The following is a 72,089-nucleotide window of genomic DNA, read 5'->3' as shown; positions in this document are numbered from 1 at the left end:
TCCTCCGGTCAAGGTCGACATCAATAGAGTTAATTCATGTGGCCAGTGTGTGCCCTTGATTTGAGATAAGAATGGGACTTCCCTTACCTCTGTGGTCTTCCTCCCCAAAACACATTATCCCAGTCAAATCTTAGGGGGAGGGGGAAACACTAGACAAATTTCAACAGAGAAGAGTTCCAGAAAATATCCGCTCAGTCCTTCTCGAGATTGCCAAGGGCATCATAAACAAGTCCAAGAAACTGTCACAGCCATGGAGATACGAGGATGAAGTGTTATGTGCATCCTGGACTAAAAAGGAAACATTTGGTGAAAACGAGGACTTCCGTGATGGTCCAGGGGTTAAGAATCCTCCTGCCAATGCAGGAGACACAGGTTCGATCCCCCATCTGGGAAGATTCCACATGCGGTGGAGCAACTAAGCCGAGCACCGCAGCTGTCGAACGCCTGCTCTAGAGCCGGGGAGCTGAAATGACAGAGCCCACGGGCAGCGACGGCTGCAGCCTGCACCTTCTAGAGCCCGTGCTCTGCAAGGAGAGAGGCCTGTAAGCCACAGCTAGAGCAAAGCCCACGCAGCAGCTTAGAAAAGCTCGGAAAAAAGCCCAGTGCAGCCAAAAATAAATGAAAAAATAAAACTCGGGCCATCTGAATAAGCTGTGGGCCTTAGTTAGTCCTAGCATACCAAGATTGGCTTATTAATTGTAACAAATCTACAGCTCCAGTGTAAGATGTTAATAACAGGGGAAAGTAGGTGAGGAGGTATATGGGAACTCTCTGGACTATCTTAAAACTGCTTTAAAAAATAAGATCTATTTTCTAAATAACACGAGCATGAACACAGGGCACACACTTTACTCTGCACCTTGGGCTTCACTATGGGTGGTCAACACTGGCTGTCTCCCTGTGCAATCGGAAAGGAAGACCCAATATTTTGTACAATTATTTCAAAACTGCAGGTGTGTTTCCACAAACTTTCAGTCAGGATTTCTCCCCAGAAATAATCCTGAATCTGTTAAAAAAAAGATGACAGTATGCTATGATTTTGAGTAATTGAATTCCTCAATAATGGAAACTTTGTTTCAAAAAAAGACTCAAGCATCATCTATTAAGAAGAGATCATTTTAAATTCAATAACTATAAAATGATACTTTGGAAAAATTGCTGATAACTTTATTTTTTTAATTAAAAGCAATAATACATTATTAAAATGTGTTTTTAAAAAGTCATGTTTCATTGTTACGTCTTTGCTGTTTCTCTAAAATGCTAACACACTAAATGTACACTGAATGCTACCCTTATTTTTCTTTTTAAATAAATGTCTTATTCTTACACCCAACCCGTTCTTGCAGTTGCGGTTGATTTCACTTCCTACTCTTGGTGATATTCTTTTGATCGTTTAAAAAGTTATCTTTTCCCTTCAGCATGATGTGGTTCATCGTTATAACCAGTGAAGGTATCACATTATAACGCAGACCTTGGCAAAACTGATAATAGGAGGGACCATAATTTACACCAAGCCTGTTGGAAAACCCGCTGTAACAGTAAAATTGAGGGTAAGTGCTGGAAATCAGACACAAAAGACCACACATTGCATGATTCTGTTTACATGAAGTGTCTATAAAGGCAAATATATAAAGAAAGATTAGTGATGCCTGGGGCCAGAGGGCAGAAATGGGGATTGACTGGAAATGGATACAGAGGATCTTTGGGGGATGGTGGAAATGTTTTAAAGCTGGATTGTGGTAAACTTCCCATAATTCTGTCAATTTCCTAAAAGTCATTCCAATATATATTTCAAAGGGTCAGTTTTATGGTATATAAATTATACCCCAATAAAGATGCTTATTAAGATGGTCCGGAGTCCATCTCAGCCGGTCCGGAGTCATCAAGATGGATTTCTGTAACTATAAATGTTTTAAGGGTGGGGGAGATGAATTTCTGAATCTAAGAATGATTATGGTTACTTTGCCTCTGAATCAGCATTGAGTCTCACGGGACAAAAGCTGCCGTCCTCCTGGGTTGGAGCCAGTGTGTTCACGGCCCTTAACCCATGAGCGAAGCTCTGCAAAGGACTTCAGAATGAGTAAGCTAAGAAATTCATTATTCTGGATCTTGTAATTACTTTTTTTATTCCACCATTACGTCTTCATTTCTATCATTTGTGTTTGACAACTTAAAAAAGTGACCCATCTCTCTTCTTTTCATAATTTAATGTTAGCTACAACTGTAGGCATTCCTTTTCTTTTCATTAAAGCCAAGGGCCTTTATTTTTGTACCTGAGGCTGTTGAGTTCAAGCAATTAGCGGTAGAAAAAGCCATGAGAATTTTTCTTTTTCCAGCTGAACTGAAGATCATAACCTGTGAATAAATAAATGTCATTGCTGGGTTAGAAATCAACGAAGAAAGACTACAAGGAAAATCGTGCTGCAAGAACAGGCACTCTTTTGCAACCCTTAATGTCTGGATATTTATGGAAAGTATTCATGAATGTTAACCAAGGGTATTAGACATCTCTTTGTATGATTAGGGGAAAGGACCAGAAAGGAGCCAGTTAATAAAAAAAAAAAAGAAAGAAAGAAAGAAAATTAAAAAGTCCAGTGGTGAGAAATTGAACATATCAGCCATGAAATTGTGTTAATTTGATAATTAAAGTGTCTTAGTTCAAATGTAGATCCTGGACAGTTAACAAAATGGTGACAAAATAATTAGGAAAGAAGGCATATTATATACACATTAATAGCTGAAATGAGTAAAGTAGAAAGCTCCCTTCAGGAAAATGCTTTTTGAACAGCACAGAGCAATTATGCATGGACTTGATCTTATTCCATCATTCAAAGAGGATCTGGGAAGAAAGACAAGGAGCCTTTCTAGTTCCGCTGAGTTCTGAAGGGCACAAGCAGAAACAGAGGGGGAGAAGATGGAAGCGGGGGACAGAAGAAAATGGAAACTAATGAATAAAGAAAGAGGGGCACAGAGTCCCGCAGACTGGACCCTTCTCTTCCCTTCTAATTTTCTGACTCCTTGCTTCGCTTCTCTCTCCTTCTCACCTTTCTTCTCTCACATTTTTTTTGTCCCCTTTAAGATTTTCTCTAGTCTCTTGGCATATTTTATCTTTCCTTTCCTTCTTTCTCATAAAAACATTCATTAAAGCAAGAAAACTCCTGAGAAAAATGAAAATGAATGGTTTAGTTTTTGTACCAAATTCAAAAGGTGGAGACGAAGAAAGGAAACCAATGCATCATGTCTTTATAGCTCAGATGGGATAGCAACCTTCGGAGAAAATAGCAAACCAGGGGATAGAAGCAGAGGCCTTTCAAGGAAAAAGATAATTCATTACAATAGCTATTGTTCTGAGGCTGGGTGTGCGAACTGATATTTGTACAATTTCAGCCAGGTAATTGGGTTCTCTGGCTGTGTCTCTTTCCCTTGAGGAGTTTAAATTTTTCCTTTTATAACCATAATATGAAGATGAGTCAGTGGCCCAGTTTTTTAAAAAGTAGATTTTTTTTAACATAGTTTACAGTATAGTTAAAAGTGAAGCATCTCCTCTTGTGTATAAAGCCTCCAGGGAATGCATTTAGCTGCTAATTTTGAGAGAGGAAGGGAGGGGAGGGTACCTACACGCTTACACATCAGAGTCATCTCATTCATCGAGTCTTTCCTATCATCAAACCCATTATTTCGCTTACTGCCCTGCAGCCATCCCTGTTGTTCATGCTTGTTATTCGTTATTATTTCTATTTTTATTACTAATATGTGCATAAAGCAATTGAAGTTAAATCATTTTTGCCAGGTCATTCATGTCATTTCTTTTCAGACCTGAAAAAAGTCAATCCGTGCATAGTATAAAAGAGAAACAGAGATGCGGGGAAATTAGGTGCCTCGCCCATGTCACATTGCAAACTAGGAGCCAATCTGGGCCTAGAAGTCAGGCCTTTTAGAGTGCTCTGGCCACCAGCCCAAGCTACCTTTTATTTATTCCCACAATGATCCAACCAGCTTGGAGATAACAGGTATTTTATACCAATTTGCATTCTTTTTCTGGAGAAGGAAATGGCAACCCACTCCAGTATTCTTGCCTAGAGAATCCTGTGGATGGAGGAACCTGGGGGGCTGCTGTCCATAGGGTCGCACAGAGTCAGACATGACAGAAGTGACTTAGCATGCACGCATGCATTCTTTTTAACCAGGTCACGAAGCAGCAAACTCTTGCGTTCAAACTGCTTTGGATGGTGTTGACTAATCCCAGAAAAGTTGCAAATGTCAATAAAGTGCCCTACACACAGAACTTCAAGTTCTGAACTTTCAAAGATGGGAATGTATGTTCCCCTGGTGTCTGGTGTGAGCGACCCCACAGCTAGCCCTCCGTCTCCTGCTGCTGCTGATCCTCCAGCTCTATTTCCCTCCTCCAGCCAGAGACTCTTCCTGCCTGTTCACTCGATGCCAGCCCCCGTGTGCCAGCTGTTGTGCTGGACTGCTGGACTTTTCAAGGTACATTACTGGAAGATTAAAAATGTTTTATTTTTTGTGTTTGTTTTTTAATGTATTATTTGTGTGAAAAGTAGCATAAACCTATTACCGCACAGGACTACACAGCCGATCGTGTTAGCTGTGTGCTGTGCTCAGTCGTGTCCGACTCTTTGTGACCCCATGGGCTGTACCTGCCAGGCTCCTCTGTCCATGGGATTCTCCGGGCAAGAATACTGAAGTGGGTTGCTGTGCCCTCCTCCAGGGGATCTTCCCGACCCAGGAAATGAACCCAGGTCTCCAGGGTCTCTTGCACTGCAGGAGGTTCCTCACCCACTGAGTCCCCTGGGAAGCCCGTTAGTTGGGTCCCTAGCCTAACTTTGTTGGACTTGTGAACAGGCTTTTGGAACAAGACTCATTCTTATGTAGGGTGCACTCCATGAGGGAAAGGGAGAGATGGTAATTCAGGGCCAGCCCTAAGCCATACCAAACTATCCCAGTGTGTCAGGAATTAGGACAGTTTGTCCGGTTAGTAACTAGTAACTGATCCTGAAGAAGCAATTCCAAACTCCTGTCCTTCTGAGAGCACTTGGCTGAGGGCAGCTAGGACCCTCTTCTTCATTTCATGTTCTCATCCCCTATGAGAATTCAGATTTACTTCAAAGCAGCGCACCTCAGTAATTGCCCTTTATATTTTCTGAGAGCTGAGCTGACAATGTCACACACTGTCCCGTTAGCACTCACAGAGTTTGAGGCAGGCAGTGGGCATCTGTCTGGCACCTTTTCCACGGTCGAGCTTGAAAGTCAATGCAGATCACAAGTATGGTCAAAAAAGAAAAGGAAAAAAGAGCCAATATTTATTACTATTCTTCTTATTCAATCTTCATAGTCAGTAGTGTTTTATTTCTACCATGCTTCCGGGACAAAACTCATCGCAGATCGCGTGACCATTGATTTCCTACGAGAACAGGTTTCACTGCCCCACTTTGGTGGCTTCAGGCACGTGATCTAATCTTTCTGGGCCTCAATTTCATCTTCTGGGAAACGAGGCCAATACAGTGGCCACTTCAATGGTCAGTTCAGAGGATTAAATGAGTCAAAATTCAAAGCCCCTAGACTAGTGACTAGGGCATGATCAATCCCACAGAAACAGCTGTTTACTACTTTTCTGGGGAAAAACACTAGAAGTGTAGATGGACCATCAAACAACTTTTCGAAGATCTTATTTATTTTTAATTTAATCTTTTATTATTTTGAAATTAATTTTATTGGAGTATAGTTGCTTTCATTGGAAGGACTGGTGCTGAAGCTGAAGCTCCAGTACTCTGGCCACCTGATTCAAAGAGCTGACTCCTGGGAAAAGATCCCAGTTGAGGAAAGAAGAAAAGACTGAGGGCAAGAGGAGAAGGGGGCCACAGAGGATGAGATGGCTGGGTGGCATCACGGACTCAGTGGACATGAGTTTGAGCAAATTTGGGGAGATGGTGAAGGGCAGGGGAGCCTGGCACCATGCTGCGTGGGTTGCAAAGAGTCAGACACAACTCAGCGACTTGAGCAACAGCAGTTGCTTTGCAATGTTGTTTCGGTCTCTGCTGTACCGCAAAGTGCATCCGCTGCATGTACACATAGATCCTCTCCTTTTTGGATTTCCTTCCCATTTAGGTTACCCCAGAGCACTGAGTGGAGTTCCCTGCGCTATACAGTGGCTATCTTTCCTGAATAATCTTACCTGCTTCAGCTATGAACAGTGGACCAAAAAATAGTGTATAGTCTGTTTTGTTCATAAGAAACCCAACGGCCCTCCACATCCCGGGTTTTCTGTGCTATACACTAATTTGCATTCCTATGTGCACAGGTTGTTGTTGTTGCTTGGTTGCTGAGTTGTGCCTAACTCTTTGAAACCCCACGCACTGTAGCCCACCAGGCTTCTCTGCCCATGGGATTCTCCAGGCAAGAATACTGAAATGGGTTGCCATTTCCTTCTCCAGGGGATCTTCCCAACCCAGGGATGGAGCCCAGGCCTCCTGCAGCTCCTGCGGTGGCACTGGGATTCTTTACCACTTAGCCACCTGGAAAACGTGCACAGGACTCCGTTCTTAGTAATGGGTGTATCCGAACTCAGATCTTGTTCTTTCAACCTTGACCTTCAATCTGAGGTTCTGGGAGGTAAACAGCTCTCATGTTTGAAACTGGTGTTCCTTAGAAAGAGTTACTATTTGAGGGGGTGTTACCCTTACTATGGATATTAACACTCTCACTGTTTTACTCATTAGTGTTTTAATATGTTTATGATGAGACGCAACCCAAATCAATTTCCAGATCAAATATGTTCCTCCGCCATTTGATTTGTTGGAACAGAGAACAAAAGCATTACCAACAGGGTAGTTTGAATGAAATTATAATTAATTAGGCATATGAATGCACTAATTTTGGATGAGTAATTAGATGACTAATTACGTTGAAAACAGAACTGTGTGCTTAATGAGATGACCACGGCCAATTCTACCCGCAGAGAATTGTTTCCATTACTTAAGCTTTTGATTGCTGTTGATGATCCAAGGTCACCTGTGGCGCAGGTATGTTGAGGAGTGATTTGAGCCTGTTTCGGCTTGCAATTTCCATCAAACACCCACAATTCAGGACACTTCCCCCAAACACGTTTTCCATGACTGTAGTCTGCACATTTATTGATATTCCATTTCTTTTCTTTCACACCCTCAAATGCACACACCTTCCCACCACCATCTAAATCCCAAGATAATTGCTTTAAGTTTCTAAATATAGCTATCATTCATTATTTCAGCTTAAGTTTGGGACCTACCCAATGATAAACTAAACAAGAAGAGAAATGACGCATTGATTGGGCTATAGACAAATCTTCATCCATCTTGGAGATGAATCCACTCTGGCAGTTTCTCCTTTGAAAGGGCTCTGCTGGGGAGACTGGCTCAGATCAGAGGCAACCTTCAAGCACTTAGTAGTTCCGCTCCAGGCAGCTGGTTCTAACTAGCACCTATTTGGCAGAAAGCTACACTCAAGATTTCTGGTTTTAAGTTCAAACCAATATTTCATAGCAATTGTGTTGTCAGAACTCAGGTCAGGGAGATGGCAGATGTTAATTGAAACCAAAGAAGCAAAAACAAACTCTTTTTCACTTTTTCCTTTTTTCATCATGCAGCTGGCAGCTCTACACAAATTCAGAACCCAGAGTAAACCGGGAGCAGTTTAGAGACCCAGAAAGTAGAGAGCTTCTGAAGGTAGTTTGGTGTCTGGTAAATACCAAAATGATTCTAAAATTGGACAGATAATTTAATGGTGGAAAAAGGGATGGTCTTTGTATGTCAGAAAATAGCATTGTTGATTTTCTTCATTCTACAAAGCAAGCTGAAAATCATCACCACCCCAGTTTTTATGGAAATGCCTTACCTGGTCTATATTATCTAACGACTGTAAGATCAGTCCCCAGAGAAAAACCATTCACCTGGGGTCTCTTCTTTCTTCCTAGACTTCAAAAGGACTTCCTTTTCAGAAAGTGTTACATCTATAGGAAAAAGTGTAGTGGTGCTTAGAATCTAAGTCGAGTCAAATCCACTGTGTGGTTAAAACTCAAGACTCCCCCACTTTTTCTGATAAATGCAAAATTGCAGGAAAAGTCTATGAATCTCTGTGAATATACCTACTTTGGGGGCATTTGTGTGTATGTAACTCGCTTTACATTTGCCTTGCTCTTCATCTGTTTTTACAGTTTCAAAAGGCAAAGACCCAACACCGATCATCTCCCTGATCGAGGTTTCTCTCTTAGAAGGGAATTACGACTCTACCATAAAATCACCTGAATTAGCACTTCATAATTCTTCACCTGCTTTATGGTGCTATCCTTTCACACTGAAGAAATGATCTAAAAATTATCTGCTGAACTCTTCAAATCAGTAACCAGTTACTTGAGCAACGTTTGAAGATTATCAAGTGGCACTACCTTGTCTGATCAATATTTTGTTCCCATGAGACCAATAAACTCTGCGCACCCCCGGCTCCTTTTATGGCTTGCTTGTTAACGGAACATTTCTGCAGAGACTGACCATCACCACCAAGCAGTTCTTAGGTCTGTTGTGTGATAATCTTATCTGGTTTGCCGTTTTATTTGGGTTATTTTTGCTGACCTTTTCCTTGCTCAGGAAAGCCCTTAGGAATGTGAGTTCTCCACCTGAGGATATTGGAACATTATTTACTTTAGATTAGATACGTTGGAAGGTCTTGCTTAAGGAGACCCACCAGCCTTCCACATCCTGCCCAGAAGAGGTCACTTCAGACCAGTTTGTCCTTCCTTGCCTGCACGCAGGAGGGGTCACACTTCAGGAAAACAGAGGTCCTTTGCTTCTGCTGGTTTAACCTGAAGAGCAAAAACAGAAGCCCTCTCTGTCATCTGTTTATCCCTCAATGAGAAAAAAAATTTAAAAAGGAACACTTTGAAAGAGAAATTTAGACTCTACAGAGGGCTTTAGGTGGAAGTGAAGGCCCGGTTTGGAAATTCACAGAACAAAATCCTAAGAACTGTTTTAGCTTGTCCCCTTTCCATGTTAACTTTCCCCCAGGTTTGGCAAAATGATGCGCTTGGCTTTAGTTGTTAAGTTAACAGTTTGTCCCACCTCCAGAATTTGGGTATTGTTTCCTTCCTGTGTGGGAGATTTATTAGAAAAGCTGATACTGTGTCAGAGAAGCCGAAAATAGAACAGGACAAAGGGAATCAAAATAATCACTGGTTTTTTTAACGTGTTACTTTAGAAGGCAAGGATCAACACACTTTTACCAGCTTAGAATATTCTGTCCCCTGTGTTTGCATCTAAGTGTTGAAGGTACCCTGGAAAAGAGGGAGAGCATTTGACAATGAAAATGTTGACTTGGTTCAGTTCACTACTATCTGATGTGAGTGGGTTCCCATAATGCAGGGATTCTGTTACACAGCGCTGAACTCATTCAATTCAGTGAAGTCGAAGTTAGCAAATATTTACTGAGTGTCCTTCATATGTGCCTGGGCCTATGGAACAAACATACAGTCGATTCAAAACAAAGAAAAATTGGTCTGTAATTTATTATTGACCAAAAGTGAACATAAGAGCGACTCACGTTGGCGTGCGAATGTGCACTGTGTGTGCACACACCTTTATACGCGTGCCTTGCTTTGATTGCACGTGTGTGTGTTTCATATTTGCTGAAAGTGTATGCGTGTGAGTCTGTGCTCGGTCAGTTTTATTCGACTCTTTGCAATCCCGTGGACTGTAGCCCACCAAACTCCTCTGTCCATGAGATTCTCCAGGCAAAAATACTGGAGTGAGTTGCCATTTCCTTCTCCAGGGGATCTTCCTGACCCAGGTTCAAATTCGGATCTCCTACATCACAGGCAGATTCTTTATCATGTGAGCCACTAGGAAAGCCCACTTCGTAAGTTATCCGAAAGAATTTACCCATGGATATTTTAATGGTCTTTTATCATATCCCTACAAACTATAAAGCAATAAAATACAATATATGTATGTGTGTATTCTACGTTTGCTGAAAGCATATATCTTCCAAAATATGAATAATTCAGGTTGATTTCTATTTTTCCCCAAATCTAAAGCAACCATACTTTTGAATTATTATATTTGGTTTAACTCTTTCTATACTTGACTCATGTGTTGCTCATTATATTAATAGAATTCTACCTGGTGATATAATTTGTGTTGAAAAATCTATTTCCCTAGGTTTTTGGTCTGATAAGTAAACATTTTGCCAAAGAAAATACACTGGGCTCATAAAACAGACTTTACATTTTACCCTTAAACTAACTGACTGGTAGCTTATTTGGTGGCTCAGATGGCAGAGAGTCTGCCTGCAGTGCAGGAGACTCGGGTTCGATCCTTGGGTTGGAAAGATCCCCTGGAGAACCAAATGGCAACTCACTCCAGAATTCTTGCTTGGAGAGATCCCGTGGATGGAGGAGCCTGGAGGCTACAGTCCATGGGGTCGCAAAAAGTGGGACACAAATGAGCACATTCACTAAATGTTTATGTTTGTTAGACTTGTTAGTGTTTGCTTTTTGGTCCTTTGTGGAAAAGACTTACGCTCATCTTAGCCCCAGGAGTCAGTGTTTCAGCGGAGTTTCTTCTGTATTTAGCGCCCCAAATAGAATGTCAAGTATGTCCTCACTGGAGGTTATTTATACATGCATCCACTGGAGTATCTTTTAACTGGCAATGGAATTCCTTAGTTACATTTCAACATACACTCATAACACTCCTAAGCTTCAAGAAAAATGAATTGGAAAAAAATCAAGATAAGGATACCCACACTTTTTCACCAAAAGATTTCTGACACAGTTGGCCAGTGAATTCTATTGTTTCTAAAATCATTTACAGTAAGATTAGAATGACTTTATTGCATTTTATTGCTTTACAGTTCATGGGGATATGATAAAAGATAATTGAAATATCCATGGGTAAATTCTTTCTGACAACTTATTAACTATTCTCCAATTGAGCTAACATAGACCTTAGAGGCTGGGAGGTAGAAAGTAGGGGCTTGGTGGCTTTTATCTTACACAAGATCCAGAATTGTCATACGCCTGTCAGGCACAGGGTAGGTAGGTGCTGAATGGTACCCAGGAACGGATGCTACCCAAAGCGAAGATGTCATGGTTTCTTAAAACACAAAGTTAGCAAATAGCTCTTTGTTGTTATTGTTCAATTGCTAAGTCATGTCCAACTCTTTGATATCCCATGGACTACAGCATGCCAGGCTTCTCTGTCCTTCACTATCTCCCGGAGTTTGCTCGAACTTTTATCCATTGAGTCAGTGATGCCATCCAACCATCTCATTCTCTGCCCACCCCACCCCCCTTCCTGCCCTCAATCTTTCCCAGCATCAAGGTCTTTTCCAAAGAGTTGTCTTTTCACATCAGGTGGCCAAAGTATTAGAGTTTCAGCTTCAGCATCAGTCCTTCCAAATAATATTCAGGATTGATTTGATCTTCTTGCTGTCCAAGGGACTCTCAAGAGTCTTCTCTAGCACCATAGTTTGAAAGCATCAATTTTTCAGTGCTTAGCCTTCTTTATGGTCCAACTCACATCCATACATGACTACTGGAAAAACCACAGCTTTGACTATATGGACCTTTGTCAGCAAAGCGCTATGTCTGTGTTTTAATAAGCTGTCTAGGTTTGCCATAGCCCTTCTTCCAAAGAACAAGCACCTTTTAATGTCATGGCTCCAGTCACTGCCTGCAGTGATTTTGGGGCCCAAGAAAATAAAATCTGTCACCGTTTCCACTTTCCCCCATCTATTTGCCAAGAAGTGATGGCTCTACACTGTTAGCAACTCATGAGTCGAGATATCTAAGAGTCCATTGTCAGTTCTAAACTAAAGATGGAGAAATAGGAAAAAGAAAAACAAATGTGAGGCTGGTTTCTGCTTTCCATCCCTGCTTTTGCACAGACCTTAACAAGGCCCATCCTCTCCCACCATGCGGAGCAGCTGAGGATTAGCATCATCACCACAATTTTGTGTTGTGCATACCCTGTCTCTGTCCAAGCATGAGAGCCATTAAGAAGGATGCGGTCCAAGGTCACGTGTGAGTGCAGCTGTGGAGGTGCCTCCAACAAGGTAAAAGAACGATTAGTTCAAAATGGCTTACACATCCCACTGGCTCAGGCTGAGCGTGCAGGCAGCTGGATGACAGCTGAGGGAGCACCTGGCTTCCACCCATCCAGGACTGAGTCCTGCCCTTCCTGGTGGACTAGGTGAGCGGAGAGACTGGGAACAAACATCAGAGGCTGAACTCTTCCCCCCGCACCAGGTGGCTCCCTAACAAACACCATCCCCTGTGGATCTAAAGCATCCATTTTCCCCAGGAATTCTTCCAAGCACTGGTATGTAATGATACTCCCCCCAGAAAACTTTTTTAAGCCTCAATACTATGAATATATTAAAAAGAGTCCAAAAATATTGACTTTATAAAAGTGAAATCTTACCTGCAGTCCTTGTCAGTTGAAATAAAAATAGTTAAATCCCGTATTTATAAACAATTTTTCATCATGCGTTATAAAAACAGGAACAGGAAAAGTATATGATTAAAAGATTTGTTTATGACCCTGTATGCACTTAGCCAAGAACTCCAAGAGAGTATGAAGTAATAAGGCTGCAGTGGGGTCAACTTGAAACTCACAGGAATTAAGTGAATTCTTAGCAGATAAACTCAGGAAATGATTGAGATCAATCTATTCCAGGTCTGGAAACAAGTTACTTACATAAAACTTAGAACTGAGCATCCCAGGAAGATTTGAATTGGGGAGAAGTATGTAGCTCCTTTCCTCAAAGAAGCAGACAGTTTAGGATGAGAAAAATTAATGTACATAAGTAGTAGAGTGGAAAAAGAGGACTTGGTGGTCAGAAAGGGATTGTTTGATCTGAGGGTAATTGTATCTGTGCTACTAAGACTTAATACTTAAGGCTTCCCAGGTGGCTCAGTGGTAAAGAATCTACCTGCCAATTCAGGAGATGCAGGAAACGCAGCTTTGAATCCTGGGTAAGGAAGATCCCCTGGAGGAGGGCATGGCAGCCCACCCCAGTATTCTTGCCTGGAGAATCCCATGAACAGAGGAGCCCATGGGCTATAGTCCATGGGGTCACAAAAGAGCTGGACACAACTGAAGGGACTTAGCATGCATGCACACACAGAACTAAGATCCCACATGCTTAGTGGCATGGTCAAGAGATCAAAAATGATAACAACAATAATAACAAATTTAAAAAATCACAAGCACATCTCAGTCATCGAAGACTCACATTCTGTGTTGGTTGCTGTGGGAGCGGTAAACAGATACCCAGTAAATACACGATGCACGTTATGTGTGTACACAGCATGTCATGGGAGGGCTGAAGCTTTTAAATCCAGTGGTCAGGATGGCCTCATGACGAGATAGCTGAGTAGCAACCAACCAGCAAATGGTGAAGTAGAAGCTCTTACGGGAAATGAGGGAAGAACGTGCCCAGGTGGGAAGACCAGCACCCACCAAGGCCCTGAGCTGGGAAGGTCAGTGTGGGGCCAGGGTGCCTGGAGAGGAAGGAGCGAGAACTCGAGGAGGCCGGGTGAGGTCAGAACACCAGGTTGCATTTCGAGGCTCTGTCGTTTCCTTGAATTGGTGTGAAGGGTCTCAGGACTCTGCAGAGGGCATCAATCCGCCCCCGTAACAAAAAGATCCTCTCACGTAGCTACTGAGTGAGGATTCTAGAGGGCCAAGGGGGAGCCAAGGAAAGAGCCTGGTGGCTCTGAGGTGTCCAGCCAGTGTCACGGTGGCTGGGACCAGCGTCGTGTGTGCAGAGGTGGTGAAAAGACTTGGGTCATGGACTCTTTGAAGGTCAAGGCAGCAGGATTTGCTCTGAGAGTCAGAGACAGCACACATAACTGAATCTGAGGCCTAAGTAACTGGAAAGAACCACTGCCATTCGTTGAAAGCCGAAGACCCATGGGAGGAGCAAGTCCCAGGGGGCAAGTGGTCAGGAATCTGGCTATTTTAGTGCCTGGTTGGCTCAAACTAGTATTTCATTATTTCTGCTTATTTATGACCCTTCACGATGATGCTTTTTGTACTGGGATAAAGTCACACAAACCTACAAAATAAAGACTGTTTCATGAGCTATGAGTTAAGGAGCTTTATGTCTTTAAAAATCCAATACTGCCAGCATTGATAATTGCATTTTATTACAGTTATTTTCTTTTTAGAATGACTTGGAAGTGATTAAAACAGTTAGGAAACAATGGGGACTGTATATAGAAAGATAAACTATTTTGGCAAACGGGGCTAAGGGAATTAAACAAAGCCAAAGCAACAAGCAGCTTCCCCAGTGGCTCAGAGGTAAAGAATCCGTCTGCAATGCAGGAGACACAGGAGATGCACGTTTGATCCCCAGGTCGGGAAGATCTCCTGGAGGAGGGCGTGGCAACCCAATCCAGAATCCTTGCTTCGAGAATTCCATGGACAGAGGAGACTGGTGGACTGCAGTCCATGGTTTCGCAAAGAGTTGGACACAATTGAAGTGACTGAGCATGTATGCAAAGCGACAGGAGGAGTTTGCAAAGGGTCTCATCAGATGTAGGGAGAGACAGAATGCCCTGCCAAGCTCTGGTGTAGCCAGAGCTCTCCTGGACAGAAGGGGAAAGAAGTCCTTTCAATGAGAAAAAAGCTATTCATTCCTCCCTGTCCCACAAACGAGAATATCTTGAGTACCAATCCTGATTGCAGTATTTCAAACTATGGCAACATAAATTATGATGAGTGGCCTTGAGATTTAATAACCTGCCACATTACAATACAGAGTGTTCCATCAATATCAATAATTGAGAGTAAGTGAAATAACCTGCCAAATATGTAGGAATTTAAGGAGCAAAACGTAATATCATGCTTCCTGGGCTAATGCACGCTACATGATTTTAAATGTCTTTTTTCCCCTATTTTATAAATGGCCAAGCATCTAATTACTGACCTATTATTTGGCCAGTGTCAAACTTACATAAAGGAATGCACGTCTGTGTCTTCTAGAGGAAATCTTTGCAGTAGTTGATGGTCAAATTTTTTAAAGCTGCAATTAAAATTTTCATTTTGGAGAGCTAAATTATAACTAGTATCATCTACATCTCATGTACCCCCAGGTAGGTTCTATTAAACAGCTGAAACAACACTTATTTAAGATGGTGTATACCTTCATTTCTAATTTGACAGCCTAGATTCTTTTATTCCTTAAACTTTCACCTTTTAATAGGAAATAATTTTCTAATTCATATTCAGTTTTCTGCATATAGGGCTTTTTTCTAAGTTAGAAATAGAAAATTCCAAATTAAGTTACAGTTGGATGAAGGGCTGCCTAAAGCCCATTGCCATAAATGGGTTTGACCTCAGAGAAAATGGAAACAGAACAACTTTTAGTCCATTAATTGCAAATTGCTGATGCCAGCAACAAGAAGGAGAGAAGGAATAAAATAAGAAAGAAAAAAACTAGAGAGAGAAAAAAAGAAAATCAAAACAATAAGCAATAGAGTCGTTTCTTATTGAAATGGAGAGGTCCTACAGATGGACACTCCCAAGTTCAGTAGAGCTTGTTTCTCGTTTTTGAACTTGCTTCTTGTTGTGGTTTGAATGTCTGTCCCCGCTAACTCCACATGTTGAAGCTTTAACCCTCATTGTGATGGTCTTAATATTTGGAGATGGGCCCTTTGGAAGGCAATGAGGTTTAGGTGCAGTCGTGAGAGTGGGGGTGCCATGAAGGAAGCTGTGCCCTTATAAAAAGAGGACAAGAGACCAGCACTCTCTCCCCATCATGCAAGCCAAGGCAAGAGGCTGGCCACGTACCGGCCTGGAGGAACCTGACCTTACTTGGCACCCTCAGGCTTCCAGCTTCCAGCTTGCGAAAAATAAAGGTCTCTTACTTAGGGCCCTGGTATTTCGTAATAAGTCAGTTCAGTAGTGTCCGACTCTTTGTGATCCTATGGACCATATCCCACCAGGCTCCTCCGCCCATGGAATTCTCCAGGCAAGAATACTGATGTGAGTCACCGTGCTAGTCTGTGGCATGTTGTTATGGCAGCAGAGTTGACTAAGATACTTTCCTTTGCCCCTTTGCACTCCAGATGGCTCCTGTAGTCTTACCTGCAGGCCCATTCTACTATGCTCAGCGCTTGCTGGGCCCCATGTAAAGGTTAGAAGAGCTGCATCCTGACCCAGACACCAGGAGGAAAGAGTTTTATTTACTTTCTCAGCGCATCTGCTCATATAGCGCAGAGCAATATGCCCAAATAAGGCCTCAGATCCACGGCGAGGAGGCCAAGGAAAGCTACTCCATCCAACATCCTTCCTGCAAATGTCAAACAATAGGTTGTTAGTTTACCAGTCTTTATGGCAGTGTTCTGAAACAGTCCATACAATGAACATTCTTCATATTCTGCATTGCTCCTTGGAAAATGTATTAATTTGCTTCTATCCAAGAAATCTTGCTAGTCAATCTTTATTTTCACCATGTGTTCTAATCCATGAATGCACAACTCTAAAGATTAACTTCCAAGTGATTTCTTAAAAAAAAAAAAAAAAAGGCAGCTCATGTCTTTATCCTCCAATATATTGCTGCCAACCTGGGCAGCTTTGGTTTTAGAAGTTTACATTTTAATCTAGTGACAATTCAAGCAGATTGCCTGTGTTAGGCTTAAGGAAAGTTTCAGAGGAAATACATCCTTCAGTTTCTGATCAGTTCAGTTCAGTTGCTCAGTCGTGTCGGACTGTTTGTGGCCCCATGGACTGCAGCACGACAGGCCTCCATGTCCATTACCAGCTTGCTCAAACTCATGTCCATTGAGTCGGTTTGTGATAGATTGAATGAATGTTATTGCCCCCCTTACATAGTCTTGACCCCATGAGAGTGCCTTTATAGGACATTTGGATTTATCTGACACTTCTTAAAAGTGTCTAAAAAGGCATGCTAGGTTTTTTTATTATTACCATTTAATATTTTTTAACAGATTGGGAAACGATTCATTGGATAGAATTAAATTTATACTACATTTTACATGACAAAATTTTCCCGGGTGGTGCTAGTGATAAAGAACTCACCTGCCAAAGTAGGTAGACACTAGTTCAGTTCCTGGGTTGGGATGATTCCCCTGCAGGAGGACCTGGCAACCCACTCCAGTGTTCTTGCCTGGAGAATCCCATGGACAGAGGAGCCTGGCGGGCTACAGTCCATAGGATCACAAAGAGTCAGACACGACTAAAGAGACTTAGCATGCATGCATACATTAGATATGCTTATGCTTAGCAATTTCCTTAAGTATAAACAAAAGTATCCATCAATGTCTCTCTTTTTTAATTCGACTGTGGTTGACTTACAATGTGTTAATTTTAGGTGTACAGCAAAGTGATTCAGTTACACATACATACATGCCTTTTTTTTTTTTTTTCAGATTCTTTCCCCTTACAGGTTATTACAAAATACTGAGGAATGATCGTGTCATTCTTCCACTGAAAACTTTAAAATGGGAAACAACAAAACCTTGCAACAGCTCCTGCTCTGAGAGTTAAGTGCAAACTCCTTAACACGTCTAATGGGTCAATGATGTTGGCTCCTGCCACCTCTCCAGCCCCCTCCCGCCACTGCCCCCTACCCCACTGTGGTGAAGTCATGCTGACCTCTTTATATTCCTGAGACTCTCCAGGTCACTCCCTATGACGCCCAGGCCCTTCTCAGGAGCCTTAATCCTCGGGCCTCAGATTAGCAGCAGGTTGTCAACAAACTCTGAAGTCTGAGTTGGTTATGCCTCCCCGTAGCATCCTTTACAGCCTCTACTGATTTTTATCGCCATAGTATAAAGTGTTCCCTGCTTGCTTATTTGCAGATTCTCAATGCCTTAAGGACAGGACCAAAGATTGTACTGCTTCACCTGCGTCCTTCATGCTGGGTTCAGTGTCTAACCCCGGGTAGACAGGCAAGTTATTTATTTTGTGCCTGAATTGTAAAACGGAGATCACCATGGTACCCGCCTTCTTGGAAGTCGTGAGAACTGAGTGAACTCTTACCTGGAATGCACTTGAACTAGCCCACAGCACATAACTGTTGCTATTGGTCGGTCTCTAAAGCACATGTGACTCTTTGTAACCCCACAGACTGTAGCCTGCCCGGCTACTCTAACCACCAATGTCCCCTGGAGTTTGCTCAAATTCAAGTCCATTGAGTCAGGAATATTATCTAACCATCTCATTCTCTGTTGCACCTTTTTCCTTTTGCCCTCAATCTTTCCCAGCATCATGGTCTTTTCCAGTGTGTCAGCTCCTTGCATCAGGTGGCCAAGGTATTGGAGCTTTAGCTTCAGCAACAGTCCCTCCAGTGAATATTCAGGTTGATTTTCTTTAGGATGGACTAGTTGGATCTCCTTGCAGTCCAAGGGACTCTCACATAACACATGCTCAATAAACCTTAGTGACTCTCACATAGTACATACTCAATAACCCTTAAAGATTGTAATGTACTGAATGGGCAAGTAATTGTTCTGACCACATGGACTTTCTGCCTTGGGACTCAACTTGGATCCGTGTTTCCTGTAGGGCCAAGAACTTATGAATATGGTTCACATGCGACATGTTTGAATATCTTTATATTTTAACTGATATTTATTCAATATTTTGAATAAAATATTTTATTCAATATTAACTGATACTTATTCAATCAGACAACGAGAGGCGGAGGGTGAAGAGCACAATGTCCCAGACCCATTTGCTTTAATACAGTGCAGGAAATGCTAAGTATGAAAACAGTGAGCTGAATTGTTATGGAGAACTGCAGGAGGAAGGGCGTTCAGAAGAGGTCAGGCCACGTGAATGTATCTGAGAGCTCATCTCAAAATTTTAACTTGAGGAAATATACATTGCAATAAATATAGGCCTCACTTGGGAAAGATAAAGTGCATCAAGTTACTTTACAAATCAGGCCAATCTATTACTGCACTGAATAATTAACTAATATTTTAATAGAAACCGTACTTTTCTTCAGAAGTTACCCAAGATATATATGGCCTCCCAGGTGGCTCAAGTGGCAAAGAATCCACCTGCCAAAGCAGGAGACTTGGGTTCGATCCCCTGGGGTGGGAAGATCCCCTGGAGGAGGAAATGGTGACCCACTCCAGTATTCTTGCCTGGAGAATCCCTTGGACAGAGGAACCTGGTGGGCTACAGTCTATGGTGTTGCAAAGAGTCAGACATGACGTAGCAATTGAGTACAAGGTGTAGGTCACACAATCTGAGTACTGAGATTGCAATATATATATATATATATATATATATATATATTTTAAAATGTAGTAGCGTCTTACACAAATCTTTATCTTCCTGGAATTGCAACAAATGTAACCTAACTAAAAGGATTACCAGCGTGCATCAACTTGAAAGATATAAGCCCTAATACCCCGGTCGATATTGTAGAAAGTGGCCCTCAAGATTCACATTTGGGTTCACATTTTCTTACTTACATGGGTAACTGTGAATCTAACGTAATGAACTGCTGACACCTAACCTCCCAGAAGAAATTGTCACAGCTGTTCTTGTTAAATGTGTCAGGAAATACAGCGATAATCATGCTTCTAGGTATGATTGTGTTTTTCCTCGAAACGTTCTGCACTCCATGGATCAGGACTGGTTGTTTCAGGGACTAAACCTCGAGGAGAACAACTCCATCCAGCTCCCTTGTTCAGCGATGCACGCAGAAGGGCACTGCACAGTCTTGTAAATAGCGATGATGGTCACCATTAGGAGTTCTAAGGTCGTACTACTGATGTTAGGGCTGCCTGGTTTTCTTTGTTTTGGGGGGGCCATCTTGTGCTTTGTAGGGTGTTAGCAATATCCTGGCCTCTATCCTCCTGGGGTCAATTCACTCTCTCCCAGTTACGACAGCTAAAAGTGTCTTCAGGCATTACCCAGCGTCTCCTGGGGAGCAAGACTGCCTCCCTCCAACTGCTTGAAGACCACTGCTGTGCACACACTCAGGTGCAGTGGTTTGAATGGCAGCCCTGACAGGGAAGGGATACACCCACACTGCATTCCTGCTGTGTGATCTTGGTGTCCCGGGCCAGTGAGCTCAGAAAGAGGCATAGGGCGGCCATAGCATCTACCTAGAATCTGATGGACTTGTTTAGTTGCTAAGTCACGCTGGACTCTGTCACCCCATGGACTGTAGCCCACCAGGATCCTCTGTCCATGAAATTTCGAAGATAAGAATACTGGAGTGGGCTGCCATTCCCTATACCAGGAGATCTTCCAACCCAGGAATCTAACTCTCATCACCTGCATTGGCCACCAGAGAAGCCTCTGATGGAATAATTACCCACTGGATTCAAAATTTGCAGTCCACCTTCAATTTTCAAAGCTTCTTCTACAAGATGACAACTGAGAATTTATGCCCTGGAGGTAGCAGGCATAAATGAGCCTTGTGAGGGCCTAGGTGGATTAAGCTTTTTATAAATCAACAGTGTAGTATGACTAACTGCCAAACCAAAGCCAGTCTGATCTTCAGCTGCATTAAGAGTTGCATAATTTATTAAATGATGGATTTCCTGTTCTGTACTTAAGATCATTTTTGGAAGGTTCTGAGACTGCATTTTAAGAATATCTAGGAAAGCTATCAGGAAATCACACATCTCTCTACAGAGTAAACCATCCGAAGAAGTTTGAGATGCCTCAGTGATGCTGAAACTCAGGCACAGACCTAAAGACCACTGATAAGACTAGAACAGAAAAGCTTTACGTCTCATATGAACAATTAAACTTGAAAACTAACACCCTCTTCTAATCCTGAGAGGCTGTGATTCCTTAACAATGATCTTTTATTTATTTATGTATTTTCTCTCTGGCCCATGAAAGAAGGTTGGGGGAACAGGTCTTGCCAGTGCAGGATGAACCAGGTTCCACGTGCATCTGAATAACTCAATACCGCTTTACAAACATCTTCCCGACATCTTGCTCTCTTAAGAACAGGATAAATATCAACCACCACCCCCCACACACACCCAGTTTACCCTACTTGACTTTTGCAGACATGCACAATGTGTTCCAGACCAAATAAATTATTGACTATTCTGCCCCGATACCATGGAATTTATCTTTTCTAAATAGCTTTAATCTTTGTTACCTAGTACATCATTATTTGTACAGCTTGGGTTTATCCATGAGAAGGGCTCCGCTGAGAATGTGATTAGACGGGATTGAAGTTTCCCACCAGTAAAGCTGTTCTGACCCCGCTGACGACTGAAGAAACCTTCAAAGGCGAATTTCCAGAATTACCTCCTCGCACTTTCCTTCTTTATTTCTTGAGACAACCTATTCATAAAGAGGGTCTTCTTATTCACTTATACATCATATATTAGATTGGATCTGTTTGTGACCCCAAAGTGACCTAATGTGAGTCACTATTGCACAGTATTCTTCCCCAGAATATGATGCGACCTTACTCAAAACAGGCTTCCCTGCTGGGTCAGATGGTAAAGAATGTGCCTGCAATGCAAGAGACCTGGGTTCGATCCCTGGGTCAGAAAGATCCCCTGGAGAAGGGAATGGCAGCCCTCTCCAGTATTCCTACCTGGAGAGTCCATGCGGTCCCAAAGAGCCAGCTATGACTGAGAAACTAACATTTTCAGTTTACTCACAATGTAAACTTTTGTTTCAGCTTCACCCTGAAGATGACCAACATGCGCTAGTTGTGATATTCTTTACAGAAAACACAGAGTTTGTTAGTTTTTAAAAACTAGCATTATATCTCCAATTAGACAACTTTCCAAATTTGTGAAATTCTCACTTTTGTTTAAATATCACTGATGCTCTTTTATATCATCTCAACCTTTAAATTTTAAATCAGATTAATTCTCTACCAAGCAAAATACCAAGTTTCCTCTCACTCCAAAGTCAAACATCATTTGAGGGGGAAAAAAAATCTACAAATAAACTAATATGATTAAATTCTGCCACAAAGGGGTGCCATGAATTTTTTAGACATTTCCCATTCATGTGATAATTGTTGTTGCTCATCTCCAAAAGTCCCCTCCCTTTGTCTTACAGGAAAGGGTGTGCTTGCTCCACTCAGTACTGTTGCTCAGTTTAGTAGACAGTCTTGAAGTTAAAAGTCAGGAAATGTGTTTCCCTCACCATCACAAATTGTGAGTCCTTTCGTTTCTGTATCAGACAGTTCCTACCTGTATAATGAATTTTCTGTCCCAGAGAGGACATGCTTAGGATTAGTCAGTAAATATCTAAGGGTTCTTAAAGATATCAGCCACAGATTTTTTATATAACTTCTACAACTTAACACAAAGCCCTACCAGTCTACAGTTATGAATGTCAGAGCTCATAAAAGCATGTGACGAAAAGGGAATCCTCACACATTGTAGGTGGAAATGCAAATTATTGCAGCCACTGTGGGAAATAGTGCAAAGCTTTCTCAAAAAATTAGAAATAGAACTACCATGCGACCCAGCAATTCCACTCCTGGATAGATATCTGAAATAAACAAAAACACTAATTTGAAAAGACACCTGCACCCGATGTTCATAACAGCACCGTTTACAACTGCCAAGACATGGAAACAATCCGAGTGTGCCTCCACAGACGAATGCCCACTGTGGAGCACTGCTCAGCCACGAAGAGAATGAAATAAGGGGATATCGCACAACGCAGGGAATCTAGCCGATATTTTACAATAATACAAATGAAGCATAGCTTCAAAAAATTGTGAATCTCTGCTTTGTAACATACGTAACATTGTGCCACAGTGCCAGTGAAGTCGCTCAGTCGTGTCCAACTCTGCGACCCCGCGGACTGCAGCCCACCAGGCTCCTCCGTCCATGGGATTTTCCAGGCAGGAGCGCCGGAGTGGGGTGCCATTTCCTTCTCCAGGGGATGCAGACGCTTTACCATCTAAGCTACCAGGGAAGCCCATTGTGCAACAACCATACTTCAAGTTTAAGAAAGCCTATGAGGGGACCTCCCAGGTGGTCCAGTGGCTAAGACTCTGCACTCCCAATGCAAGGAGCCTGGGTTGGATCCCCGGTCAGGGATCTAGACCCCATATGCCACAAGCAAGGGTTTGCCACAAGGAAGATTGGAGATCCTGTGAGCTGCAACAAAAACCCAACACAGCCAAATACATAAATCAATATAAACGTTTATTTTTAAGAAGTCTGTGAAAATGTTAAGACACGCTAGCGTGTATTCTTTGACACAGTGAGCAAGGCCTCTTGCTTCCCTCCTATCTGTATGATGCCTGCACCTGCAGTTGTTAAGCCCCTCCTGTAAATTCCTCATTTTTTAAAAATGATAGCCCTTGAAAGAGGCTACTGTCAGTGCCAGGCACTCATCTGGGCGGCCGGGCATCCATGGTGCTGTCCCCAGGACAGCCATTACTCATGGACGGGGGGACGGGTAGGCAAATGCATGACCACCTCTCCCTTTGGAGGACAGGTCTGTGCTGCATGCGACGTGATTTCCCAGGGGGTCCCAAGAGGGCTTGAGCCCCAGTTACTCACAGCAGACACACTCTTTACTGGTGCATTATTTTTTCCCTTGGCTTTTTCCTCCCCTATTTCAGTCCTCCACTGGAGTGGGTTGCCATTTTCTTCTTCAGGAGATCTTCTCAACCCAGGGGTTGAACCTGAGTCTCCTACATTGCAGGCAGATTCTTCACCATCTGAGCCATCAGGGAAGCCCCCTCATGCCTGGAATCGTCCTCCAAATGGACCACTTGCACCCAAGACCTCATGTCAAGCTCTTTTTCAGGGGGTGAACCCCAACTAAGGTAATTTCCCGGGTCACTTCAGTTTAATAAACTCTTATTGGGCATGGACTCTATGCGAGGACATGTGCCAGGGTTTAAAGATAAGCAGTGTAGTCACGCATTCTCCTGATCTCAAGGAGGGGTAGCTTGTTTTGAGGGCAAGAGACAAACAGATACGTCATCACAATAGAACAATATCATTGCTATGATAATAGCATGCACTGTGGTTTATGAGAGCTCAGAGAAGGGAGAGATTTTGCAGGGTGGGGGTCATGGTAGCAGCCATTTGTCTGAGATGCTTCCAGAAGAGGTGTGTAAACCAATACTAACAGTGTTAGTTATAATAATGGTGTGCTTCATGACAGAGGGAAGGCGGGAATAATCTGAACAAAGAAAGCATGGGCTGTGTATTCCTTCCACGTGACTTAGCGAGCACAAAGCCATGGCGAGCTTTCTGCTAGATGCTGAGCACGAATCAGCGGAGGAGACAGCATTTTGTGTGATATTTGTCATAACTCCACTGATTTTTCAGTGTCCTGTGAACATCTTGGCATCAGAGACCACTTTTCTTTTAGTTTCATACTGAAATTTATCAAAACCTTGCCTTTGTAGACTGTCCTCTATTTTAAACATCCTTATCAGGCAGCCTGATTTTTTTCTTTTTAATTGGAGTATAGTTGATTTACAATATTTTATTAGTTTCTATGAAATGAAATGAAATGAAGTCGCTCAGTTGTGTCCAACTCTTTGCGACCCCATGGACTGTAGCCTACCAGGATCCTCCATCCATGGGATTTTCCAGGCAACAGTACTGGAGTGGGCTGCCATTTCCTTCTCCAGGGGATCTTCCCAAACCCGGGTCTCCTGCATTGTAGGCAGACAGTTTACTGTCTGAGCCACCACAGAAGTCTTATTAGTTTCTGCTGTATAGCAAAGTGATTCAGTTACACACACACACACACACACACACACACACACATTCTTTTCCATTATGGTTTATTACAAGATACAAATATAGTATAGTTCCCTGCAGGATACAGTAGGAGGACCTGTCGCTTATCCATCCTGCATGTAATACTTGGCACCTGCTAATCCCGGTCTCTCAGCCTTTCCCTTCCTCGCATCCCCTCCCCCTTGGCAACCACAAGACTGCTGTCCATGGCTGTGAGTCGGTTTCATAGAGAAGCTCATTTGTGTCACATTTTAGATTTCTCATGTAAGTGATATCGGATGTCTTTCTCGGCCCGACTTCCTTCACTTCACGTGAGCTGCAAACGGCATTATTTCATTCTTTTTTTTATGGCATCTGACTTGTTGCTCTTGTTTGAGTGACTCGATGATGCAGAGATCAAGAAACCCACAACAACGTGTCTGAGGAGCTTAAAGCTGCTCGGCCTTTCCTCAGACTCGTATTTCTGAAATGAACTGAAAATGTCTTGGCCCCAAACCTTCTCTCAGCTTGTCAACCACTGTGATCCTCACCCTTGAAACGAGAGAGGTTGTTAATCGCGCATCTGAGTGAGCAACTTGCCCGCCGATAATCACTCAGGAGATTTTGCTCTGTAAACGTGACCTGGAGTTGTTCACAAAACCAGCTATGAGACCTTGGTCTGGGAGGTTCTGTCGATGTGAGAATCAGAAGTAGAAACGCAGGTGAAAGGGGCACCGTTGGCTCCCAACGTAATGAAATACACAGCCATCTGTGCATACAGGGACAGATTTATTTCCTGCTAAAACATGTATTTCCTGTCTCATAAACACAACTTGAACACACCTTTCAAACACCCAGGGAGAGACAAAGGCCGTGGGGCAGAGGGGCATGGTCCACTGGGCAGCTCGCGCCGGGTCAGTTTTCATCTACGGAAGGTCACGTTTCTCACTCTAAGTTTAGCATCCAGCCCAGCGCCCAGGCTCTATTTTTAAAGGATGATCCCGGTGTCTTAGCTCAGTAAACCGCCTTGTTTAAATATTCTTCTCATCTATTTTTTTTTCCCCTCCTCTAGGGAGCAAAGTATTTCCTGACATCTGTTTTGAATTTGTTTTTCTTTTAATTTCTGTGTATGCCTTTTTCCTATCATCTGTACTGAATTGAAAATAGCATGTTGAGTGGAAGGGTTTTTTTTTTTTTTTTTTGCACCATTTCTAGAGTAATATTACCTTTCACCCCTGGGAACTCTGAAAGGGTATGTGAGCTATGTCTTTGTGGATCGTGCGGTCATTGCCATGCAGCCACCTAGGTCTCAGGGGACCGAAATGAAGCCCTGTGTCCCTGAAAACCTCCCCGGAGCTATTTCATCAGTCTGGAATACTTACTGAAATAGATCAGCGGATGGCCGCTGCTGGGGACTGAGTGTCTCCCCCAAGTTCTTATCTTGAAGACTTAATCCTCACTGTGACCTGGTCTCAGGGAAATAATTAAGATTAGAGGAGGTCGGAGGGTGGGGCCCTCATGATAGGATTAGAATCCACATAAGAAGAGGTTTCTAGGTGGTCCAGTGGTAAAGAAACTGCCTGCCAATGCAGGAGACACAGACACAGGTTCGATCCCTGGGTTGGGAAGATCCCCTGGAGAAAGGAATGGCAACCCACTCCAATATTCCTGCCTGGAAGATCCCATGGACAAAGGGGCCTGGCGGGCTACAGTCCATAGGGTTGCAAAGAGTCAGACATGACTGAGCAACTAAATAACAACAAGGAAGGGACACCAGAGAACTCCTTCCTGCTCCATCTCCCTCTCTCTCTCCCTCAGTCTCCACTACTACGAGGACACAGCAAGAAGGCAGCTGTTTGTAAGCTAGGAATAGAGCCCTCCCCAGAATCTGCCATGCTGGCACTTTGAGCTGGTACTTCCAGACCTCAGGCTATGAAAAAAATCAATGGTGATGGTTTAAGACCCCCATCCGTGGTACTTTCTTGTGGCAATCCCAGCAGATTAGCAAGGCAGCCTTGTTGCAGTTTTCATGGTTGCCCCTCTCTACATCAATAAACCTCTTCCAGACAACCTGGGTGGGGATCCCTCCTTCACTAGGGATGACCAGACTGCCCATGTCAAGCTGTTCCTTGAAACTCTAAACTCTGGCAGCTCCTGATGAGGACAAAATGCAATAATGCTATTTGAAAGTGAAAGTGAAAGTTGTTCAGTCATGTCCAACTCTTTGCAGTCCATGGAATTCTCTAGGCCAGAATACTGGAGTGGGTAGCCTTTCCCTGCTCCAGGGGATCTTCCCAACCCAGGGATTGAACCCAGGTCTCCCACATTGCAGGCAGATTCTTTACCAGCTAAGCCACAAGGGAATGCTATTTGGGGTATGCTTTATAGACCTTTTGGAGAACAAATGAAAATAGAAATTAAATAAATTGCTTATAATTCCACTACCCTTAGATAAATAACAAGTATGTGTTTCTAAGATTATTTCTAGTCTTTTAAACATACATATGCATGCTTAAATTGAAGCACACATGTTCATATATTTGCATGTATATGTATATGCATGTATTGTTCTATGTTCATGAATACTATACATATGTATTTGGTGGATATGTATTTTGTAAGTGTGTATACACACACGTCTATGAGTAATAACATATCTGCATGTGTATTATATATGTATTTGTATTCATTGTTGTTCAGTTGCTCAGTCACGTCCAGCTCTTTGTGACCCTACTGCCAGCAGCACACCAGGTTTCCCTGTCCTTCACTATCTCCTGGAGCTTGCTCAAACTCATGTCCATCAGTCGGTGATGCCATCCAACCATCTCAACCTCTGTCATCCTCTCCTCCTGCCCTCAATCTTTCCCAGCATCATGGTCTTTTCCAATGCGTCAGCTCTTCACATCAGGTGGCCGAAGTATTGGAGTTTCAGCTTCAACATCAGTCCTTCCAATGAATATTCAGGGTTGATTTCCTTTAGCACTGACTGATTTGATCTCCTTGCAGTCTAAAGGACATTCAGGAGTCTTCTCCAGCAGCACAATTCAAAAGCATCAGTTCCTCAGTGCTTAGCCTTCTTCTGTGGTCCAACTCTCATATCCATACATGACTGTTGGAAAAGCCATAGCTTTGACTATATGGAACTTTGTTAGCAGAGTGATGGCTCTGCTTTGTAATACACTATCTAGGTTTGCCATAGCTTTTCTTCCAAGGAGCAACATGTATTTATATAAGCACATGCTGTATACACACATACATAATACCTATGATGTCAGCCAAAGATTAGATTCTTGGTGATTCAGAATCTGGAGAATTGAGAATAAATGAACAATTGGAAAATGGAGAGAGTTCTTACAAAATATTGCTGAAAATTAGAACATGGATCCCTTACTGTGCTATTTGAAAAATCAAAGTAAATATTAGAATCCTTATTTGCTGCTCAATGGCCAGACTATTTTCCAAGTCTTTGCTGCTCAGTTGCCGGACTTTTTCCAAGTCTTTGCGGCTTCACGCAAAGACTCTCCCATGTGGCTCCCTGGCTTATACTTAGGATAATATAAAAATGTCTCCAAATAGGGCTGACCTGATCATCCAGCATGGGTCAGTTTCCAAAGGACATTGCGGTTTTCTGCACTGGGCATCTCTTTAAATGAACTATTTTGTGAGTAAACACTATTTAAACAATAAAGCAGTATTTAGAGGTGAAATATCGTTCTTCGTAGTAATGAGGGAAACCTAGAAATCAAAGTGAACAGTAGATAAAGGGAGAAATACAATGAAGATTTAGCTTTTCGGCCACCTCCCAAGGACTACCCTGAGAACTGAGGACGGCGAGGGAGGTCCACCACCAACTGCGAAGGCAGCCGGGTTCTGAGTTGGAGGGTGGCTCTGCCATCTCTCAGTGACCCAGGGAGCCCTTCCATATTCTCGAGGCCATTGGCCCCTGGCCATCTGTATTTTGAGATCTTTGCAAAAGAGTGGGAAAATATTTTCTTCTCTTTTCCAGCAGGAAATAATTTCTGTAGCTGATTGACTTACTCTAAAACAGTCCTCATTCTAGAATTCACATTTACTTAAATGGGCATCTCCTTTTATAAAATGAAATGTCTGATCAGACTGTCTCCCAAGTTCAGTTCTCACGATCCCCCCACGACCTTGGAAAGGAAGAAAGGGACTAGATGGTCTTATTGTGATGTGTTCCTGAACTGTCGATTATGAACTTCTGAAATTGCTAGGATGAATAAAACCTTGGAATATTTCCTAAAGGTACTTACTCTGTGTTTTTCAAAGACAGTTCCAAATGGGATATTAAGATGAAACATGGAGATAAAGTGTTTTAAACATCATGAGAAGTTTTTTTCTATGAATTAAACGATCACATGATTCTTTAAAAAAAAAAAAAAAAAGCAAACAGGCATTAGGTTTCTTTGCAAGTTACCTAAAAGATGATTTCCTGAAGATGACGAAGCAAAATGTCCCATTCCTGTTTTGCATGAACTCTAAAGGATGTGGGGTGTCCAGCCTGGGTGGGGAAGAGATAAAGGAGCTTAAGAAGATGAGATCAAAGCCTGTACACTAGAGGGGAAAATGCTTTTTCTGTGCGGCTTTGAAAAATCTCTTCTTCAAGGGATCCCCTTCCCCACTTACTCTAGGGTTTGGCATATGGTTCCTGCTACAGATGGATAAGCAGTAATACAGCTGTTAAGTATCTGGCACTCGCTCTGCGGTGCTCCCCGCCAACTGGCCAGCAGAGCCTGGGCTTGTACAACGAGCTGATTCCTCCCAGCTGCAATGTGAAAGAAAGTAGAGACGTGTTGTTATTCACCGGTTGTCCTTCTAAGCCATCTTAGCTTCGATGCAATCGCGACAAGGATGACTTCCGCAGAGGCCAGCTTCTCCTGAGCCAGTGTGCTCTGTGCTCTGAATAACCAATGAACAGAAATCTCAGTCCAGGGGATTTGTGGGGCATTTGCTGTGCTGCCTAGATGCCAGCAGCACCCCTACAAAGCCCATCAGACTAGAAGCAAGGATATCCATCCCCCTGTAGATGTGGAAGAACCATCCGAAGGTTGCCTTCCTCAGCAGTGTGTTTCAGACAAAACATGCCTCAGGCAATGCTTATAGTTAAAACAGAGAGAGCTCTGAATTTGAAATGAAACCCACAAAAAACTGAAAGTGTTGCAAAAGCAAATGCTATCTGGGAGGCCAGAGATGCGAGAAGGAGGAGGTGATGAATCAAGCTTGCCGGGGGAAGTCACCGTCCACTCTCTTAGAAAGGGCAAAGGTCACGGTCATCTTTTAGAAATGTGAGAGAGATACTATGGCAGTTTATATATTCTTGATGAAGATGAAAGCATCTTATCTGTAGATACTTAATATCCTGGATTTCCTTTTTTCTTCTCAAGGGTGGTTGAACCATCTCACTTTGAATGGTCATGGAGGAGAAAGGGGTCTTGCCGTAGGACCCCTCCTCACGATTACTGAAACTCACAAGCTGCCCCCTCCCTCTCCAGCCCCAAATCAGGGATCATCTCAGCTATCCCTGAGCATCTGTGCTTCATCTCTGCGGATCCCAGCAGTTTTATGAGGTAGGGAGGAAGCAGTGAAAAGGAGAATGATGCACCAGAAAATGGGATGTTTGCAAGATTCTCCTGGACGGCTCTGAGGGACTGCCAAGGCCTGTGATGAAGGGACATCTGGGCTTCTGGGAGGAGGAGAGGGGTGATCAGGAAAGGCACAGACCGCCAGGGAGGAGGAGACGGGTGATCAGGAAATGCACAGACCGCCAGGCAAGCCTCTTGTTTGCTCCCTATTGTGGCTTCTGAAATACTATACACTGCTTGAGCTTGCTTGACCGGCAAGGCAAAGACCAACCCCCCAAGGCTCTTCAGCAAGTTCACAAGGAAAGTGGGAGCGGAGGGAAAGAGCGCGAAGTCTTAGAGAGAAACTGCAAGTCCCCGCAGGACCCACCCCAGAGTCACGCTGGATGCATGAGCCCACCTCCTGCCAGGGGACAGGCTCTGTTATCTTTCCCCAAGTGCAACAGAAAAGCTATCATAAACCACGGTTACACAGCCCGTGGCGGGGGAGAAGGCAGAGTGGCCAGGAGCACAATTATCATAGAACATAGAAGGGAAAAAAGACAAACAAATTTACAGTTTGCGGACATCAGGAGCTAGTTGAAAGGAAGGAGGAGAAGCAGTGAACAATGTCGCTTTTCCTTTTACTCACCAACATGAAACGTTTTCATTAAGCAGAGTTGGAGGAAAGATAATTAGTATTTTCAAAGCAGCACTTTTGTAAAACATCAGAGCAAAATGAAAGAACAGCATCCTGCATGGAATACACACTGAGCTTGTGCGATTCATCTGGGACCCAGGATAAGACGCTTCTAAACACTCCCCTTATCTCCCCTGGCTGCCCGTTTCATCACACGTGGAAGGAGAGCTTAGGAAATAGCACACGGGCTAATAAGCGTTGTCTGGTCCCGTGATTTATCTTCTTCAGAAGTTATTGCTACGTTCAAAATGATACCCAGTGAAGTGTCACGTGTTAATTTAGAAATATTTCAACAAGAAAATGTATCTATGAACTTTGTGACGCTGCCACATTACTGTTTAAAACACCCTCTCCTTTTTCCTCCTCTACTGGCAGCAACCATGGCAGCAACATACCTCACGGATGCCACTAAATACTCAGCAAAATGCATATGCTAAGTGCCTTCTGTGTGCAGCGCGCAGCACACGCAACATGGCAGGGTTGGGACGGTGGCAGAGACAAAAGAAAGAGAAGGCAAAGAAGTCTGGTTTAAGGAGTAGACTTTCCACTACTGGTCATCTCCATGAGCCAAATTCTTTCAAAGAACCTGTTAAATGAAGTGAAGGGCTTTTGAGAAGTGGCGGAGTAATCCCCCTTGCCTGTCAGAACAAATAGCCTGGGCTTCCCTGGTGGTTCAGTGGTAAAGAATCTGCCTGCCACTGCAGCAGACGTGGGTTCAATCCGTGGCCCAGGAAGAGTACACAGCTAAGCCCATGAGCCACCACTGCTGATTTTGTGCTTAAGAGTCTGGGAGCTGCCTCTCCTGAGCCCACGTGCTGCAACTATGGAAGCCCACGCTCCTAGAGCCCACGCTCCGCAGCAACAGAAGCCACAGCAACGAGAAGCCCGCCTGCCGCAACTCTGCAGCCCCTGCTCTCTGCAGCTAGCAACAAGCCTGTGCACCAGTGAAAATTCAGCACAGCCAGATAAATAAATAAGTAAATAATTAAAAAAAAAAAGACTGAGATGAAGAGAAGAAGGAAGAAACATGGGAAGAAGTGTGCCTGTTGGGCTTCATGGTTGGTAACTTTATGAAAACGTTGGGAGAAACACTCCTGTCTTGTTTTACTGATGAGATAGAAGTCATGGATCTTCTAAAGAATTATTCAAAATACTGAGGTATCTGGTCCTAAGATATTCTTTCTCATGGAAACAATGTTCAAATGCATGCATGTCATTTGGACCAGATTGCTTTATCTTGACTACATTGGTGGAGTTTAGGACGATGACAAAGAATCACAGAACATCAATCGCTCTCTTGCCTTCACAGGCACAATGCCCCCTCCCTTAAGGTTTATTTTGGTAGCTTCTCTCTCTCTACTGCTGAAACCCCGGAACAATTTGCCATGCTCATATCCAAAAACAGTGATTCTGGAAAGAAATCTTATCATGCAGGAGACCATGGGAATATAGGTAGAAGGAAAATCCACAGAATCTCCAGGGAAGCAGGGAAATGCAGACAGGGCCTGTTGCCATGGTAAACCCAGCTTCCTTTCCAAACCTAACCTACCTTGCTTTGAAAAACAGTCTTGGTGCCAACTAAAGCTAATCGCTAGTCTTCAGACTTAATGGCCAACATTCCTGCTTTCATATTCTCACTCACACCAACTCCTACAGTGTCCTAGGGAGAGCACGGGATAAGACAGAAAGCATATGGCTCCAGCCTCTGGTTCTGGTACTAATCTAGCTATCAATGAAGATGAGCATTTTGCCATGGAGCTCAGTGGTAAACAGTCTGCGTGCAATGCAGGAGACACAGGAGACCTGGGTGTGATCCCTCGGTGGAGAGATCCCCTAGGGAAGGAAATGGCAACCCGCTCCAGTATTCTTGCCCGGAAAATCCCACGGACCGAGGAGCCTGGGGGACTACAGTCCATGGGGTCACAAAGAATTGGACACAACAGCACACACATGGGTCTTATTTTGTTGCCATTCTGTAGGAAAGTACTTCCCCTCTTTCCTGAATCTCTACGGGTTAGTCACTGCATACCCAGTTCAAGATCCTCTCTTTAATATCTTACATGCTCTTCTGAGCTGAGCCTCATGTATAACAAGAAAGTTGAGACTACTGGAATGCTATGATAAAGTGTATTAAGCAGAACACTAAAGAATAAATACATGGGGGTTAAGTCATAAGGAATGATCAGCCACTAAAGAAACATGCAGCCTTAAGAATGTCTTTCTTCTCGTCTTGGTTTCACTGCAAGATTTCCCGGTCTTATGACTTGGCCAGATTTCTTTACAAGGGTGGATATGTTAATTGCAGATGGTACTCAATCCATGTTCCATCTCAGAGTTGTCTTTAAATTTTATTGATTTCATCTGCTGAATTTCTGTCATTTCAGCACTTTCTCCTCCTAATTGCTGTTCCACACAGCCTTGAAGTGTCAGAAAAACTAATCTTCTTGGATATTAATGCCCGCTGAAAAAATACCTGTTGTAAAAAGATGGTGACAAAATAAAATACGTGTGAGAAATTTTATAGAATTCTCTGGTTTAATCAAAGTTAGGTACTTCCTGGGTGGAGTATGATCTACAATGTCTCAATGGAAGCATTTTAATCTATGTTTATGATGATGGGTTGCTTCATCCTTCTCAACTTTTACCATCTTTTTCTCCCACTGCAGTATCTGGGGTTGAAAGAGATAAATTTGTTACTTCACTGGGATTTATCTATTTAACTGTTAATAAATATTTCTTCAACAACTACTCTGCATCAGGCACTGTCCTTGGTCTAAAAATAGAGTAGTGAACAAAACAAAGATCTCTGCCTTGATAGAACTACTTGACTGGATGGAGACAGGCAATGAGATGAAAAGTGAACATTAGCATGTTGTGTGCGTATGTGTGTTAGTCACGCAGTTGTGTCTGATTGTGACTCCTTGAACTATAGCCCGCCAGGCTCCTGTGTCCAAGGAGTCTCCAGGCAAGAATACTGGAGTGGGTTGCCATGCCTTCCTCTAGGGGATCTTCCCAGCCCACGAATTGAACTCAGATCTCGTGCATTGTAGGCAGATTCTTTAGTGTCTGAGCCACCAGCGACAGAGACAGGCAATGAGATTAAAAGTAACCACGTAGCATGTTCAGTTCAGTTCAGTTCAGTTGCTCAGTCATGTCCGACTCTTTGCGACCCCGTGAATCGCAGCACGCCAGGCCTGCTTGTCCATCACCAACTCCCAGAGTTCACCCAAACTCATGTGCATTGAGTTTAAATGTTCCTAAATGCTAAGCAATAAAAATAAATATAAAATACCAGGATTGCATTTGAGATGAACCTTTCAATAGGATGGCCCAGGGAATGAGAAAAAATAAAAAGAGGCGGGTCATGGACGGTGGGGCTTCCCTGGTGGCTCAGTGGTAAAGAACCCGCCTGCCAATGCAGGAGACCCGTGTTCAGTCCCTGGGTTAGGAACATCCCCTGGAGAAGGAAATGGCAACCCACTCCAGTATTCTTCCCCGGGAAATCCAATGGACAGAGGAGGCTGGTAGGCTACAATCCATGGGGTTGCAAAGAGTCAGATTCAACTTATCGACTCAGCACGCTTGGTTGATGCCAGAGCATATGGCTTGAGCAACTGGAGGAATAGGATCCATTACCTGAAAAGAGTTGGGTAGGGAGTGTGTGTGGTCAAATATCAAGAAATATCAGGGCCCTGTTACCTATTTCCAGTGTGAGAATCAAGTGAAAATGTCAAGAAGTTAGTCGGACAATTGGGTCTAGAGGGAGAAGCCTGGATTAGGGATACAAACATAGGAAAGAACTATAAATGGAAGTTAAAACCATGAGATAACCCAGGGCTTGAAGACAAAGGAGGAAGGTACACGTTCTGATCCTTGTAGAGGTCAGGGACTTGGAGAAATATGCAGAGGAACCGGGGAAGGGCAGTGGGAAGCTGAGAAGAAACCCAGGCAGAATGACAACCCAGAAACCAATAAAATAAAACATCTTAAAGCAGAAGATGCTGTTGTTTAGTTGCTAATTGGCGTTCAACTCTTTGTGACCCCATGCACTGTAGCCCACCAGGCTCCTCTGCCCATGGAATTGTCCAGGCAAGAATACTGGAGTGGGTTGTCATTTCCTCCTCCAGGGAATCTACCCTACCCAGGGGTTGAACCCACATGTGCAGCATCACAGGCAGTACCCACTGAGCCACGAGGGATGGTGGTGGTAGAATCCAAATCGCAGGGAACTCAAGGAGAAAGGGAAGAAAGAAATTGGCTTCTTACCAGGAATTTTCCTCCGAAGCTTTCTTTATTGAGTGGATTGGCAGTAAGAACTTTTTTTTTCCAACCAAAGAAATAAATGGGTTGTTTTCTCATAAAAATTTTGGAAAGGCACAGGAACACTTGTTTAGCTGAGGTGTTACTTGAGCAGCCTGGCAAGCGTCACCTCATTTACAGCAATCCTAGTGGCAAAGTTCCTTCAAGACTGATGTTCCAAACAACACTCAACTTGGCTTTCAGTCCAAAAAGCTGGAGGCATTTTTTTTCCTGAAAATTTCTCGAAAATTGTAGGCTAGGTTATGATTACTAAGAAATCCTGGAAAGCTGTTTTTTTTTTTTTTTTGTAAGGAATAATCTCCTAAAAGCTTTCTTTCATGTGTAAGTACCAAAATACCTAAGTCAACATCATTTTTTCTTTTACTTTCCATAGTCCTTCATGGAAAATATTTCTCAACCTGGGAGCAACTCAAATTTGCACTCTGTAAAAATAAAAGCTATATCAACCTTAAGCACTATAGAGGAAAACAGTCAGAGATATATTTTAAAGTAGTGAATACTGCACTCAATTATTTGCTTTTGTGCCAAAAGGAACATAACATAGTGTGGACTCTGTGCTGGAAAGATGGAAGAACATGTCTTTGTCATGTTTTAATTGTCTGACAAGACAATTAAAGGAATCCTGTTGCAGTAAGAAATATTAATGAAATCTCTCAAATCCGTGGCCACTTGCCTTTCTAACAATTCATTCCCTTTTGATGATTAAGAAGCACGTGGGTGCCTGCCAGAGAGGACTGCGATCAATTTCTGACTACTCGAAAGTTTCTTTTGCATGGAAGAGAAGATGAAAACATGAGCTTTGCCGGAGAATTCTGATACATTTGAGAAATCCTAGATCTGATGCTGCTTAACTCCTAAAACGCCAACCAGTGTTATTAGAAGTTATGCATCAATTTGAAACAGGGTCTTCCACTCAGTCATCATTTGAAATCCACATGGGCAACACCTTTGTTCTTAGATTGTCATCCATCAGCTCAATGGTGATCAAGGAGCCCCAATTCAACATTGAGTTTCTGAAGTCTAATATTTACCAAATGTGCAGCCTTGATCCCTGGCAATCCTCTTTCTGAGTTAGAAAACGGAGACCACTGGCTTCCTCAGAGTCTACAGTGACTTGAAATTATAGCTGATTTCATCTCTGACTTTCCCGTGTACCCACTGTTTTTCTCATTCTATTTATTCAATACAAAGCTACAGCATGTTCTAAACCTCTCTAGGTAAAGTGAAGCAAATTTGCTAGTTTACCACTGTAACACTTGCCTTAATTTAGAGAGAATCATTTTTTAAAAGCATTTAAGGAATAAAATGAAACCTCATAATTAACCAAAAGCAATCATCTCAAATTTGCAGCATTATTATTTAAAATGCAAAATGACCTCAGATTTTATTTTTACTTTCAGATATTATGGACATTTTAATATCATTATAGACTATATACATTTTTCAGCTCAGATGGTAATTTGCTTAATTGGAAAGATACTTCAGGACAAAACAATAGGCCATGATCTGAGTTTTCATGACTCAATGTAGGGTTTCTAAATTTAGCAAATCTATCCATGGGACATACTTACACTGAAAAGCTATTCACTGTTTATCTTCAAGTCAAATTTAACTGGGTGTCCTATATTTTATCTGACAACCTAGATCAACATCACAAAAGTAAATAAAATGCATGAAAAGCATTTATTTGATTCCCTTTTGGAATGAAGCAATGAAAAATCTTCCTTTAAGATAGCATTACTGTTCTTATCTTTTTTATTTTTATTTTTTTATTGAGGTATAGTATATTTACAATATCATGTAAGTTTCAGGTATCAGGACAGTGATTCAGTTATACTTATATATATGTATAACCTTTCCCAGATTCTTTTTCCTTATAGGTTGTTGTATAATATTGAATATAGTTCTTGACTGCAGGCTCCCTCAGTGGCTCAGCAATAAAAAATCCACCTGCAATTCAGGAGATGGGGGTTCAATCCCTGAATCAGGAAGATCCCCTGGAGGAGGGCATGGCAACCTGCTTCAGTCTTCTTGCCTGGAGAATCCCATGGACAGAAGAGCCAGGCAGGCTACAGTCCGGGGGTTGCAGAGTCAGACACGACTTAGTGACTGAACAAAAACTGTGACTGTTTTTAAAACACTAGACAAAACTGATTGTTTCCAAGTGGAGGCCAGAAGCAGCAAGTAGTCAGCAGTGATTCTCAAACCTGGGCCAGGGGTTGCAGCAGCAGCATCACCCACGGGTGCTGAGATCTGCACGCTCAGGTCCCACCCAGATGGCTGAATCAGAATCTCTGGGGGGTGGGCCCAGCAGTCGGTGTTTGCACACAGATTCTGATACGCAAGCTTAAGAATGCGTGACGGGGGGCCTCTTCTACTTTCATTCATGTCTATAAAAGAGACAAGGAATATGTCCACACTCAAGAACCTTGTTGTTGGCTTTGGTTTTACTTTTTATTGCAGATATGGAGCATTTGTGGCCTCTTTTAAATTTTTATTTATTCCATTATTCCGTTTTATTTATTTATTGGCTGTGTTGGGTCTTCATTCCTGGACAGGCTTTTCTCTAGCTGCGGTGAGCAGGGGCTAGTCTGCATTTGCGACATGTGGGTTTCTCACTGCGCTGGCGTCTTTTATCACGGACCACGGGCTCTGGGCGCTCGGTCCTCAGCAGTTGCAGCTCCCACACTCTAGGACACAGGCTCAGTAATTGTGGTTCATGGGCCTAGTTGCCCCACGGTGTGTGGGGTCTTCCAGGACCAGGGGTTGAACTCTGTCTCCTGCACTGGCAGGTGGCTTCTTTACCACTGAGGCCCCAGGAAAAATCCCCATTTCTGTCCTCTCTTAATTAAACAGTGAAGATGTGGATATGAGGGTGGAAAGGAACAAAGAGAAAAGTTTTGATCTGTTGTTTGAAACAGCCCTTCCTCCAAGAGCTGGCCGAAGACGGTTTCCTCAGCACCAAGATTATTTATTGACTACCATCTGAAGCCATTTAATCAAATCAGCTCCTTTGTAAGGTCAGTTTTGCAGATAACGGGGCCACCTTATCTAAACAGTCCGTCATAATGGTTTCTAAGCAAATCAAGGAAGGAACGTTTTGAAGTTGCTAGAGGAAATGCTAGGCATAATGCTTTGGCTTTTCACAGAGGAGTTTGGATCAGGATGTGAACAAAGAGACAGCGTAGCAAAGACCTTCTGAAACTCTGAAGAAGCTGTGAACTATAGTTAGGGGCATCTTCGTTTTGGGAATTTGATTGGACATTACCTTAATTACATTGCAAGCAGATTCTTTACCATTTGAGCCACCAGGGAAGCCCAAGGGTACTGGCATGGGTAGCCTATCCCTTCTCCAGGGGATCTTCCCGACCCAGGAATCAAACTGGGGTCTCTGGAATTGCAGATGGATTCTTTCAGTTCAGTTCAGTTCAGTTGCTCAGTCGTGTCCGACTCTGCGACCCCATGAATCGCAGCACGCCAGGCCTCCTTGTCCATTGCCAACTCCCGGAGTTCACTCAGGCTCATGTCCATCGAGTCAGTGATGCCATCCAGCCATCTCATCCTCGGTCGTCCCCTTCTTCTCCTGCCCCCAGTCCCTCCCAGCATCAAAGTCTTTTCCAATTCTTTACCAGCTGAGATATCAGGGAAGCCTAATTACAATAATAGGGAATTTTATATCCATGGGCTTAACATGATATTAAATTAGAATGTTATTACTTGATAAAAATTTTTCACCTAGCTGAGATCCCTGCTTTTTTATATCTTCTTACTCTAAATTTTGGCCTAGTCTAAGGGTTTTGATCAAATGAGCATATTTCTACTAGCATCTTAAATAAAAAAATAAATATAAATTAACTTTAGGCTGTTCACCTTGGTCATTTCTTTCTTTTTGAGTGCTGTTTTTCAGGTTCTAAATGTAAAAAAATAAGTACTGTTTTTGTACAATATAATTGTCACCCTTTCCAATATAGTACAATATCTTCATTTGATGAGGCCTGATTAAATATTTCATTAAATATTTATAAAAGGGCATAATACATATGAAGACAAATAAACACAGATGTGTATGGCTGCATTCCTAATACACATGTGTAAGTATATACATCACAAGATAGCATGTCTGTCAGCGTCTAGATGCTGCTACAGGTTTTACCCTGAGTCTATACAATGGCCACAAGGCACTGCTCAGTAAACACACTGGCTGCCAACCCAGAAACTCTCAAGAAAATGGATGAGAGGGGGCCTCCCATGATACCGATGACAAACACTCAGAGAGATTATAACTGAAGGATGAGTAATTCACACACAATGAAAACCTTTTATGAAAACATAAGATGGCAAAGCATTACCCACCACAATTTGAGTCAATAACCAATTTTCAATATAAGCTCTTGAAGACTGATGGGCATGGCTTTCATCCTTGACAAGTGAGGAAGGACATGAATTTAAAAAATGGTTACTTCTCTCAGAATTTGTAAATTTCTCCAGGACAGAGTGCTAACCAAAATTCTGCAAGTCTTTAAGAAGGTGGACACAATGAAATTTTGGTTAGTGAACAGAGACCTAAAGTACAACACCAGGTGTTAATGTATTTGAATTCAGAGGTGTTTTAGTTGAACCTGAAATTTGAAAAGTTTAAAAAAAAATAGAATAGTGGCTACTGTGCATAAATTAGGAAAAGGCAATGGCACCCCACTCCACTACTCTTGCCTGGAAAATCCTACGGACGGAGGAGCCTGGTGGGCTGCAGTCCACGGGGTCTCTAAGACTTGGCCACGACTGAGCGACTTCACTTTCACTTTTCACTTTCACGCATTGGAGAAGGAAATGGCAACCCACTCCAGTGTTCTTGCCTGGAGAATCCCAAGGATGGCGGAGCCTGGTGGGCTGCCGTCTATGGGGTCACACAGAGTTGAACAAAACTGAAGCGACTTAGCAGCAGCAGTGCATAAATTTATCTTCACTCCAGAAAAGAAAAAAAAAACTTTCCTTTGCATACACAGTGATTGGTGCAAGCTTAAAATAAAATGAGCTTCTAAGATGGTAAAGAATCTGCCTGCCAATGTAAGAGACATGGGTTCAATTCCTGAAGTCAGCAAGATCCCCTGGAGGAAGAAATAGCAACCTACTGTAGTATTCTTGCCTGGAAAATCCCAAGGACAGAGGAACCTGGCAGGCTACAGTTCATATGGTTGCAAAAGAGTCAGATACTACTTAGTGTCTGAGCAACAACAAGCTTAAAATAATGCAGAAAGTAATAAACCATATCTATTTGAAAGTACAATTCTCTAATTCTATCATTCCCTTAGGCAACAACTGTTATGACAAATAATTATCTTTGTGTTACTCAAGCAGAAAGAGCCTCACATTGCTTTGAAATTTTATTTCCACTCACCTTGATTAACTCTCTCGATTACGGATATGTTACTCTCTTTTTTAAAACAAAAGAGGAGAAGGTATTCTAGAAGGCTCAAGACATATTTGTTTCTTAAAACTCATTTCTTTGGGTCCCAAAGATTTCATGACAAATCATAAACTCATTAATATTATTTTATGGCCCAACAAGTCAAGACACGCTATTGTAGGTAACATCAAAGCAAGGAACTTGCTTTATTTTATTTTATAAATGCTCCAATCTTTGCAAAAATTTATTACACCTGAAGATGTTTCCACTGAAGGAATAAAACTACCATAAAACTAGGCAAGGAGTCATAAAAAATGGAATCATGAAACATTAATCCTAATATTTGATTCATGTTTAAGACGGTCCTCAGTTGAAATGCTCAGATGGTGTAATTGCTATTTCTTGCTAAATTAGACTGAAAAGCACATGGAGCATTGCTTTGATGATATAGGGTTTCTATGGGTTTTCTTGTCTCCCTGTTTGTGTAACCAGTGTTCACAGACTACCAAGACAGTTTGATTAAAAATTCTCACACAGTGAAGTTATTCTGTTTACATAGGTAAGTACACTTGGCTGCTGAGCCACTTTATTTTTAAGAGAGAATAGTTTAAATATGAAAGACCAAGCAAAAAAATTGAATATCGAGTTATAAAATATAGCAAGAAGGGCTCTGAAATTAAGATGTAAACCATTCCATCACAGGCTTTCAAAGAAATGAGAAGGATAAATGTTCAAAGGGACCAAACTCCACTCTTGCATTTTTTGTAGGTAGATTTTTTAAAATATTTATTTATTTGGCTGCAGAGGGACTTGGTTGTGGCATGTGGGATTTAGCCCTAGAACCAGGGATCCAACCTGCGCCCCCTGCCTTGCAAGTGGATTCTTAGCCACTGGACCACCAAGGAAGTCCCTCCCTGCTTCTTAAAGTTCATTGCCCAGAGTACCGACAAAGAGATGCGTATACAGGAGGAAGGACAATGTCTGGGAAGAAGGGGAAATCTAGGCACACGAGACAGTGGGTCCAAGCACCCCAGACCTAGTTCTCCTGGTGAACCAAATACTTGCCTAAGAACACTGCTTCTGTTTAATTCACTAAACCTGCTTTCAGGCAGTCACTCTGGGTAGGCAAATGTCCCAGGCTTGGCAAGAACTGAAAAGAGGAGGGAAAATGCTCTTGGACTTTGCCGCCTGTCAAGGGTCGTCAACAAATACCTAGCACGCGGGCCGTGAGCACCAGAAGAGATGCACTCAGGGCCCAGGAAATTCACAGGATGAGGACAGTGTCTGCTGGGGGAGAGGAAGAGAAGCTGGGCGTGAAGAAGTCGGCAAGTGAGGATTTGAGAAGGAGAACTGGCCGAGTAAAGCTAGGTGGGGTTTGAGCACGACATCAAGAGGACACACACAGGAAGGGGGGGAGGAAACCACAGCAAAGTCATGCAAGGCCTTGGTGTGGGTGAAGCTAAAACCACTCAGAAGAGCTGGGATTTGCTTCTTTTGACAGTCGCTGAGAAGGGCTAGAAAGAGCCTTATTGGGGTGGTGATGTCGCAAAAGCAAGACTGTCAATCAAGGCAGGAGCTGGAGGAAGAACCAGGATTTGGGGGCCTCTGGGGGGTATCGTGGGAAAGATTTCTGATGCCCCATTCGTCCATAAATAATGATCTCCAGTTTCCCCCAGTTTTCACTTCCTGCTCTAAGAAACTTACAAAATGACAATTTTGGTATCTGGTTAATTGTCAGCTGTCACTGATCTGTAAGGAGTTAGATGTCTTGAGACTTTCCTGGTGGTCCAGTGGTAAGGAATCTGCACTTTCAATGCAGGGGGCCATGGGTTTGATCCCTGGTTGAGGAACTAAGATCTCACATACCTCTCCGCTCAGGCATAAAATAAAACTAAATAAAATAACAGTAATAAAATAGTTTAAAAGGAAAGAAATGTTAAAAAATGAGTTAGATGTCTTTAGAGACAGTATGTGGAATCTTAACTAGAACCCATTTTTTCACATGAGAAAGCTGAAGGTCAGGTGACTAAATAAATCTGATTCCATCTTGTGTCTTCCATTTCCAACTTTATGCTGATTCTCTATTTATTTCCTCAGGCACTTATTCTCTCTTGGTCTTTGAGGGTCATATTTTAAAGTTCTTATTAGACGTTTCCTCACAGCTGTGTTGCAGAGACTCAAACGCCACGTCGCAGGGGCTCATACCTCCCGTGTGTCAGTGAAGTCGCAACAAACCAGAAAGTGCAGAGCCAGGCTCGGGTCCTCTGCTGCCCAGAAACCCAACAAGGTACAACTGCATCTCCCTGGCTCAGCGGTAAAGAATTTGCCTGCCAAGCAGGAGACGCAGGTTCGATTCCTGGGTTGGGAGGAGCCGGTGGGAAAGGAAATGGCAACCCACTCTGGTATTCTTGCCTGGGAAATTCTATGGACAGAGGAGCCTGGCGGGCGACAGTCCATGGGGTCTCAAAGAGTCAGACACAACAGAGCAAGTGAACAACAGCCAAGTCTCCCTGACTCTGGAGAACTTTTAGCCCTAAATTTATCCTCATTTCCATGGGCACTCCTCAAGTTCAGGGGCCCATGTTAACTGTCCTAGACTATAAGGAGTGGATCCCTCACTCATCTTGTCCCCAGCTTTTTCTCCCTCTGGTCTAGCATCCATTTCTCCTCAGCATTAGTGTTATCCATGTACAATGCTTTTGAGCTGTGGTGCTGGAGAAGACTCTTGAGAGCCCCTTGGACTGCAAGGAGATCCAACCAGCGCATCCTAAAGGAAATCAGTCCTGGGTGTTCATTGGAAGGACTGATGCTGAAGCTGAAACTTCAGCACTCTGGCCACCTGATGGGAAGAGCTGGCTCATTGGGAAAGATCCGGATGCTAGGAAAGATTAAGGGCAGGACGAGAAGGGGGCAACAGAGGGTGAGATAGTTAGATATCATTACTGACTCAATGGACATGGGTTTAGGCAAACTCTGGGAGGTAGTGAAGGACAGGGAAGCCTGGCGTGCTGCTGTCCATGGAGTTGCAAAGAGTCAGACTCAACTTAGTGACTGAACAACAAAAACAAATGTAAAATAGAGCTGAGATAACATCACCCACTTCTACAAAAATGGCTTTCCCTATTGTCCCCTTACAAATGAATGCAAAACCCCAACAATGGCATTCCACGTTTCTTTACAAAGGAGGTCTAAGGGATCTTTCCAGCCAATGCTCTAAGCATACAACACAGCCCACCATTCATAATTTTGCCACAAACGCAAATTCCAATGCCTTTAAAGAAGGTATTTTGGCTGTCTACCGAGTTTTTATTCATTCTTCACTTCCTTGTGAAGGTGAAGTTCACTGATATTGCTTTGTATCTTGGGCTGGCATTCAAGATCGATGCTGAAGAAGCACCACTTGAAGAGGGGTGAGGGAAGACTCTTGTGGTTTATCCTGCTGGGATTGGGGGGGGGTGCGTCTTTTAAGCAGTACGTCTACCATGAAACAGACAGGAGAGTAGGGACCAGTGTGTCTATGTGTGTGTACGTGCGTGTGCATGTGAACGGAAGGAATTTGTAAAAGAATGTCTCAGGCAGTAATGAAATAAACTGGAGAAGATAAAAGAGGAAAAAAACTGAAATTGAAGCTTATAAGATCAGTATATAAAGAGAGTGCGTAACATTTGATGTGGATACATGATGAAATTGATAAAAATAAATCTCATAAGTAGGAATGATAGAATGTAAGTGGGACTCAGCCTTTTTGGAAAATTGAATGTAAGAACCTATTAACGTAATCCACAAATATATTGAATACCTACACATTCTAGACACATCTAGAAATGACGAGAGCAACAGACAGAGTGTAGCCACAGACATGGGTTGTCAGCAGAGCTAGGATATTCCCCCACCCTGAAGTCCTCTCCCCGCTGCTCACCCCAGCACACCCTCAGTACACACGCACAGGGACACATGCACAGAAATCCTTATCTGTAAGCACAGCAAGGGCATGCCAGTACAGAACAGTCATAATGGCTTTGTAAAAGGCAAATGAGGCAAGACTGTACATTTTCTTTCTCCGTCAGCCTGGCTGGCACATCAGCAAAAGCAAAACAATTGTCATGGACAGCCAACACCGATAAGGCTTTGGCGTCTGACCTCTGCAGCGCTTATCATGATCGAGTTTGCTGGTTGATCAGAGTCTGCGGCGTGGTCTCTATGTACTGAGATAACGTAGTTAAGCCTTTTCCTGAAGGGTCCTGTTCTAAAGATAGTCAGCTAGCAGTGCAGTGTGAACTTGGATTGTACCATAAAAATGACTGTGGGACCTGGGTTATTAGACTTACATATTAATGATCTACGTAGAGGAGCAGAGACCAAGATCATCAAACGTTGAGACATATTTAGAAGCTAGATTCTACAAGATTCTGTTGGCTGCTGCAAGGATTACTTTTTATGATGTCTTACATGCTACATTAGGCAGAATTCCTAATACCTTATAAAATACAGAAATGAAATGAAAAAAATGAGGAATTACCATATCAATCAGAAATGTGATTTTATATTTTATGCATTTCTATATGTTTTATATACTTTGCCAACAAAGCTCCACATAGTGAAAGCTGTGGGTTTTCCAGTAATGACATGGATGTGAGAGCTGAACCATAAAGAAGGCCGAGTGCTGAAGAATTGGTGCTTACGAACTATGGTGCCAGAGAAGACTTTTGAGAGTCCCTTGGACTGCAAGGATATCAAACAAGTCAATCCTAAAGGAATTCAACCCTGAATATTCACTGGAATGACTGATGCTAAAGCTGGAGCTCCAATACTTTGGCCACCTGATGCAAAGAGCCAACTCGCTGGAAAAAAACCCTGATGCTGGGAAAGATTGAAGGCAGGAGGAAAAGGGGATAATGGGATGAAATGGTTGGATGGCATCACCGACTCAATGGACATGAGTTTCAGCAAGCTCTGGGAGATGGGGAAGAACAGGGAAGACTGGCATGCTGCAGTCCATGGGGTTGCAAAGAGCTGGACATGACTGAGCAACTGAACAACAACAATATATTTTTTACTCATATCATTTGATATATAATTTATGTAATATATATTTATATATATATAAAGCAATACAAGTAAATTTGAGGCTGAATGACAAAAGAAAGTCAGATGTGCCATTGAAATGACACAAAAGTGTCATTGAAATGTAAATGCAAAATCAATTAAACATCAAGGAAATCCCATAAGTAGCAGAAGGATCCAGTAACAGTTATGATTGACCTCAAGCTACATGAGTCATCATTGAAGTTAGTATTAAAATAAATATTCAGAGGTGACACTTTCTAGATGGAATCGTGAAGAGCTCAATAAACAATTTTCCTATAGAATAACAATAAATGGGGGAAATTACTAAACATAAACAAATATACATACAACCGAAATTCTGGGAAGTGTCGTAAGGACCTATAGCAAAAAAAAAAAAGAGAGAGAGAGAGAGAGAAACATTTATTCAAGAATATCTACTAAGTCTCATTGGAAAAGACCCTGATGCTAGGAAATACTGAGGGCCAAAGGAGAAGAGGGCAGCAGAGGATAAGATGATTATGTGGCATCACCGACTCAATGGACATGAATTTGAGCAAACTCTGGGAGACAGGGAAGGACAGGGGAGCCTGCCTTCCTGCAGTCCATGGGGTTCCAAAGAGTCAGATGTGAGTGACGGAACCACAGCCAAGTAAGTTTCAGTGAGAGCACCAGGAGTCTGTGGCATCTGAGCCATGATCCATTTCACTATCCCCACCTCCCACCGTCTTCAGCTCACCACGACGGAGGCGCCCCTGCAGGTGTATGCAAACCGGCATGGAGACGTTCCTCCCCCCAGCCCCAGTCTAGGGCTGTGGAGCCTGCCTGGAGGGGCAAGCTGCAGAGGGGTCCGAATGACCAATAAGCAGATGAAAAGATGCTCAGCATCATTAGCCACTATGGAAATGTAAATCAAAACCACAGTGAGACCCCACTTCACACACACACACACATGCACACACACATGCACACACACATGCACACACACACACACATGCGCACGCCAGAATGACTAGAATCAAAAGGGCAATGACAAGGATGTGGAGAAAATGGTGACGCTATTCCACAAACACTCTGGTGGTTCATCCAAATGTTAAACACAGTATTATGTCCACTCCTAGGTATTCAGCCAAGAGAAATGAAAGTGTGTGTCCGCCCCAAATGTGCACAGATGTTCAGAGCAACATGATTCATAACAGCCACAAAGTGAAAGCAGGGTCTATCAGCCGATGGAAGGATAAGTCAGTGTGGTAAAGGCGTTATTAGGCAATTACAAGGAATAGAGCGTGAGAGCTGTTACTCCACGGAGGAGCCTTGAAAACAGTACGCTAAATGAAAGGAGCTGGTCACAAAAGATCATATATTATGTGATTAACTTATGTGAAACATCCAGAATTGGAAAATTTCAATAAAGCCTAAAAGTAGCATGAAAGTGGCACGTATTCATGGGAGTCAACATAAAATACCCCATGAAATACGTTATTGAGTGGTTAAGAGAACGGTCTCTGCAATCAGAGAGAGCTAGATTCCAGCCTCAGTTTTGTGGCAGTTTGCTGAGGGACCACACGTAAGTGTGTCTGTGTGTTTGCTTCATCTATAAATCAGGAATCCTGATGATGACATCTCAGGATGACCATAAGGATTATAGATCACAGGGGTTACCCAATGGAGAGCAAGGACAAAATACTAGTTAATAAATCACAGCTGTTGGGGGCATTAATTTTCAAAGTAGTCAGTGGTTATTTCCTGCATTCTGTCATTTTAAAGCTCTCTTCTATTTTTTATTTAGAAAACAGCAACATTTTCCCAAACTGAACCAGCTGAGACTTCTGAAGACCCTAACTTGGGGAGAAGCCAGATATCCTAAACCTCCCTATGCTATCCGGGCTGCAGGCATGGCCAGTAGCCATGACTGCCTCCCACATTCAACTTGACCCCTGACTTAAGACTCCAGCGATTCCCTCAGTCTCCTAGTTCTTGCTCCAATCATCCCAGCAGCTCGTTTTCCTGGAGACACCAAAAAACAATATCTCTGCAGAACTAGTTAGTTATGTCCAGGTCAACATCAGTGTTAGTTGTACCAGAAGGAATTTTACTTTCGTACATTCGATGCCCCCATCAGCAAAGCACTGTTCTCCTTGAGAACAAGCAGGGTGTTTCCCGACACCATGAAACTTCTGTCGTACAGATCTTTGTAGGGGAAGGCTTGTCATTGTCCAGATGGCCGGTTTGGGGGACAAGGCAAGGTCCCCAACATTGGTGGGGGACTCTGAGCAGGCTATGACTGCTGTGAGGCTCCTGGTAAAACAGGAGGATCTCCTGGGATCCACTCTAGACTAGGGCAAGATCACATTCTACTGATGTCATATATCCGCACATATTCCATTTTTGCCTTTATTTCACGTGATTATTTACCCTTAAAAAAGTCCTATTTTTCTGTTGTTTTACCCTTTACTTGTTCCCAAGAGGATGTTAACTTATGAAAATCTATACAATATAACGAAGTTAATTAAGATGGGTAATAAAAGGATTTCTCTGGTGATCCAGGGGCTAAGACTGTGCTCCCTACCATTCTCCATAGTAACTGTATCAATTTACATTCCCACCAACAGTACAAGACGGTTCCCTTTTCTCCACATCATCTCCAGCGGTTAGTGTTTGTAGATTTTTTGATGATGGCCATTCTGACAGGTGTAAGGGGATACCTTATTGTAGTTTTAATTTGCATTTCTCTAATAATGAGCGGTGTTGAGCATCTTCCCATGTGGGTGTTGCCCACTTGAAAATAAACTGAAAAAAAAAAGAAAGAAAAGCCTCTGTGCTCTCAGGGAGGGGGTGCTTGCTCGATTTCTGGTCAGGGAACTAAGACCTTGTTGCATACAGCTCTGCGTGGACAAAAAGCAAAACAATAGGCAATTAAAATAATCTAAAGGTAATGTGAAAGGTTGGAAAGTAAAAAGGGATCAAGAGTGGGCTTTTAGGTTGCAGAGGGAGGCCCCAGCTCCCTCTTCACCTTGCTGAAGCCAGATTGCAAACCTAGATGGAAATGTTCAGCCCACAGAAGGCTTCCCAGGTGGCGCTAGGGGTAAAGAACCTGCCTGCCAAAGCAGGAAGCATAAGATGGGGCGGGGGGGAGGGGCGGTTGATGCCTGGGTCCGGGAGATGCCCTGGAGGAGGAAATGACAGCCCACTCCAGCATTCTTGCCTGGAGAATCCCACGGACAGAGGAACCTGGAGGGCTGCGGTCCATGGAGTCGCGAAGAGTCAGATACCACTGAAGCAACTTAGCACCAGCACTCAGAAAGCTGGGAGGAAATGGCCAGAAGCAGGAGATACTGTGCTCCTAAGTTATAAGCAAAGCAGTTGCAACAAAAACCCCACAACTCTTCCTAATGCTAAAAAACAGAAGACATTTCTCCTGTGGATTTTATATGATGAACATAATTCTAGGAGCAACGGTAAATTTCAGGACGCACCCTTTCAAAACTGATCCTCGTAATTCATTTGAGAAATAGACCAGCGTGTTACAATAAAGGTGATCGTCTGAAAGAGGAAACAGAGGAAACTTCTGCTTTTCTGGAATATAAAAGCCCTCATCTCTTCGACAATGATACCCTCTATGATATATGAATGGAAGACATCTAACGCGCTGAGATAAATGCTGTCGACTTAAATGTTCACATGCTACAAGATCGTGTTGGCCTTTTCATGACATCATAAAAGCGATTTTCAAAGCACTTAATCTTCATTTGGGTTCCCCTTCAAAACATTTTTGAAAATACAATTTTGAAAATATCTTCCATTGAAAGAAAGATGGCATCGATTTTTTTTTTTTTGCTCCTTTAACATAGAAAGATATTTATAATAGATCCCACCAAGTTGACCTCAAGCTTGCTTTTCTGAATTCACGGCAGTACAGTCATAAAGGAATTCAGGGAGCAGATTCTAAATTAATTGGCAGTTTGAACTTTGAATGATCATGGCTTTGTGCCTGTTTGGGAAACATGGTTGCTGGATTTAGAGATGGATAACGACAAACTGCCCTGCTCTGACAAACCATTCTTCTGAGAAAATTGAACTGTTCTTTTCCAACGGGGTAATGATACCTAATCCATCGAGATGTAAAAACTCTATAAAAAGGTCTCTTTATGGAGCAATCTGGTCAGCCGGCTAAAGACAGGGAGCAGTGTTCTTAATGCAAGGTAAACGGTTGCCCTACGGCGTTTTATCCATCATACTAATCTGAAAAAGTGTCCACTCCGGGACTGAAGTTACAAAGACTGTCAAGGCAGGCTGCTTAGCTCAGTCAGCAAGTACCTGGAGCTTAGTATGCAGAATGTTTAGAATATTTGGGAGAAAGCTTGGCCCTACACATTAGTCTAGGCGGACTCGGTGAACCCGACGTGAGATAATCCAAAACAATTCAGGTTCAATAAAGGTTGGGAAAATATTGTAGTAGACGCAAAGCTTTGATGGAGAGCTTCTTTGATCTAAAGATTATAAAATACACAGTTTCTAATCTGACAAATTTTGAGCTGCAGAGCCCAGTATCTAAACATTCCTCTTTTGTCATAACAGTTTAATCCCTTAAGAATGTGATTTAAACCACTGGGGAGCAAAGGTTACCATGAGATTTGTACGAAAGGGGGAAAAAGTGCCTCAGACACCTAGATAGAAGTATGTGAGGGTCATTAAATTATACAACAAAATGCTGCTTGCAATGGGCCCTGCAGGCTACCTTCAGGTCAAGGCATGCCGAGGGCCCATTTCTTTTCTTACAATTAGGTAAAAAAAAAAAAAGAAAAAAGAAACAAGTATCTCTCTCTTTCTCTGCTTTTCCTTTTCATTGCTCTTTTCCTCTGGTTCAGGATTTAAATTCCCTTACTATCACAAAACTAGTATCTGTAGGTGTTCTAGTAGCTCCAACTAAACTCTTAATACAAGTTCTGACAACTGTAACTACATGTTTCCCATACCAGCAGGTTTTACCAAAAACGTGTATGTAGTATCTTAACAATAATACCTCAACACTGAATGGCCAGCAATATGTTGTTGTTTTCATTGCGAAGTCGTGTCCGACTCTTTTGTGACCCCATGGGCTCTAGCCAGCCAGGCTCCTCTGTCCATGGGCTTCTCCAGGCAAGAATACTGGCCTGGTGGCCATTTCCTTCTACAGGAGACCTTTCTAACCCAGGGACTGAACCCACGTCTCCTGCCTTGAGAGGCAAGTTCTTTACCACTGAGCCACCAGGCCATCAATATAGACAAAATACTTTTTTTTTTTTCACATTGGGACCAAATGTACGTCCTTGTTCCTGCAAATGGAAGGAAATTTGATGCCAGTGAAGACATAAAGACAAAAGGCTATTAAACACAGTTATCTTAACTTTCTCAGACTACTCAGGTAGAGTTGTGGTGCAAGGATGCTAAAATCTGACTTTCAAGTCACGGATGATGATGAATTCAATTGGTCTGTCTCAAGCCTGGTGTGCTGCAGTCCATGGAGTCACAAAGTTGGACACGACTTAGGGACTGAGCAATAAGCACGTGTGTAAATGCCCCTCTCAGACATCTGAATTGATATAGATTATCGATGATGTTGTAGAAGTGGTGTTTGGTATTTAAAGATGAAGGTGGGTATCATACCCCTGCTCTACCTACCTACCCCTTTTTGTTGTGGGGGTAAGGGATGGGGGTTGGCATCAACCAAGAGACTGAGAGCTTCATTCAGGAAATGCATTTTCCCCACCCTCACACCTCCAGATGGTTCGGGAAGACTAGGAAACATGCATTCCATTTTCTCAGAAACGTCAAGTTAGAAGGAATCTTGCAACAGTATTGGCTCCTACTAGCCAGATTTATGGAGAAGGCACTGGCACCCCACTCCAGTGCTCTTGCCTGGAGAATCCCATGGGCCACCAGGAGCCTGGTGGGCTGTAGTCCATGGGGTCGCAAAGAGTCGGACACAACTGAGCGACTTCACTTTCACTTTTCACTTTCATGCATTGGAAAAGGAAATGGCAACCCACTCTAGTGTTCTTGCCTGGAGAATCCCAGGGACGGGGAGCCTGGTAGGCTGCCTTCTATGGGGTTGCACAGAGTTGGACACGACTGAATCGACTTAGCAGCAGCAGCAGCAGGAGCCAGATTTATGTATGTGTCTATCTGCCTTCAGGAAACTGGTATGCTTTTCCTAAATATTTTATAAGCAAATTAACCCATTAACTGAGCTTGCCAGAGGACTAGCTCAACATCTAGTTTTCAGGACTGGGTACCAGAAGACACAGGTGTGGTGGGTTTGCAAACACCCCGGACATGACTCAGGAAGACATGGGTCTCCCTGGAGGCCCAAGCCCTTCACTGGGTCGATCCAGAGAAGTGAGTGGAGATCGAAGAAGAGCTATGCACTAAATTCCCTCCCCTGGGCTGGTGAGTACCCAGTGTTGACTTGGGCAGGGAGCATCTGAGAGCATCCTCACACAGACTGGAAAAGAGCCTTCACCTCCCTGGGTCTAATCAGGCTACAGGGTCACCCGGGCTGACTCTGAGCAGAACTGACCTCCAGGGATGTGTGCTCATTCACTTAGCATCTCCTGCATGTCTTTGGAGCTCGTACAGAAACCAGGATATCCCAGCATCCCAATAAAGGTTCTGATCCTAACGGGCTGAACCACTTTTAGCCAAGAACCTCATCCTCTCTGTGGGCCACATGGGTTGGCAATTCTGGTTACAATCCTGTAAGAGTGACAAGTGCTGTTCACTTTTTGTATTCCCTGTGGGAGGAAACACAAAATTAGCATGCCACTCTTTGAATACAATCTGGTGTTTATATACGAAAATTAGAAATCACATTTAATGGGGCTTTTCCATCAAAACTTGGTCGGTGTTCTCTTATCAGAACCAAATAGGCTCCTGTGAGCAAATGGTTTTCTATCTTTATCCTGTTAATGAGGTCATCTTCCCACTTCTTTCTACTTAAAAATAATTTTGAAAGAATAGATTTGTTCAGAAGGGTCAGTATTATCTCTTCTCTAAATGTGTGGTAGAATTCTCCTGTGAAGCCATCTGGTCCTGGACTTTTGTTTGTTGGGAGTTTTTTAACCACAGATTCAATTTCACTGCTGGTAACTGGTCTGCTCATATTTTCTATTTCTTTCTGGTCCAGTCTTAGGAGCTGATGCCTTTCTAAGAATTTATCCGTTTCTTCTAGACTGTCCATTTTATTGGCATAGAGTTGCTCATAGTGATCTCTTACATTCCCGCATATTTCTGTGGTGTGGGTTGTAACTTCTCCTTTTTCATGTCTCACTTTATTGATCTCAGCCATTCCCCCCACCTCCACCTTTTTTGTTGCTGTTGTTCAAATGCGCAGGACTAACAGTTTATTATGTCAGATAACTTGGCTGAAATATTCAGCCATCAGGTGACTGGCCATTATTTTTAAGGACTCGTGGAGGACGCTGTGAAGCAACAGAGGACTTGCGAAGGGCAAATGCAGTGTCCAGATTTAAAAATGGGATGAACGATGACCCTGGAACTTACAGGCGTTAGCCTATTTTCCTTACCTGGAAAAACCCGAACAAATCATCCAAAATCAATTTGTGAGCGCAGAGGAGAGCGAGCAGTGCTGGATAATAACTCACAGATCGTCTGAAGCAAAACGCTGTCAAAGTTTTATAATTTCTTCCTACGCTCGTGAGAGCCTGGTAAATTAGGAGGCAGCAATGGCATCATATTTCTTCACTAATAAAGTTTATTGTCCCTTGTAACAGTCTCGTATCATCTGAGCAAATATGAACTACAACTAGAGGTCAAATACAGTAACACGGCACGCACGCAATGGTGGCATTTCAATGGAATCCTCATTAATGAATAATTACATCCCAATTTGATAGCATAATAAAGCGAGATTTTGTGAGAGGCCCCTGGGGATCTAGGACTGTGTGATATTTTCACCTTTACCAATAAAAAGACTGTACTCTTGTTAAATGAACCAACAGTAATCTAAGAGGTAGAGTTATCACTGTTAGCAATAGTATCAGAAGTCAAAACAACACTGAAATAATACAGAGAGTGTAGTTTAGCAGAGTAAGGGAAGTTACAAGGATATTTTTCTTCTGAAACAGCAAGAAAGGAAATCTATAGAAAAAGGACTATGAGGGAAAGAAAGTGAAAGTTGCTCAGCCGTGTCTGACTCTTTGCGGCCCCATGGACTATACAGTCCATGGAATTCTCCAGGCCAGAATACTGGAGTGGGGAGCCTTTCCCCTCTCCAGAGTTTCTTCCCAACCCAGGGATTGAACCCTTGGCAGGTGGATCGAATCCCATTGCAGGTGGATTCTTTACCAGCTGAGCCACAAAGAAATATGAAAAAGAAAAAAATCTAGAATGTGAACTGAAATACATGTAGGTAATTATTCAATAATAAAAATTGGTTATAGAAATATATTTTGGAGAAAAGGGCATTTTTAAATGATCAAATTCATAATTTTACATTTAAAAATAATTGTTCAATAAAAGAGGCTTCCAACAAAGTTATGTAGGATTGAGTTTGAGAGTGCCTGATTCATCAGAAATTCAGTATCCAACTGTGAGACCTTTAGGGGTGGAAAGGAGGACTTACTCATCTTGAAGCCCATGCTGGGGATGGTGGGTTCTTTTCCCAGTAGGAACTGGGGGGGAAATGACTGGATTGGAATCAAGGCCTCCTTGCTTGCAGTGAACATATGAGCTGTACTTCTGCAAAGATGCTGGTCCCAAACTGCTATGTGTCCTAGGCTAGTCAGGTGCTGAAGTTGAGAGGAACTATATTGAAAAAGTGATTCGATGTTCATTGAATCCAAAAATTAAAGAAGTTGAGGCTTTCCTACATTAAGCACAAGCTGGAATCAAGATTGCCAGGAGAAATATCAATAACCTCAGATATGCAGATGACACCACCCTTATGGCAGAAAGTGAAGAAGAACTAAAGAGCCTCTTGATGAAAGTGAAAGAGGAGAGTGAAAAAGTTAGCTTAAAGCTCATCATTCAGAAAACTAAGGTCATGGCATTTGGTTCCACCACTTCATGGCAAATAGATGGGGAAACAATGGAAACAGTGAGAGACTTTATTTTGGGGGGTTCCAAAATCACTGCAGATGGTGACTGCAGCCATGAAATTAAGACGCTTACTCTTTGGAAGGAAAGTTATGACCAACCTAGATAGCATATTAAAAGGCAGAGACATTACTTTGCCAACAAAGGTCTGTCTAGTCAAAGCTATGGTTTTTCTAGTAGTCACGTATGGATGTGAGAGATGGACTATAAAGAAAGCTGAGCACCAAAGAATTGATGCTTTTGAACTGTGGTGTCAGAGAAGACTTTTGAGAGTCCCTTGGATTGCAAGGAGATCCAACCAGTCCATCTTAAAGGAGACCAGTCCTGGGTGTTCATTGGAAGGACTGATGTTGAAGCTAAAACTCCAATACTTTGGCCACCTGATGTGAAGAGCTGACTCATTGGAAAAGACCCTGATGTTAGGAAAGACTGAAGGCAGGAAGAGAAGGGGACGACAGAGGATGAGATGGTTGGATGGCATCACTGACTCAATGCACATGAATTTGGGTAGACTCCAGGAGTTGGTGATGGGCAGGGAGGCCTGATATGCTGTGATCCTTGGGGTCAGAAAGAGTCGGACACAACTGAATGACTGAACTGAACTGATATTGTTGGCGGCAGGAATGTAAATTGGTGCAGCACAATATAGAGGTATCTCGAAATTAAAAACAGAATTGCCATATGAAATTGCAGTCCCATTCTTGGGCATATATCCAGACAAAACTACAATTCAAAAAGATACATACACCCCAATGTTCGTTACAGCACTATTTACAATAGCCGAGACATGAAAGCAACCTGCGTCCATAAACGGATGGATGAATAAAGATGTGGTATATATATGAGAAGTGAAAGTTAATCACTCAGTCGTTGTCTGACTCTTTGGAGCCCAAGGACTGTTCCTGCCAGGCTCCTCTGTCTATGGAATTCTCCAGGCAGGAATACTGGAGTGGGTTGCCATTTCCTTCTCCAGGGGATCGTCCCAATCCAGGGATCAAAACTGGGTCTCCTGCGTTTAAATATATGTATATATATAGTGGAGCATGACTCAGTCATAAAAAATAACAAAATAATGCCTTTTGCAGCAACATGGATAGAGATTACCATACCATGTGAAGTAAGTCAGACAGAGACAAACAAATATCACATGGTATCACTTCTTTGTGGAATTTAAAATACAACAGAAATGAACTTATTTACAAAACAGAAACAGACTCACAGACATAGAGGACGGGCTTACGGTTGCCAAGGGAAAGAGAGGCTGGAAGGGCTGGATCGGGAGTTTGGGGTTAGCAGACGCCACCTGTTACGTATAGAATGGATAAACAGTAAGGCCTTACTGCGTAGCACGGGGCACTATATTCAGTATCCTGGGGCAAGCAGTAATGGAAAAGAATATGAAAAGGAATATATATGTATGTGCATGAGTGAGGGAAGTCGCTTAGTTGTGTCCTACTCTTTGCAATCCCATGGACTGTAGCCCACCAGGCTCCTCCGTCCATGGGATTCTCCAGGCAAGAACACTGGAGCGGGTTGCCATTTCCTTCTCCAGGGGATCTTCCCGACCCAGGGATGGGACCCAGGTCTCCCCCATTGCAGGCAGAGGCTCTGATCCAGATTCATATATATTATACATATAATATATATGTAATTGAATCACTTTTCTGTACAGCAGAAACTAACACAACATTTTAAATCAACTATGCTTCAATAAAACACATTTTTAAAATTTGACGCTTGTCTTTTCTTTTCTAGTCATTTCTCAGCACTTTACTTCTTTTGCATTTTACAAACACACGGTTTTTCAGTGAGTTGGAAATTTTTAAATCTGGCTTCTCACCACAGGTAGTTTGAGAAAAAAATGATACAGAGCACATAGAAAAGGGGGAAATTAAATTCTTCCATTATCTTAATACCAGATTGGTTTATTTAAGACCATTTCCAGAAAACAGATTGCAATATTTGGAAAAATATCAAAGAGATTTAGAGTTATGAATATGGTTCGCATATTCACATAAGTAATAAGACCAATCAGTGAATTAAATCAATGGTCGTAAAACTGATCTCTTTAGCTATCTTTCTCCTTTGTGATATAATCTTTCTAATTCTTCGTGGTCATTTTAAAGTGACTTCTCCTCCAGAACACTTAGAGGAAGCATATTTATTTTGGTGTCAATGATCATGCTACTAATGCCTTTCCAAATCTCCTTCTGAAGAGATTATTAAGCTATAGAGCAATGCTGGTCCTGACATTGTTTACCTCTAAGGTCAGTGCAGAATCAGTTGCTAGGTGCGATCCGTGATCAAAAGCCTTAAGTCCACACAGACTGTCTCTTCACGTCCTCTTATCTGAGTCCCCATCACTCCGTTGCAGGGCACAGTTAGAAGAGGCTGACCGAGGACTTGGAGCACACACTTATTTCTCTAGGTTTAGGCCTGATTAGTGTCCTCTTTTATCTATTAAAGGGGACTTTTCATCAAAATCCTCATCCTCTACACATCCTTTACAATGATACATAACAGATGGTTTTCCATATGCTAAAAACAATGAAAAGAACTATGAAGGACAAAAAAATAAAAATAAAGAGCTCCAGAGGTCAATAGCCTGATGGATAGAAGTTCATCTCATCTTACGCTCTGTCCTTTAACATCCTCAGGGAATGACAAGGGGCCGAATTAACAATTAGTGACTTCATATGACGGGGCTTCCCTGGGGGCTCAGATGGTAAAGAATCTGCCTGCAATTCAGGATCCCTGGGTCAGGAAGATCCCCTGGAGAAGGGAATGGCTACCCACCCAGTATGGACAGAGGAGCCTGGCGGGCTGCAGTCCATGGGTTGCAAAGAGGCAGACATTTGCATGAAAATGAAGTTCCTGATGCTGCCTGAAGTACACAGGCACCTACCGACCTCAATGAACCTCATGGATGATGGAGCATCTGTCAGCCAGCCCCATTTATAGCACTGACTTTAGACCCTTCTCCTCTGACAGGATCACTCTTGAAGGGTTTCTCAGTGGCTGCCCACACAGCAGCCATGTAGGTCTCAGGAGGCAAAGAACAAACCCTCTTGCAGGCAAGAAGCCGGGTTGTTGGTGGTGTTCTGTCTCTCAGTCGTGTCCAGTTCTTTGCGACCCCACGGACTGCAGCATGCCAGGCTTCACCATCTCCTGGAGTTTTCTCAAAGGTCCATTGAGTCAATGATGCAAGAAGCCAGGACCTCACTTCATAAAGGCCTGACTCCTGCCCGAGTATTTCAGTTCCTCCTTAAAGGCTCACGGCCAGAAGACTCACCCAACTCTTCAGCCCAGCATTCAGGGACCCTGGGGTTCTACAACCATAACATCCACCCTGAAGCCCGGAATCTGCTCTCCCTCCAACCTCCTGAATGCTGGACTCTTCTGCCAACAGCAGCCCTGCTGGGCGGGGCCGGACAAGTCAATGAGCCTTCTATGTGCTCCTGTGACTGTGTGTTTATGTGGTTCCGAGACATGTTTCACTTCATATTCAACCTCCCTGACCCCAGAGCAGACTCACTCCTTCCCAGCCTGGAACGGTGCCCCTAGGTAGTCACAAAGCCTGGCACACAGCCAGCGCCCGGAGGCGCTGACCAGGGGTGTTTCTGAGCAGAGTCTCTTTCCTCTCTGGACCCACTCATGTCGGGTGGAGTTGGCGGGGAGGGCTCTCTGTCCCTTTCTCATCCTTTCATGCTTACGAAAACATGGTGTCACCGCTCATTCGTCCTCTCCAGCGAACAGTCCTAAAGCTCTCTCTATGATCCTCTGTGATTTCTGTTTGCTGATGCCCTCTCAGAGACCACCTCCCTTCTAGAATTTTCCTTGGCTTCTCTCTAGATTGTACCTCCTGCATCTTTGTCCTCTTCCTGGTCCTGTCCAGAAGCTGTATCTCTCATAGCCTTCCCCAGAAGCTGCGTTCAAAGCCTCGGCACCAAGGAATGCAGCAGTGAGGTCGGTGTTCTTCCCTCCTGTCACCTCCTACAGCTCTCCTTCACTCCTGATGTAACATTTCCTGCTCGAACGTCCTGAAATCCTGCCACGCCACTGTCATCACCAGAGCGCCTGGTTGGCTCTCCTGCCACTTCGTCATAAGGGTCCCCGTGTTACTCTACACCCTGACCTGATTTGGAAATGGGGGTCATTGTGGGTGGAATTAGTCAGGTTAAGATGAGGTCGTACTGCAGGCGGGTGAGTCCTTATAACCCAGTATGGCTGGTGTTTATGTAAGACGCAGAAAGAAGCATCCATGTGAAAACAAAGATTGCCTGGGAAGAACGGAGCAGAGACTGGAGTGATGCAGCTGCAAGTCAAGGGGGGGCCAGGAATGGACAGTCATCCATCACTAGAAGCTAGGAAGGAGGGAGGAAGGGTTGTATTCAGAGTGATCGGGAGAAACCAGTGCTGCCAACACCTTGATTTGAATTGTCAGCTTCCAGAAGGTCAAAGATACATCCCCGTTGTTTTAACCCCCGCCCCCACTGTGTCTGACAGCAGCCCTCAGAAACCAAGGCACAAGCCTACACCCTCAGAAAACTGTATCTCCCCCTCCTGATAATTCCCCACATGCTGAACAGACCCTCTAAAGAAGACCCAGAGAGTGGTCGTTTGCAGTCATCAGTCCACAGATTCAGATTCAGAGACATTAAACTCAAGAATCAAACCATTCTAGGTCTGGCATGGAGCCATGTGATTAGGGATAATGTATCAACTACAAATGGAATGATATTCATCACAAACGGAATAATATTCATCACATTGCTTTATTTGAGATTCAACCTAATATATAGTGAATTATTGATTAGATTTCCCCTCAAGTGTCAGTAAAGAAATGGAATTGAGCCAGAAGCATTTCACATCAAGAAACCATCATTTCCGGAAGAGCCTCCAAAACAAAACACATATTAAAAATCTAGACTTGGTCCCCCAAGACAAAGTGCATTTGATTTGTTTTAACTGTAAAATGTTGTCCACATAATCCTTATGTGTGCTCATTCACGTCCAACTCTGCGATCCCATGGACTGCAGCCCACCAGGCTCCTCTGTCCATGGGACTTCCCGGGCAGGAATACTGGAGTGGGTTGCCATTTCCTTCTCCAGGGGATCCTCCTGCCCCAGGGATCGAACCCGTGTCTCCTGCATCTCCCGTATTGGCAGGTGGGTTCTTCACCACTGCACCACCTGGGAACCCACATGATCCTTCAGTTCAGTTCAGTTCAGTTCAGTTCAGTCGCTCAGTCGTGTCCGACTCTTTGCGACCCCATGAATCGCAGCACACCAGGCCTCCCTGTCCATCACCGACTCCCGGAGTTCACTCAGACTCGCGTCCATCGAGTCAGTGATGCCATCCAGCCATCTCATCCTTGGTCACCCCCTTCTTCTCTGGCCCCCAATCCCTCCCAGCATCAGAGTCTTTTCCAATGAGTCAACTCTTCACATGAGGTGGCCAAAGTACTGGAGTTTCAGCTTTAGCATCATTCCTTAGGCAGCATTATTTTTCCCCTACAAAAAATTTCTAGTATTGGGCCATGTTCTATTCCAATTCATTACCAAGCCTGAAATAACAGTTCATTTATGAGAGGAAGAGTTCAAGGGTGACTTCATGTGCAGCAGAGACACCCACACAACTGACCCGGAATCATCTCCAAAGCTGTTACAAGAGCTGTCTTTGAATTTCACCAAAAAACCTCGAGATTTCCTGTCCAAAAAAATAAAAATCACAGCTTGGCCTCTGAATCCTATAATTAGTCAGTTTTCAGACTTAACCTTTTCTTTTTCATTTGTAGTTCCTCTTTCTAGGAAAATCTCCATCTTTAAAATTCAAATCTTGTAAAGCATTTGATGTGTGAAATGGCTTCTGACCCAGATGAAGGTATTTACGCTAAAGACATTCAGTGAGCTCCTACTGTGTACAAAACATTGTCGTCTCCGTGGTTCTAGAGAGAAAAGCAAAATGAGTATTATCCCTCATTTTATCAAAGTTCACCAGCTATACGGATATGTATATTGATAACTGGAGAAGGAAATGGCAACCCACTCCAGGATTCTCGCCTGGAGTATCCCATGCACAGAGGAGGCTGGCAGGCTACCGTCCATGGGGTCGCAAAGAGTCAGACATGACTGAGGACGCCCATGTATATTGATAAATACGTGTTGATTGATATATCAACCCAAATTAACTAAAAGTCGGCTTTTGCCCCAGCCATAGACCCACCCCTGAGATTCCTTCGAGCTGCTCATACAGGGATTGATTCTCCCTCTGGAACCATTAAGTGGGTAGCTGTCAGCCACCTGCATCAATCACTCCCAAGGCAGGAGCACTGTTAGCACAGCTTTCTGTGGGCTTCTCTGGTGACTTAGACGGTAAAAATCTGCCTGCAGTGCAAGTGACCCGGGTTCAACCTCTGGGTCGAGAAGATCCCCTGGAGAGGATAAACGGCAACCTGCTCCAGTATTCTTGTCTGAAGAATTCCATGGACAGAGGAGCCCAGCGGGCTACACTGTGGGGCTGCAAAAGAGTCAGGCACGACTGAGCAAACAGCACTCACACTTTCACTGTCTGGGCAGAGGGGACAGCAATGCCCTCGTCCGTGAAAAGAGGGCATGGGCAGTCCTTTCCTCTGCCCTGCCTCTAGCCTGGCTACTGGCTAGGTTTGTCAAGCCCTGGTTTGAGTTAGAGTTCAGACCGCTGACCTCTGCTGTTCCTGCCTGCACGTGGCCCCTTTGTGTCTGCCTGAGTGGGCAGCAGAGGCAGGCGGAGGAGAAAAATAGGGAAATGCAGTAAAAGGTGAAAGGACAAAGGTCGTGAGAGACAAGTGGTAAAAGGCATTATGTGCCAACTGAAAGCACGCTAGTACGTGCTCAGCTGTGCCTGCCTCTGTGACCCCATGGTCTGTAGCCTGCCAAGCTCTCCTGTTCATGAAAATTTCCAGGCGAGAATACTGGAGTGGGTCTCCATTCCCTTCTGCAAGGAATCTTTCCTACCCAGGGACTGAATCTGAGTCTCTTGCTTCTCTTGCATTGGCAGGTGAATTCTTTACCACTCTGCCACCTGGAAAGCCCATGCCAACTGAGATGAAATCATTTAATTAGGTCTTCCTTTTAAAACAATTGCGCATGCACCCCAAAGTTCACTGCAGCACTTTTTATTACAGCCCGGACATGGAAGCAGCCTAAAGGTCCATCAGCAGAGGAAGGGGTAGTGAAGATGCGGAACAGGTGCACAATGGAATCCACTCTGCCATAAAAAAGAACGAAATAACAGCATTTGCAGCAGCGTGGATGGGCCTAGGTATTGCCGTACTGGGTCAAGTAAGTCAGACGGAGAAAGACAAATATTGTATTCCACTTACATGTGGAATCTAAAAAAAAAGCATACAAATGAACTTATTTACAAAACAGAAATAGACTCGCGGACATAAAAAAACAAACTTAAGGTTACCAGAGGATTGGGGGGTGGGTAAATTGGGAGATAGAGATTGACGTATATATACCCACCACTGTATATAAAATAAATGGCTAATAATAACCTGCTGTAGAGCACAGGGAACTCTACTCAATACTCTGTATTGGCCTTTGTGGGAAAAGGTTCTAAAAACTAGCAGATATATATATATATATATATATATATATATATATATACTTATATATATATAACATATATATACACATATGTATGTATAGTTGATTCACTTTGCTCTACACCTGAAACTAAAACATTATAAATCAACTATACTCCAAATGAAATTTTTTTTTAATTGCTGAAATCTAAGATACTGCTAACATTCTGATACCTGCCCCCATTTCTGTGGCAGAACGTCATAGGTATCAAATTTTTTTAATTATTTGCTGTATAAATTAAAGTACAATCAATATTATTTCCATGATAATACTTTCTAAAATTTGAGTTGAATGTTAATTAAAAAAAAAAAAGGCAAGCAAACTTCTAATGACTGTCCAGTGTTAACCAATCATTTTCACTATAAAGTTACTAAGGCAGGTTGAAAAATGTTACATCCCATCTCCGCCACCAGCACCACCACTGAAGACAGTCACCTTCTGTTTCCTGGAACCTGTACATGGTACCTTATATGACAAAATAGGGAGATGGTGATTTGGAAACGTAATTAAATTGAGGATTTGAGATGGAGATATGTATTCCAGATTAGTGGGCTCTAAGAGCAACGACAAGTGTCCTTCATAGGAAGGAGTACAGGGGGATTTGACACACACAGAAGAAGGCAACATGAAGACAGAGGACAGAGACACTAGAAGATGACCACAAGCCAAAGACTACTGGCAGTCAGCAACATCTGAAAGAGGTAAGGATCAGATTCTCCCTGGAGTCTCTGGAGAGAGGGTGGCCTGGTGCTATGCTGCTTTGGGTCCAGGGATAGTTAAAAAAGACTGAGTGCTGAAGAATTGATACTTTCAAATTGTGATGCTGGAGAAGACTCCTGAGAGTCCCTTGTACTGCAAGGAGATCAAACCAGTCAACCCTAAAGGAAATCAACCTTGAATATTCACTGGAAGGACTGATGCTAAAGCTCCAATACTTTGGCCACCTGATGTGAAGAGCCAGCTCCTTGGAAAAGACCCTGATGCTGGGAAATGTTGAAGGCAGGAGGAGAAGAGAGTGACACAGGATGAGATGGTTGGATGGTATCATCAACTCAAGGGACATGAGTCTGAGCAAACTACAGGAGGTATTGATGGACAGGGAAGCCTGGTGTGCTGCAGTCCATGGGGTCGCAAAGAGTCAGACATGGCTGAGCAACTGAACAACAAGACTTTAAAAATAGAAGAAAATAGAGGTTAGATGTCGTTGTTGTTGAGCAGCTTCTATCGAGTAAAGCTCATACACGTACAAAACGAAGCACTAAAGACTGCTAAAGTTGGCCTAATTAAAATCAGAAATTCAAACAAACTGCTATCAACTCAACACAAATAGAGTGAAAACAAACTACAGACTGGAAGAGAATATTTGTAATCCATGTAACACGTACACCCATGCATGCGTGTGCGCAGCTCAGTAGTGTCAGACTCTGTGACCCCACCGACTGCAGCTCAACATGCCTCTTTGTCCATGGGATTTCCCAGGCAAGCATGCTGGAGTGGGTTGTTATTTCCTCCTCCAGGGGATCTTCCCAACCCAAGGATCAAATCCAGGTCTCCTGAGTCTCCTGCATTGGCAGGTGAATTCTTTACCACTGAGTTACCTGGGAAGTCCAACACATATGCCTATAAAAAATTAGAATATAGATAGATTATGCTACAAATTGAAGAAACAAGCAAACAACCCAAAGAGGGAGTACACAAAAATTGTGAACATTCTGCCATGCAGAGTAAAGAAAATGAGAAGAGCCAGTAAATGTATGAATATACTCCTGCAACGTTGTTAATAATAAGGGAAATGCAATTAAACCAGTGATGAAATTCGATTTCAATTCATCAGACTGGAAAACCTATTAATCACTCTGTATGTGACAATAAGGATAGAACTCTGATATAATGTGGTTGGGTGTCTTGTACAACCATCTAGGACGTAGTATTACTGTGGAGAGCTGAAGAGGTGTGTTCACTAAGTGGAGGGATTGCAAATTTTCTCTGGATTAGAAGGTCTACTTTATGTGCGGTTGCTTCCCTGGTGGCTCAGACGGTAAAGCGTCTGTCTACAGTGCGGGAGACCTAGGTTCGAGCCCTGGGTTGGGAAGATCCCCTGGAGAAGGAAATGGCAATCCACTCCAGGACTATTGCTTGGAAAATCCCATGGACAGAGGAGCCTGGTAGACTACAGTCCATGGGGTCACAAAGAGTCGGACACGACTGAGCGACCTTATGTGCACGAGGTTTTTTGCTGCAGTAGTGTTTGTAGCAGTGAGATAATGAACAAACTGGAACAAAGTTACTATTCCCCACTAGGGGAATACATAAGTAGATGGTATGGACTGAAAAATTACACGCAACATAAAAATTGAGAGCTATGTTTTATTTGGTGGAAATTTTTAGGACTCAAGCCCAGGAGGAAGCATCTCAAGTGACTGTGAGAGAACTGCTCTGAGAAGGTGGGAGGTGGAAGCGAGAAGCCAGGTTATACAGAAGTTTTGCCACAAAGGGCAGGTAGACTGCACATCAAAAGGCTGTTGTTAATTAAAGAAAACCAGATAACCCAAGTTAAGGCATTTAGCAGTTTCTTATGTAATGGAAGATGCAAGGGCCTGGGCTCACTGAAATCACTCCTTTCATAGGCACCTCAGCTGTCGAAGGTCAGTATTCTGTGTTCTCACATCCTGAGCTTCCTGTCCTCAGAGCTCACCGCAGGGAGTGACTGCAGTCTGATGGCTGCTAGACGGAAGGCATTCTTCTCCTTCCCAAGGTCCCTCAGGGCTGGCCAGCTCACACTGGAGGGCTGCAGTCAAGGAAAACTCTGACATCCTTGTTTACTGATAAGGCAGAAAATACTCCATTTCTCAGTAGGTTTCCCAAATATTGGAATCCCATAAGACCATTGATTGAATGAACTGCATTACCATGTATCCAACACACACTGATGCCAAACATAGGGTACAAAAGGGTAAATATAATGATACAATTTAAGTAAAAATTCAAGAGGGATAATCATATAAGATGCTTGTAATAGAAACATACTAGGGGTACAAACATACACACAGCAAGGATATACAAAACTTTAGCCTCTGGAGAGGAAGAGAAGGGTGTGGAAGGAGGCCCAGTTTGAGTGGTGTCTCTTTTCCTCTCTTTAAAACAAAGAGGAGAACTCTGAAGCCAGTGCAACAAATGCTTAACATCTGGTAAATCTGGGTGGTCCTTACTTGGGTATCTGTTATATTATTTTCATTGCTTTTCAGTATGTTTGACTTATTTCCTATAAAAATAAAAATGTTTTAAATAAAAACTGGCAATTTATTTACTGTTCCAGTTAAATGACATTTTTTAATATCTTCAAATGGCTGATTTCATTACTTTTATTCCGTTAAAATATTTTAACGACTCTCACACCCAAAAAATGCAGCAATCTTTGCTTTATGTCTGCAAACCGTGATGGGGAAGGAGACTGACTATTTGGCTTTGTCCGTGTGAGTATGTTGCTTATAGGAAAGTCATAGCACATAAAAGATTGAGAACTTTTGGCAGAGAGAGCAGAACCCAGGATGGAAAGAAACAGATGGGAAGCAACAGACCGAGTGGAGTTATGAAGTTCCAGCAGAGGAAAGGCAAAACTGAAGCTCGGCAAAGAAAACCAGCTTTAAGGGCAAGTTCAACGAGATGCAGCAATTAAATCAATGAAGAGGGAGGTATACTTTGCCACCCTCAGATTTTATGTCTGAAAAGAGGTGACCCGAAGATAGGACACTCAACGCTTGGAAATGGAGAAGACAGTGAGTCCTTTCTGGGACACGCTGGATTTCTTGTGACTTATTTGAAAACACAACATGGTTTTCTGATGTGACTGGTCTAGAATACAGCATTCCAATCTGTGGGATTTCAATAGCTTTCTTGGCATTCTGCTCTTTGTCAGGAATGTCCAGAAGATGCCTATAAATCTCTCATATCATGCATGCTGAAATGGAGGGAAATATTTTGATTTCTTCTATCACTCTGGCTTAAAGTTCCCCCTGCCTTACATACAACTCTTAAAGACAGAAGCATGGAGAAATTATTTGGCTTCAGAATTATTTACTCAATAAATATCCATGTCAGACAAAAATCTAGACACTGAGATAGAGTAATAAATTTTGAAAGATTGAAAATATGTGCCCTTATAAAGTTTGTAGGTTTCCCAGGTGTCTCAGCAGTAAAGAATTCACCCGCCAATGCAGGAGACACAAAAGATATGGGTTTGATACCTGGGTCAGGAAGATCCCCTGGAGGAGGAAATAGCAACCCACTCCAGTAATCTTGCCTGGAGAATCCCATGGACAGAGGAGCCTGATAAACCACAGGCCATGGGGTCGCAAAGGGTCAAGCACAGCTGAGCACACACGAGTGAGTGCTAGAGTTTGCATATGCATATAAACTCCTCTAGTCAGAGTGACATGGGAGATCCTGAAGGATCTGACTAAAGGCGAAAAGCTGAGGCAGCTGGGTTACAAACACGCTGCAGGGACAACAAGAGAGAGAGGAGACCTACTGGAAAGCCTTTGAAATAGTGCACAGATGAGATGATAGTGAATTAGCTCCTGAAAGTTGCAACAGAGGAGCCGTATATATACTTGGAATATAGTGTATAAAAAATACACAAATAAAATACCAAGCAAATCAGTAAACTAAAGCAAGAAGAGAGAACAGGTATTCAGGAAGTTTCACCATTTTAAATGGAGTTCGCCAGGGAAGGAATCAGAACATAGAATTGAGCAAAGACCTGTAAGATACAAGAGGGTTTCAGTTCAGTCACTCAGTCATGTCCAACTCTTCGTGACCCCACAAACTGCAGCAAGCCAGGCTTCCCTGTCCATCACCAACTCCTGGAGCTTGCTCAAATTCACGTCCATCCAATCATCTCCTTCTCTGTCATCCCCTTCTCCTCCTATCTTCAATTGGTCCCAACATCAGGGTCTTTTCCAATGAGTCAATTCTTCGTATCAGGTGGCCAAAGTATTGGAGTTTCAGCTTCAGCATCAGTCCTTCCAATGAATATGCAGGACTGATTTCCTTTAGGATGGACTGGTTTGATCTCCTTGCTGTCCAAGGGACTCTCGAGAGTCTTCTCCAACACCACAGTTCAAAAGCATCAATTAGTAATTGACCTAAGAGTGTTTATGAGTAATGGATCAGGAGCAGTCTGCTCCAGGAGGGAAGCACAGTCCATGCAAAGGCCCTGAGGTAGGGCTTCCTCTGAGGGTGGAGGGACAGCAGTGATGCAGAAGTATCTGGAAACAGAGTGAAGGAGAGGGAGGACTTTGATCAAGACACTGTTAGAGGATGGCTGTCAAAGAACAGAGTCAATGAGACCACAGGAAAGACTCGGGCTTGGATCAGAGTGAAATGGGAAGATACTGAAGGATCCAATTAAAGCCACACAACTCAGGCTGCTGGTTTACAAACACACTGCAGAGGCAGCCACAGAAGGAGATGACCTACTGGAAAGCCTTTGCCACAGTGCATGGAAGAGCTGGTAGCAAATGAGCCCCTGGAATTTGCAGCAGAGGAGCAGTATTGTGAAGGAGATTCAAATTTTACTGATGGATTGAATGCAGACCGTGAGTGAAAGAGAAAAATGAAAGGTGAATCCAAGGTTTTCCTGACCTGAGCAGCCCAGAGGATGAGTTTGCACCCAGCTGTGATGGGAAGAAGAGACAGGGAGTGGGAGTAAAGACAAGCAGGTCCTTTTGTTCAAGATCAGACACCCAAGGGAGCACGTGAGTGACAGTTTATCCGATTCTGGTGTTCAAGGAAGACTTGCCAAGTGTGGGTTATTACTATACAGGGCAAAGCATGGCCACCTAGAACTTCAGCAGGTGGACGGATCGTCTTCCAGTTTTGTGGCCAGAATGACCACCTCATCCTTTCCTGCTGTTGTTCAGAGACTCTCTGGTCTCCAGTGATTATCCCCTGGACAAAACATCCACATGCCCTCGTGTAAGGACATGCATACACACACACACACACACACACACACACACACACACAACCCCTTCCTGGAAAGTCATTCTCTAAATGTGTGCGTGTATGCTAAATCGTTCAGTCATGACCAACTTTTTGTGACCCCATAGGCTATAGCCCACCAGGCTCCTCTGTCCATGAGATTCTCCAGGCAAGAACACTGGAGTGGTTTGCCATGCCTTCCTACAAGAGATATTCCTGACCCAGGGATCAAACCTGGGTCTCCTGCATTAGCAGATAGATTCTTAATCACTGAGCCACAAAGGAAGCCCAATCCAAGTCCATTTGTAAGAAAAGCAACATTTCTCTAAGTACAGAAGATGAGAACTGCCATCCCACTCAGTGTATATTTTAAGAAAGAAAACACAGTATGTATTGGTGTAAAACAAGGTTCCCCAGCAACTCTGGGCTGGTCCATGTCCACATCTGCTGGCCTTCAAAGCTCGCCAAGCATCTCCTTCCAGAGTAAAGGGTGAGGACCCCAACACAAATTCTTGCTCACATCTCAGAATACAAAAGTGTTTACCGTTATACCAAGTAAGAAGTCAGAATTCCGCTTTAATCGATTGTGAGCTTTATTCTATATCAAGCAGTCTATTTTAACAACTTCAGGGGGGAAAATACCTCTCAAAACACAACCTAAATATCTTATCCAGTATAATAATCTAAGAGAGTCCCTTGGAGAGCAAGGAGATCAAACCAGTCCATCTTAAAGGAAATCAACCCTGAATACTCTTTGAAAGTACTAATGCTGAAGCTGAAGGTCCAATACTTTGGCCACCTGATGCAAAGAGCTGACTCATTTAAAAAGACCCTGATGCTGGGAAAGATTGAGGGCAGGAGGAAAAAGAAATGACAGAGGATGAGATGGTTGAATGGCATCATCAATGCAATGGACTTGAACTTGGGCAAATTCTGGGAGATGGTGAGGGACAGGGAAGCCTGGTATGCTGCAGTGCGTGGGGTTGCGAAGAGTTGAAGACAACTTGGCAACTGAACAACAACAATAATTTAAAACTGATACTGAGTCTCAAGATACTGAGAACACGTTTCGATATGGAAGGAGAACTGCTCTGGAATGCAGGTGCTGAGGTGGACTGAAGTTTGTTATTCCAAATCTTGTCTGTAAGAGACTTAAAGTTTCAGACTTGAGAATCTGCCTCCCTGAAATTCTCTCCCCCTCTTGCTGTTGTATGTGGTTGGCGGTTCCTTCAATGGGAGCTCCCGTTCTCTTGTTTTTTCCCGCTTTCCTTCTTTTGGAGATGCGGTAGGATCAGCCCTGCAGGCTTCTCCATTCTTAGTGATAATTTCAGTTCTTAGTTCTTAATCTCTCTGCTAATGCTCATTCTGTTGCTATTGCTGCTAAGTCGCTTCAGTCGTGTCTGACTCTGTGTGACCCCATAGACGGCAGCCCACTAGGCTTCTCTGTCCCTGGACTTCTCCAGGCAAAAATACTGGAGTGGGTTGCCATTTCCTTCTCCAATGCTCATTCTAACTCCTTCTAAAAAGGTAATGAATTTAAGGTTTAAATTCTCTACACAATAAAGAACTCTGTTATTTGTCTGTACTTTTCTTTCTTTCTTTCTTTCTTTTTGGTATTTCTGTTGAAAAGACTTCCATTATCCTCATGTGAGTGGGAGAAATTTGAAAGTACTAAAAGGACTACTTGTTAATACTATTATCAAGCTAACACTGTCAGAGCTGGGTGCGTGCTCCTTTTCACTTTTAATGGAGCATTTATTGTCAGGCATTACTATATGCAAAGCTATATCAGGGATGGTCACTTTCTTGAAAAGGTTCAGAAGTTGATGGTGGAGTGGTAGACATACACCCTAACAAATTAACAAATGCCCCTTTGTCAAAAATATTTTTACAAAAATATGTAATACTTTTTAGAGAAAAATTGAATACAGCTTTCAAAGAAAGTCTCTAGTAATATGAAATATCTGTGCTGAGATTTTTCAGGTAAGTAGGTGTCTCTGGTGGAGGGACAGGGCATCCAGGCCAATGGCAGTGTCCACATATAAGCAAAGGAGTGGACAACCTTTGGAAGCAGTTCAGTGACCTAGTGGGGCTGAAGGAGAGTGGGGTTGGGGAGGGAGAGATGGACAGAATCTAGCTTCCTATCCAGAGAGTGAAGATTTTTGAAGACTCAACTACATGCCCTGGAGTGTATCTGCCTGATGAAGGGGAGTCTGCGAAGGCTTTTTAAAATTAAGAAGTAGTATGAGGTCACTCTGACCTGGTACTGTAAGAGAAGGGGTTGGGGGGCTGCTGAGTGGTGACCGTTTCTGGTGCACCAGATCCCCAGCAAGGTTTCCCACAATTTCCTCAGGCCATTCAGCTCTGACACTTGACTTTGATTTTTTTTCCTTCCATTATCTCCTCAGGGATAAGCTTTTCAAATAATTATTACCTTTTATTAAAACAAGATAAAATAAAACAAAATACACATCCCATCTTATTAAAATATACTCTAGAAATGAACGGATAACAATTTGTATATAAGTGTCATAAACATCTAGAAAAGATTTCACTGATTTTAGGAGACACACACTACTTTCTTGGTCAGTTCTAGCTTTTCATTCTTCCTTGTGGGGCAAGGCAATATTTGGCCTAAGAGATCCTCACATGGCCATGACCTCAGGCCAATGGAAAGCATTTGATGGGTGTAACATGAGTCGAGGAAAAGAGGGAGGGGGGACAAGCAGTGCACTGGTCAGATTTCCTCAGAGAAACTGAACTAACAGGATATGTGTCTGCACAGAGAAATACTTATTTTAAGGAAGTGGCTCACAGGACAATGAGGGCAGGCTTGTCCAAATTCTGCAGGCTTGCCTGCATGCTGGAGATCCCAGAAGACCCACTGTTTCAATCCAAGTTCAAAGGCCATTAGGCTGGGGAATCTCCTTCTGGCTCAGGGTGTAGCAGTCTTTTATTCTAGTCAGGCCTTCAGCTGATTGGACAAGCCCCACCAACTTTATGGAGAGCAATCTGCTTTACTCAAAGTGGTGGTTTAGTTGCTAAGTTGTGTCCGACTTATATGAAACTGTGGGCTGTAACCCACCAGGCTCAGAATTCTCCAGGCAAGAATACTGGAGTGGACTGCCATTTCCTTCTCCAGGGATCTTCCCAACCCAGCGACTGAACCTGGGTCTTTTGCACTGCAAGCAGATTGTTTACCTGAGCTACCAGGGAACTCAAAGTACACTGACTTAAATGCTAATCTCATCTACAAACACCCTCACAGAAACATTCAGTATAATATTTGAATATATAGCTGGGCCCAGTGATCAGCCAAGTGGGCACATAAAATGAGCCACCCCAAAGAGGAACATGAAGGATACTAGCAGAGGGTGGACAGCGTCTGTAAGTCTGTATCCTGTTGTGTCCGGCCTGACAGTGCTGGGCACACATAAGGCAGGGTTGGTAGGCTAAAATAGGTCATGTGGGACTTCCCTGGCAATCGAGTGGTTAAGAATCCACCTTCCAAGGCAGGGGACACGGGTTCAACCCCTGGTCAGGGAACCAAGATCCCACATAGTACAGGGCAACTAAGTCCACACCCTG

At 43.1% G+C, this 72,089-nt stretch overlaps 1 long non-coding RNA gene across 1 annotated transcript; it reads right to left on the bottom strand.

Moving 5' to 3' along the window:
* Positions 1 to 16,280: 16,280 nt before the first annotated feature.
* Positions 16,281 to 57,249, bottom strand: LOC138446825 (uncharacterized). The gene is made up of 3 exons (XR_011259561.1): positions 57,148 to 57,249; positions 17,097 to 17,218; positions 16,281 to 16,347 (listed from the first exon to the last, which is right to left on the bottom strand). It is a non-coding gene; the product is annotated as an uncharacterized lncRNA (long non-coding RNA).
* Positions 57,250 to 72,089: the final 14,840 nt, after the last annotated feature.

Source organism: Ovis canadensis, chromosome 10, assembly GCF_042477335.2.
Source record: "Ovis canadensis isolate MfBH-ARS-UI-01 breed Bighorn chromosome 10, ARS-UI_OviCan_v2, whole genome shotgun sequence".
Lineage (NCBI taxonomy): Eukaryota > Metazoa > Chordata > Mammalia > Artiodactyla > Bovidae > Ovis > Ovis canadensis.
The sequence above is the reverse complement of the archived record's forward strand: the minus strand, read 5'-3'. Positions and strand labels throughout refer to the sequence as shown.